Below are 72089 nucleotides of genomic sequence, written 5' to 3'. Positions count from 1 at the left end.
TGCTGCATATGCAACTATGAACTCACATGAGAAGCATTAACATAGGATTACATTTCCCTTAGTAGAAAGAGCATTGTGTGGCCCAGTGAGCTCATCCCGGACTCATACTAAAGGGAATAAGAAGCCTGTTGGTACCATGTACATATTTATTCAGTGTGATGTATACAATTTGTGTTATAAAGAAAATGATGATTCCAGCCTGATCATAATTCTGAGGAAATTGAAAGTTGGTGTGGAAATAGAGTGGGAAATTAATGTTTTAATGTTGAATCTTGAAGTGTCAGATGTTTAACTATTTCGGCAAAGGAGCAAATCGAAAAAATGGAAGCTCCTCCAAGGAAGGGTGTGCCGAAATAAGATTAGTATTTTCTGACTTGCCATAAAATATAGAACTCAAAAATATACATATGCCTGCATTTATCTGAAAAATTAAGGTAGCTACCATGGTGTGAATTTTTAAGCACACTGAAAAGAGTAACCTCACCTGCCATTTTGGGATGATGAATCTTTCTCCTCCCTCAGCATCCATCATCCACACCTCCCAACTCCTTGCCCTATGATATATGATATGATATGATATGATATGGCATTTATAACGCACCTGTGTTTCTAGGTGCAACAAGACAAGGAGGGGGAAACAAAGGGAGGACAAACCAACGATATTACTAGGCCTTGTCTCATTCAGATCGCGCAAGTGCAGGGGAGAGGAGGGGAAGTAGTGCCAAGGGGGGGGGGGGGGTGGGAGAAGTGCAGGTAACTCAAGTGCAGCCAACTGGTGGCAAGTTCAGTTAACTCAATAAGTGCAGCGAGCGGGTGGCTTATAAGTGCAGAGCAAGGGGACTGTAGGGTTGCAGATACAGGCCACAAGTGCTGGGGGAGCCAGGAGGCAGTGTGAAGGCAACAGGACGTGCAGGAGCCTGGGCCCAAGTTCAGAGGGTAGCCAGGTGACCAGTGTGTGGGGCAGTCACAACATCAGCAGAGGAGAGGAAGAAAGAAAGCAGAAGTGAAAAGGAAGGTCTTGAGTTACTTCCAGAACCGGAGGTGGTTCTTCTCAAGTTTGAGACAGGCAGGGAGGCTGTTCCAGAGGGAGGCCCCAGCTGAAGAGAGAGATCTGCCCCCAACTATCTGCTTGGAAAAGCAACTGGCCCTCAGTGAGTTGGAGGTGGATGAGCAGAGAGCTTGAGAAGGGAGATGTTTAGGAAGTGAGAGTTGGAGGTAGTGCAGTCCCAGGGCCTGGAATGACTTGTGGACAATGCAAAGGGTCTTGAACTTGATCCTTGCCGCCAGAGGGAGCAAGTGAAGAGATTTCAGAGATGGAGAGATACGATGCCTCTGCTTGAGGCCAAGGACAAGTCTCGCACTCCTGTTCTGGATAAGTTGTAGAGGTTGGAGAGTAGAAGCAGGAACATTTAGAAAGAGGCTGTTGCAGTAGTCCAGCCTAGAGAGGACCAGAGCTCTGGAGACAGTAAGCTTCTGCGGGGAAGTGAGGAAAGGAAGAATACCTCTGAAGAGGTGCAACTGATAGTTTGACTCCTTAGAGACGTCAGAGATGTGAGGAGAGAAGGAGAGGTTGGAGTCAAAGATAACCTCAAGGTTCTTAACCTCACAGGTAGGATCAGGAAGAGGGCTCAGAGTGGGTGGCCAGAGAGAGAGAGAGGAAAGGAGGGAGCAGTCTTCTGATGAGGAGGATCTCGGTCTAAAGGGCATTAAGGCATAGATCATTGGTGGCACACCATTCCTGAATTGCTGCCAGACAGTCTGGTATGAGAGAAGGAGAAGAAGCAGCTGAAGGGAGCCTGAAAGAGAGCAGGGTGTCAGCCGCATAACCCTGAAAGTTGGAGCAGAAAGTGGCAATGCGGTGGGCAAGAGGTGCCAGGTAGTTATTTTAGAGCCAGGGAGAAAGGTTAGACCCCTGAGGGACACCACAAATAGAGGGAGACCGAGATAGAAGAGAGTTAGTCCCCCAGTTGGTCCTGAGAGGGTTGATCAGTGAGAAAGGAGCTCAGCCATGCCGGGGCCCAATCAGTGATACCCAGGTTATCACAGAGGCAATTGAGCAGGATGGCATGGTTGACTGTATCAAATGCAGAAAAGAGATCGAGAAGAATGAGGACAGAAGGAACGTTAGAGCCAAGGTTCGAGAGCAGGTCTTCACAGGTGTTCAAGAGAGCAGGTTCCATGCTTCTGGCAGCTCTGACGCCAGTAACAAAGATGATAGATCAACTACCCCCTCCTTGAGTCCCTGTGACACTCACAGGCTAAGTCCAAGGTAATCCTAATAAATCAAGGATTAGTCATACCACAATTTGATCAATTAGAAAAAACAATTTCATTTATTTATGTGCATCTTATGCAAAAATATAAAAAGGACTAACATAAGGTCCTACACAAAAATGACTAAAATTAGCAAGTGTGTGCTAACCACTTACACTCTAAATGATGTGGTAACACCAAACCTTTCATGACAAATAAAAGCAAAGTGAACAGAAAAAATTCATACACACGGGAAATAAGTGAAAAACTAATAACAAAGGTATATTGATGACCAATTAGGAACAGATTCCCTCTTGTATACATATATGTCTCTCAGTATTCTTGGGGTGGTGATGGATTGTTAATTTTAATATACCTCTTTCACACCCCCTCGTCATTTCTTCTAAAGACCAATCAAAGGTTTCAAAGGTTGTAATCTACACCCTGCCTTTCGTTGAAAGCTAATTGTAGAATTGAGAGAAAGGAAACGGAAAATACAAATTCCCTAATGTAAAGTCGACATATGTTTCGGCCTTTTATCTCATACAAAGCACTCTCTCGTGCTGTTGAGTATGTTGGTACTGGCCGTCTTCAGGACAGGATAACACCGTTATTCAAACAAAGGTAACAAATACTTTCCCCGGTACTTCTATTGTGATCTGCAGGTATCGCAGATTGCTTCGGGACATTATAGGAGTGATGTCAGTAAAGTTATTCCGAACACCTCTGGCTCCTTGACGGATGCTCACTTGATCAGGTTTATTCTTTCACCATGCCTCATAGGGCTATCGGAGGGCAGTAATTCTTATGCTGTCTCCACATCTTGAATTAGGTAGGCACATCTCAAATTGCAGCTCTTGGTGTCAGAATCCACCAGCTTACGAAACGTTGTGCTTTCATTCAGCTACAAGGCTCCTATGCGCGGGACAGAGGCAATTGAGCAGGATGGCATGGTTGACTGTATCAAATGCAGAAGAGGGATCGAGAAGAATGAGGACAGAAGGAACGTTAGAGCCAAGGTTCGAGAGCAGGTCTTCACAGGTGTTCAGGGGAGCAGGTTCCGTGCTTTTGGCAGCTCTGACGCCAGACTGGTGGTTGTGGAGACAACCAACAGATTGGGTGTGAAGATTAAGCTGGGAAAATGGGCAGCTTTTCCAAGAGTTTGTCCAGGAAAGGAGTGACAGAGATCGGGCAGGGGAAGGTTCCAGTGGCAAAGGAGTGATTGCAAAAATCAGTCGAGGCTGGAGCAAAGGTGTCAATGTGGTCCTTGATGGTTCTGGATGAGCAGGGGAGAACCTGCTATGATGAGACTTTCATAGATTGGACTTGTCTAGAAACATTGTCTGGGGTGAACATGGGAAAGGAAGAGAAGGGAGGAGGAGAGACGGTCACAGGTGGGCCAGGAGTGGAGGAGGAGGAGTTAGAAGCAGAGAGGGTGGACAGAATGTCCTGATTTTTAGTGATGAAATGAGAAGCCAAGGCTGTGCAGAGGGCCTGGGATGGAACAGGAGAGGCAGAGACTGTAGCAAGGTTGGCCAGCTCCTTGCAGAGTTTGAAGAGTTTGGCAGAGTTGTTAGATGCTGCACAGAAGCAGGCTTGGATGTGGGCTCTCTTCTTGGCGAGGACAGAGAGTCTGTATTGCCTTTGGAGCAGGCAGCTGGCCAATTTGTCAGAGGGTCAACTGATGCCTTCCACTTCCTCTCAGCCACCTTGCACTTGCGTTGAAGGGTGACGAGGTCGGAGTCATATCAAGAGTTGCACTTGGATTTGGGCTTCAAGAGGATCCTCATGACAGGGGAAAGGACATCAAAAGTGTTAGAGATAGAAAGATGAAGGGTAGATAGTGCTGTGTCAGGGTGTGGGTCAGCCAAAGGTGCAGAAGGAGGAAAGAAAGTAGCAGCAAAAACCTCAGCTGACACCTGCCTCATGGGTCAAATGACAGAGAAGGTAGGTGGCAGTGATGGGGTCAGCTTGGCCTGAGGGGCAGAGAGAGAGAGAGGTGGGAGGAAAGGAGGAAGTGATCAGTTCAGGAGAGAGCACTGGTGGGAGAGTTAGAGAGGGGGTGGTCTGGGGAGATCAGAACATCCAGTGTGTGCCCTGCAGAGTGAGTCGGGCCAGAGGGAAGAATAGAGAGAGAGAGAGAGAGAGAGAGAGAAAGAGAGAGAGAGAGAGAGAGAGAGAGAGAGGAGAGACAGAGAGGCGAGATAGAGAAAGTGTGAGAGAGAGAGTCAGAGAGTCACAGAGGTTGCAAAAGAGTCAAGAAGAAGGGCAAGTAGCATCCAGGTGGATGTTCAGATGTCCGAGGAGGAGAAGTTGAGAGTCAGAGTCGAGGAGGGAGGAGGAGAGGTCAGCCCAGATGCAATACATAGACAACAGCAATGTACAGCGCACAATACGGAACCTAAGAAGAAGGGTGCAGTTGTAGGTAACGAGCAACAAGGCACAGAATGCAACAGGTGACAAGGGGGGGCAATAACAGAGCAAAGAGCACAACAGTGGACCTAGATTGAAGGAAGCAGGCAGCATATTGAAGCACAAACTGAGCAAAGGAGGAGACAAAAGTCAATCACCAAGGGAATCTAGAGGTAAAGGAGGAACACAGCAGGAATGCAGGCAATGCAATGTATGCCAACTACCGTGGAGACACAAAAACGAAAAAAAACAGTACAATCAGCAAAGGAACCTAGAAGTAAGAAATGAACACAGCATGCAGGCGATGCAATGCAATGTAGGCCAACAACCATGGAGACAAACGTCAAGAACAGTACACAATAGGGGAGGGAAGGGATGGCGGGTAATGAGGGGACCTATGGTGCGAGGGAGCGGAGCAACTAAGAGAAAGGAGGGGAGTGCACGGCTAAGTAGAGAGGGAAGCGCACATGGCCTAAGAGTTGCGAGGGGAAATCTTGCGGCCTACGTTGCAAGGGGGAATGGCAGCCTATGATGCGAGGGAGTACATGCAGCCTAAGATGCGAGGCAGCGCACAGGGCCATGATGCGAAGGAGCTTATGCAGACAAGATTCAAGGGAGCACAGGTGGCCTAGATTTGAGGGAGCGCACAGAGCCTAAGATGCAAGGGAGGCAGGGTGCCTGGGGGGTGCGAGAACCGGTCGTGGGGAAACAACACGTGTGCAAGAGTGAGAGGGTCACCAGGTCCGGGGGGTGGGTGCAGTGAGAGTAGCAATTTAACTCTCCCAGCATCATCTTACCTTGTGGCCGGAGACAGGAGGATGAGGTCATCCGCACTCACTGTCTACGCCGCTACCCCTTTGCCACCAAACACCTTTGTCGATCAACAATGCGGCTTTGTCCTTCGAGTGCTTTGCTGCAGATGTTCTGTACATTGGTTCTTATAGGCACGGGAGTGTGGACGCAGCGATGCATGCTACGTATCATCGGGCACAGTCTCCTACGCACCTGCGTCGCTCAACACCGCGGCCTTGTCTTGCGAAGGCTATGCCGCAGTGGGTCTGTACCTCAGTCCTTATAGGCACAGAAGCATGGACGTAGCGATGCGTTCTACCTATTGTTGGGCAGCGTCTCCTGCGCATCTGCGTCACTCAACAATGTGGCCTTGTCCTGCGAGGGCTTTGCTGCAGAGGCTCCGTACCACAGTTCTTATAGGAATGGAAGCATGGACATAGTGATGCGTGTCACATATCATCGGGCAGCGTCTCCTGCACACCTGTGTCGCTCAACACCACAGCCTTGTCCTGCGAGGGCTTTGCCACAGAGGAGCCCTTACCTCGGTTCTTATAGGTGCAGAAATGTGGACGTAGCGATGCATGCTACATATTGTCAAGCAGCGTCTCCTGCCCACCTTCGTCGCTCAACACTGCAACCTTGTCCTGCGAGAGCTTTGCTGCAGAGTGTCCATACCTCACTTCTTATAGGCACAGAAGCATGGACATAGATATGCGTGCTACATATTGTCTGGTAGCGTCTCATGCGCACCTGCGTCGCTCAACACCGTGGCCTTTGCCTGCGACAGCTTTGCCACAGAGGATCCGTACCTCGGTTCTGAGACCCACGAAGCGTGGACATAGCGGTGCATGCTACATATCGTAGGGCAGCGTCTCCTGTGCACCTGTGTTGCTCAACACTGCAGTCCTGCAAAGGCTTTGCTGCAGAGGGTCCATACCTCAGTTCTTATATTCTTATAGGCACGGAAGCATGGACATAGTGATAGGTGCTACATATCATCGGGCAGCGTCTCCTGTGCACCTGTGTTGCTCAACATCACGGCCTTGTCCTGCGAGGGCTTTTCAGCAGCCAGTGGGCGCATGGGGGCTGGGGGCAGAGCTAGCTAATCTGTATCGTTGGAATTATGATATGCACTTTGGATGGACGTTTCCACTCTATTCCTGGAGGTAGTCTACTTCTGAATTCTTGTAAGGAACTACTAGCAAAGAGACAAGGAGAGTTACCAAGGCCTTAAACATTGCATGGGAGACAGACTGGGAAATCTAGAAGCTCGGTGGGCCTGCCATCTGCGGAGCCAGAGAAGGTATGGGTGCTGGGGACTATCCTTGACTGAAGCCTTTGACCAGATCTGTGCTGTCCTCAGAGGAGCCCTGCTGTTTCTCTGGATGCCCCATAATCAAGGCATCCCATGTAAGTAGATTAATCCAAATGCCAAAAAAAGTGTTGGAGGAATCTCCCAGCCTTAATCTTCATCTCGGTGTCATGCCTGGCAGGTTCTGGCGTACCCTCCTGTGATCTCTCCTCACCTCTTTCTTCTGATTAGCTGTCTTGGGTCTCTGAAGCTTCCTTCCTTCAGGTCTTCTTGACATCCTTGGCCTTCTTGTCTTTAAACTTCTTCTCCTTCTTCTTGTGTAAATAGGGTCTAGCTCCCCCGGAGGCCACCTTGACAGGGATGGATGCCCACGCCAAAGGGAACCCCAGGCAGCCAGCCCCAATCCAGGGAAAAGGCTTTTAGGCACCAAAAAATCCTGGTTGTGAAGATGTAACCAACAGCGATTTTAAGTCCTTGGAGTATCTTGTTCCAGGTGTGTCCACTAAGCAAGGTGATGATATGAGATACACAAGACAATCGCTTCATGGTTGTGCTAGGACCCTTTGCACAGTTGAACTCCTTCAGAAAGGAGTGGATCCAGCAGGAATTGGATGATTTGGATAGAAAATGTCCAATACATGGTTGCTGGCTGATAACAATGTTGCAGTAACTCTCCGGGGTCGTCAAGATGAAGGAAGACAGACAGAGAAGAACACAGCAGTAATTAAGGGATAGGACGTAGAGTGAATACCAGGAGGATATAACGTAGCATAGAGACGCTGATAGAAAAGAATAGTTAGAAAGGCCAACTCCACCAAGCAACCAGAAACAGAAAGACAGCAAGATAAGCAGCCTAAGCAGAGGAAAGAGGAGTAGATGTACCAACAAAGCGGGTGCGGGTACTAGATGGCTTAGGACTGCCGTATGAAAGCGAAAGCAGAAAGTAAGAAAGGTAAAGCACCAGAACAGAGCAGGAGTAAGGCAAGCGGCCGAAGCCGAGGAAACAAAGAGAAGGCGTACCGGCAACAGGGAGAGCGGTACCCAGACATCATAGGCACGGCGTGTGAAACAGTGAAAGGGACAAGACAGAGAACAGAGGCTACGGAAGAGGCAAGTGAAGTCCGGCCGGGGGAGAAACAGGAGATAGGACGAATAGCAAGGGTAACCGGGAAAACAAAAGAGGAAACTGCGGAAAACCACAGCAGCGAGCACCAGTGGAATGGATACAATGCACCATGCTGACGGAACAGGATGTTGTTATAGTGACGGCTTCCAACCTGCGACGGACATCTTGGGTGAGGACTAGACTGTTGTTGCAGGTCGTGGCAGAGCATGTACAGTTCTGTGCAGGTGTTTCCATCTGTGCTGAAGTTTCCATGGCCGCAGCATGACACTCGGAGAGCAGGTGGGGGGGGTGGAACTGGGTAGACCCTTGCACATTTTATTAAATATAACTCAAATCAATTCCCCCATAGAAAATCACCCTTTCCATTTAAATTGAATTGTGTTGGGAACTACCTGCCTTAATTCTTTCCATTAAATTGTGGGAAGGGAGTTAAACTGTGTAGACCCTTAGCGCGTTGAATTAAAGTTAAATCAATTAATTCCCATATAGGAAATCACGGGATGAGTTAAAAACTAACAAAGTCCATGCCCAGTGTGTTGGAACCAGTATAGACAATAAGTACTTGGGTGACTATTTTTCTAAAACACCTGACTTCTGTTCAGAAGGGGGGTGTCCATAATCCCAAAATAAGTAATCCTAATACTCTGACATTGAAGTGAATGTAAAGTGTGCAAAATGAAATTTCCCATTTATTCACTTGCATCCCAAATCAGAATCCCAAAGCCCTGCATTTTATTCAAATAAAAAGCACAAAACGATTTTCCCATTGAGTTCCTTTCCCAAACCTTGCCTTTCAAATAAAAAAAACCCAAACAATGTTCCCACTGAGTTCCTTTCCCAAACCTTGCTTTCCAATTGTGTTTATTTTCCAAACCCTGCCTGTCTGATAAAAAGCCCAAACGATGTCCCTACTGTATTCCCACTACCTGTACCTTTCCATCAAATTAAGGGGTCATATACAACTGATGCCTAGGGGTGGGGGTTGCTGGGCGAGAAGACCATTGTGATAGCCCAAGCAATCACTGGGGGCTGTTTCAAATTTCCTACTTGTTAATGTGCAAAGAAATCCTATGCGTTTTTTGATTTAAAGTCTGCAAATTCAACCTGTGTTTGTTGTAGTAACTAAAAGTCATTAGAAATATAGGTCAGGCAATTGGTGCTAGTAATTTGAAATTGTGATATTGTGTAGTGCCACGGCATTAGTGGCTGATGTTTTGGTGACTGTTCTATTATTCTTAGTAAAAACGTACTTAAATATATATTCTTACTATACACCGGCTTGGTTCCTGGCTCATTGGTGGTAAAGTTGAATCTGCAAAGCGCTTTGTTGTGCGCCATCTGGCTTGGGGGGGAAAGGAGCGCCCCGAGTTGAGAGCGACCGCCCAATAAATCATGACAAGCGTCATGACGCTCTTCGCTCTTTCCTCTGTACCACATCAGTACAGGGTCTGTTAATAGATAAGCGCTCAGTAACTAAATTAAGCGCATCAGTGTGTGAGGCAGCAGTATGCTGCAATACCTCACAAGCATTTAAAATATTGAGCGGTGGAAGACATGCTCTCATTATTTGCAGCCATCCTTGATGAATCAATAGAATTGAATGTGGAGTTAACACCCGATCCAGCGGGCCGGATCGGGTGTTAAGGCCATTAGCAACCCGGGGTGCTAAAAAACAAAAAATGTTCCTGTTAAACGGGATGCTACGCGCCTCCCATTGAGTGAAGGAAATTCCCTTCCTAAGATGGCCGCCATGGAAAGGGAAGGCGGGCTCTGTACGGATTCCAGGAATATCTGCCACTGAAGGACCTGATCCAACCAATCTTTTTATAAATTAAAAATAATGACATTATACTTAAGTTTCCCACCACCTGGCACTAGGGGTCAAGTCCTAAAAAAATGTTTTTTTAAAACGGGTGGGGACTCATTAACATACCAATCGAATGAGGCGTCCCCAGAAATGAGCATATCAAGATGCCCCTGAAAAAATGGGGTAACTCCTGGAAAAAGAGGGGGGATGCCGTCTACATGCGTGCACCCTCGACTAGAGCTCTGCCTTGTACCAACACTCATATAAACATGAGCAAAATAAGAGCACCTATGGTGCAAAATTAGAAGCACCTTAGCTTATGTGGAGGAAAAAAATCTTTATATGATCCGGAATGGCTCTAATCCAAAGAAAAATGAAATGCTAAATAGAGCTGTTAGCGCTACACTTTATGAGGTCCGGCGGTAGTCCAATGCAGTCAGCTGCCCTCGACAGTAACAATCCACTGACTTACTGCGATTAGGGATTGTTATATGAATTCACCTAGGAGGTGTGTGCTTAAAAATAGTTTTCATCCAGCTTTAAATCAAGCTTGTGATATCAGTGTGCTAATGGGGAAGCTGCTGTTTTAGCGATGTTTATGTGGTTTGCATTCAGTATTGAAATTGACAGGTAAGACCCACACTGTAAAATTTGAACTTTAAGAAGCCTCACCAAAACGTTATTGACTTGGGTGTTGTTTTCTGTTGCAATTACATATTTGTAAACAGGCCTGGGGACATGAGTGGATGCGTCATACAACTCAGTGCCGCTTTGTCTTCTGCTGGTGTGCCTCATAATGTAACAAAGCACCAGTTAAAGCTTTATTTTCGAGGACGTTATTTCTCCTTTTGAAAGGTGCATCCAGTCACGTTTTCACACATAAGATTTCGCTTACAAACTTATCACACAGGGGCCTTGACGTCATTGCCATGCAGCTGCTGTGGATTTCCTGCATCGGCATGGAGGGGCGGAAGAGTAAGGGGCACAGATAAATGGGATCACCACATCCAAAATAAAAATATGGTTAATGGGGGTGTGCTCCATGCGGCGGAATGCCACAGCGGTCTGCCTCAGGGACGCAATGGCGTGGAGAAAAAAGCTTTCATTGATCTACTCAGGGAATTGGACTCGTCCAGGGGCCGGTGTGTCAGTAAACAGGAAGGCCACAGGGATCAGCGAGCACCGGAGACGGCCATTTTTGGGAGGCTTTGGCCGAGGTGAGGCAGCATGACTACGAGGTGACACGGTTGGGGGGCTTCCTTGACAACAATGGGAGGCCCATAGTGCAGGGTGTCAAAGAGAGAGAAAGAGACAAGTACCACGGAAATATGGCTCAGAGAAAACAAAATATGTGGTAAAGAGACTCGGAGTACAATGACCCCGATCCAGAGTAAAGTGATGGTAAATCATACAATCTCAGAGACACTTGACTATCATTTTACTCTACACTACTACTACTCACCTCTCCACACACACCTTCTCCCACAGTCACCCTCCTTTTCCTTTCACTTCCCCAACCACCCAACTTGTCATTAACTCCCTACCCTCCTGCTATCAATCTCACGCGCCCACCTTTCACGCACATTCAAACCCATGTACCACTCTCTCCCACCAACACATACCTCACATTGCGTGCTCCTTCAGCGCATATCCTCCATGCTCCTCCGCTTCACCCTTTCTCTGTCTGGTCTACTGGTCCTCCTGCTCCTCCCTTGACCCCTCACCCCCCCCAAACAACCGGCATCTTCCTGCTTCCTTTCATCTCTTTATCCTCCCCTTCCCCTCCCAAGGGCCCTCTGCCTGAGCAGGTTCCCTTGGCGAACCACTGCATTTCCTTTCCCCATGGGAGGTATAACAATGAGGAAAACATTCAAAGCCACACCCCTTATTCATACGCAGGTCTGCCGGTCTCTGGAATCGGCAGCTTGCAGCAATCAATGTCTCAGTTTATATAAGGGCTTCCTGGCTGAGGGAGAAGGCCAGCTCGATGATAATGCCGCTATGTGCCCCGCCCCACCTAAAGGTGAATGCAATGTTCCTGAGTGAGCGCGCAATGCTGTGTGCCCCTTCCCCTGACACGCGCTGACATTGTGCTGCCACAGGTTGCTCTCCCGGAGCAGGTGGATCCGGCTGTAGCAGTCCTGACAGTGAGTCACGCTGATTTTCAAGCTCGGGTAGGTCACGTAGCAGCTTTCTGTGTTGAGGGTGGTGTGTGGTTTTCTCTGACTCTTACTCGCTCTGCTTATTTACCTCTGGTTGTCTGCTGGCTGCCACATTGTCAGGGTTGCTGACATTAGAGATTGTCTGAGACAAAGAGAAAGATACTGGACAGAATGGTGCTGTGCAGGCATGGGGTGATGGATATTTGTACTCTTCACAGGTATGCTTGCACATAGGGAAAGGATAGGGTCTGGGGCCCTCTCATCTCCCACACCCCACCCCGGGCTATGCCTAACTCTGGCATAAAGCATTGTAGGCCCCAGGTTTACACACCTCCGCCCTTTCCTTTGAGCCCCACTCCACTACGTTTTTGACTGCCTTCGAGTTCTGGGACAAGAAGTCAGCATTGGTTTTTTTAGAGCCCACTGAGAGTTCGATCACAAAGGCATATGGTCGGAGAGCCAGGAACCATCTCAGAATTCGAGGGTTAGTGTCTTTGTTCCAGGCCATCCGCACAAAGGGTCATGGTCTATTTTCAATCTGAATATCTCTCCTGCTAGGTAGCACCTTAGTTTGTGCATGGCCCACTTAATGGCCAAGCACTCTAGTTCTACCACTGGACAGTTCTTTTCCATAGTTTGCTCCTGATAAACTGAATTGGCTTCTCTCGTGAATTTGGGAGAGGATTGCTCCAAGTCCTACTGAAGAAGCATCAGTTTGTAACAGAAATTCCGATGTGAGGTCTAGCAAGATTAAAGCTGGAGTTTTACAGAAGGTGCTGCTCTGGTTCTCAAAGGCCAGTTGAGCCCCCTGGTCCCTCTTTACACAGTTGGAGTGATCCTTGGTCAGTTTGTGTGTAAAGGAGGCTGCCAACTCAGAGACGTTGGGGGATAAACCTCTGGTAATACCCCAACAGACCCAGAAAAGCTTGAATATCCTTTCTAATGATGGGCCGTTTGGTGTATTGGGCAGACTCTATTTTGCTGATTTGGGGCAACGCCTGCCCATTTTCCACTTGGAAGCCAAGGTACTTAACTGATGACTTAGCAAGTGACATTTCACAGGATTTGCCATGAGGCTGGCATTCCTTCGTTGATCAAAGACAGCTGTCAGATGTGTTATGAGACCTTCTGCGGGGAGAAGGCCATCTTTTGTTTTGTCTCTTCATCTAGTGTTACCTACCAATACCCATTTGTCAGGTCCAGCATGGAGATATGTTTGGATGCCTCCATGGTCTCCACCAGATCGTCTCTTTGGGGCATGGGATAAGCGTCAAACTTGGACATTTCGTTTAGTCTTTGGAAGTCTATACAGAACCTTTAAATATTATTGGGTTTGGGCACCAGCACAATGAGGGAGGCAGTCACTTCAAGTATGGTGTCTCAATGTCTCCCAAGTCCAGCATCTTCTTTAATTCTTCATTGACAAATCTCTTGCATATTTGATATGATATGACATTTGTAACGCGCCTATACACAAGCGTTTCACCTACTTCTAGTAGATCGCAAGGCTTAAGTCTGATGACTCTTCCAGGAGGTGCTGGAATTTGTTGTAACACCCCCCTTACCCGTGCCAGCTTTATTTAAACCCCATATGGGTATCTTCCTAGCAACTCAACCAGTTCTTTGTGGCATGATGTGGGGGAGATGACAAGTCTGGTTACCCATGAACTTGAGTTGGTTGCAGAGTCTAACTGGTGTAATGTTCTTATAATACAAGGAGTTCAGGGTTGCTATTCTCTCGCCAAGGCTTCAGTTTATTAATATGTTATAGCTACAATAGTTTCCTTCTATCTGCCTACTGGAATTCATAGGTTATTGTCAACACTACTTCAGTGACGACATATCAGCAATGGCATGTGACCAATAGCTTGTTGTGCATGGTGGGCAACAGGACCATGACTATGTTTCCTGGTGTTGTTATTGCAGCTATCTTTTGGTGAGCCTGGACCACTTGAAGATGTTCCTTGGAATACACAAAATCAATGGGGGAGAACCCCGTAGAGGATTTTTTTTACTCACCTCAAACAGGGTGCAGGGAATTAGGCCATCCCAATTCTTCCCATCTTCTACCACCAATCTCTATAGGATGCACTTAAGGGTCTGATTAAAGTGTTCATTCAGTCTGTTGGTGATACACCAATTTTTCTCAGGGTCTTAAGTTTCAGTAAGTCTTTCATTTCCCCCATCAACCTTGACATAAAGCTACTTCCTTGGTTTGTGAGGATTTCGGTTAGGAAGCCAACTCTAGTAAAGAATGGTATAAGCACCTTAAGGATCTCATTAGTCATTTTATTCCTTAACAGAAAGGCTTCCAGATACACAGTGGCATAGTTGAGGATCACCAAGATGTAATTGTTCCCGGTCCCAGTGGACTGACAAAGCCCATGCCTATCCGAGTGAACAGGACCCGATGATGGGAAGTGGCTGGAGAAGAGCCTGTAGCACATCATCTTTTGGGAGGCAGGACAAGTTGAACAAAACTGTTTGACCTGCACTTACACCATGGACGGTAGAAGCTACTGAGCAGGGTCTTCAGTGTCTTTTCCAGTTCCAGGTAGCCAGCCATCAGGTTGGTGTGAGCAAATTCCAACACTGGTTTCCGGAATTGCTTTGGGACCATGAGTTGATATATGGTTGGTATCTTCCTCTCTCTTGTTTATATCAACTCTGTGCAGGAGCCCCTTCCTGTCGATGAAATATGGGGGTCTACAGACTTCGTCTCTAAGCTTTGGAAACTACATTCTTGTGGGCTTGCTCCAGGAACTGATCTGTTCTCTGTGCTTCAGTGAATTCCCTTGCATCAGGTCTTGCAGCTCCTTGGATTTGCAAGTCATCTTGTTGGGCCTCCATCATCTCTCAAAACCTGGCTTTGGGTCGTTCGGTCTCATCTAGGTCTTCTACCTATTTACCTTCTGGTACTAGGATCTTCTTGCAGACCAATTGAGCTATGAGTTGGTGGCATTTTATGATGTCAGTAAGGTTGCCCAGATTAAGGAGGACCACTTTTACTTCTCCTAAGTGGTCTCCATGGATTGCTTCAGCGCTGACATCAAAGGAGTGTCAATGGGCCATCCAGATTTTGGTGCAACCCACTCATAGGTTCCTTCTGGCACTTATACCCTCAAACCAGTCTTGACTAGGGTTTTGGCTTGGGGTGGAAGGACCACCTCCTCGTCTCCGTAGAGATCACATCCAGCTGCCCTGGGAGTGGCCCTGGTAAGGATTCGGACCATCTTAGGCAGGCATACTATTCTCAACATCACTCTGGGCTGTGGATGACTGCTGTATCAGGGTGTGGATGATCCCAGGATGACACCACATGTCACAGATGGCCACAAGAACACAACTCTTAAAGACAGTTTTAGGGTTTGTATTGTTTCAGTGATCAAGGAGTTCCCTAAGGGCAGCCCCTCTGTATCTCTTCTAGAGATGGGTGCTCCCCCCCTAACTCTGGCGTCCCTCAACCTTGGGAATGTCGCTAGAGATCCGTAACCTCCTCTATCTACCAAATTGTCTAGCTAAGTGTGATGGCCTAAAGGCAAATACCTTGTCTATTCGAAGACGAGCTCAGGGACAATTTAGGTGGTCCCTGCTCTACATTGCCCAATGTGATTAAGTAAGGAATTTGTGACTCTTCTACATTCATGATCCACTTGATCTGATCCTTTCATGTCCTAATGTTCCCCTCCCTAGATCTGTTGCTCGGCCTTGCTTCTTCCTACTCTCCTCCCCCCTACTCCACCCACTGTCTCTATTTGCTCTCCCTGCTACTCCCTCCTCCTCCCCTCGGATGTTACTCTCTCTACGAAACATCTCCACCATCTGATTTTACTCCCTACTACTCTCACCTCCTCCAAACTACTACTCTCCCCTCTCTACACCACCACTACTCTCCTCTCCACATACCTACTGTATCCCTCTACTCACTAATGCTACGTATCTACATTATAATACTGAGAATAAAATAACAAGGCTGAAAAAACGATTTCTTTATCGAATTCCGAAAAGACCTTTTCTTTTTTTGCACTTTGTTCCATTTTAAATATGGGGGGAAATCCCTGCAGCCCCTCCCACACACACCCCTACTTTAATGTATTCCTTTAACCCCCCCCCCCCCCCCCCAGCCCCCCACACACACCCACACCACCATCTATTTGTTTGGGAAAAAAGTGCAAAACAATTGGAACATTCCATTACAAACATTTGGCTTTTTCAGCCTTGCTATTTTCAACTTTGTTTCTTTTGGGCATTACCAATGCTACTACTCCCCTTTTCACACTTCTACTACTCCCCTTATCACACTTCTACTACTCCCCTTATCACACTACTACTCTCCTTTCCACAATTTGTATTTGTATTTATTTGATGAATAGGGATGACAATATCGATCAGAAATGACTTACAATAACACATTTACAGATGACGGAAACATCACCACGAAGGGTACATATACAATAGCATAAAGATGAAAACAAGCAGTGAACCAGTTTATGAGGATATTAAAAACTAGGACATATACTATGGACAAAACAAACAGGAACAAAATGTATATAAGAAAACAGGTGACTTACAAAGGTGACAATAATCTAAGTGGGCAAGTGTTTAAAACTAAAGAGGAATAATAATGAAATATTCAAAAATACTTTATTAAGCACGACTGGAGGCAGTTGTGGGGTCAGGAAGGGAGAATGGGGGAAAGGGCAGGGGAGCTCCCTCTTTATCAAGTAAGTGAAGTTTAAGCCAAGCTTTAAAGAGATCCACAATTGGGCTGGCTTTGATGGTTGTGGGCAGCGGATTCCAGTGGAGCAGGACGAGTAGGGAAAAGGAGCGCAGAGGAGGATCGGAGGGGTCAAGATGTTGAGTAAAGTGAGATACAATCAGACATGTAATGAGGAGCAAGACCATTTATAGCTTTGTAAACTAGGAGAAGGAACTTGAAAAAAGACTGATTGTGCCTGGAGAGCCATGCAGCATGTTGTTGGTAGGTAGAAGATGTGTCGCGATGGAGGAATGAGTTGGGGGGCAGGCCATGGAGCAGGCCTGAGCAGCAGTCCAGTTTGCTTGGCACAAGAGTGGAGATTAGAGTTTGTGTACAGTGGTAAGAGAAGGACACATGTTACAAATATTGAGGTGGTTAATACAAGCAGCACAGGCAGTGGTAGTGATGAATTGCTGCAGTCATAGGTAGCTATCAAAGAGGATTGCACATATGTGAGCCTTGACTGAAGGAGCAAGAAGGTCAGCTGGGAAAGAGATAGGAGAGAGGAGATGGGAAGGATGGCATTGGAAGCTGGGAGTAAGAGGACTTCTGTTTTTGAAGAGTTCCACATGAGACAACATAGAGCCATCTAGTGATGAATTCCGCATGAGACAACATAGAGCCATCTAGTGATGAATTCTACATGGGACAACATGGAGCCATCTAGTGATGAATTCCGCATGGGACAACATAGAGCCATCTAGTGATGATTTGCAGTGAGACAGTTCATAATCTGTTTTGAAATGACTGTGGTGAAGGAGGGAAAGAAAAAATATTTTTGAGTGGCAACACCAAATAGTTGGCAGATCCCTTGCAGCTGACAGGGGGGCATTTTAATACCAATTTTCCACTGTGATTTTTCACAAAATGACTGTCCAATTTCACTTTTATATATACTCGGGAAGCTTTTTAGTAAACTGATTCAGCAAAGGGTGCAGGAATGGTGAAACTCACACAGGTTGCTTTCCCCTATGCAAGCTGGCTTTAGAAAAGGTGTTGTCACTACTGAGCAATCCTTTAGACTATTATTATGTTATACACATTTGTATTACTAAAAAGGCAGCCACTGTATCTGGCGTTTGTAGACTTGCAACCAGCCTTCAACTTCATTCCACAAGCTAAGCTATAGTGGATCTTGGAAGATCTGCTAATCCTGGGGCGATTTAGTGTCTGCAATCAAGTTTCTATACTCTGATAATTGTGCAGCTGTTCATACTGGACAAGGGAAGTGTCTTACGTCATCTTTCACTATCAGGATTGGTGTAGGGTAAGAATGTGTACTGGCCCCTTTATTATTTTCTCTATATATGAATGGTATGTCACACATCATCATGAGGCTAGACGCAGATGCACCAAGCAAGGGGGGCCACAAGATAGCAGCCCTCCTTTTTGCCGATGACGCAGTCTTGATTTCAAAAACCGCAAAAGGTTTACAAAAGCTGCTCACAACCTTCTCTAACCCTCCTAAGGTAAAAATTGTATACTGGCAAAACAAAGGCTATGGTATGCCAGCCACAAAGGATGAAGCAGGCTCCACTGCCAACATTTAAATTAGATGGGGAACAAATTGAAATAGTACAGTCATGTGACTATTTAGGTCTAAGAATAGTTCAGCCAGCTGGAAGCCTCAAGTGGAGAAGAGTGGAAACATTCTAGTACAGAGAGGGCAAGTGGTTTTGAAATTCTTGAAACAGCACGGTGAAAGGATTATGTACAGTGCTATGCAGGTCTACATGGTCAAGCAGTGTCTGCTTCACACTATGGTGCCAAATTGTGAGGTCACTGTTGGCTAAACACACTGGAAATCAAAGAGAATAAAATCTTAAAGTTGGGTCCTGGGACTTCATTTCAGCTCCCCCTCAATGCCAGTAAGGATGGAATATGGGGTAGTAGCTATTAATCATACCGCTAGATTAAAACCCCTTGTTTACTGCACCAGAATTTGAAACAGAGAGAATTTGTCACCATATTACTTAGTTTTCCAGGATTTCCTGCCCACTCCTGGTGCAAGAGATTTGCCCTCGGCACGGTATATTAAAACAACGCTTTTAACATCAATGGTAGGATACACAAGGCTTACAGGAAATGGGCATGATATACGGCAATGAAACAAAGTATGGGCAAACGCATTATTGGAGATTCTTTAGCAAACAAATACACCCCAGCTTTGAAAATTATCTCAATTTATTGGAGGTTAAGGAAAGAAAACTACTCCTGAAGATAAGGCGTGGAATAGTCCCTCCCAAGCCTTTCCCTCTAGTTGGGGGTGAAGGTCAGAGGTTTGCGAGTTGCAAGAGATTTTAAAGGATTAACCTTCCAGGTAGGAGGTAATCCAGGCAGAAACCCAAGGTTTTGGAGCGTAAGGAGGAGAGGGGAGTGGTCGAAAGTGTCAAATCGGCAGAAAGGTCCAAAAGAATGAGAACAGAAGAGAGTTTGGAGTGATCCATGAGTGCAGCTCAGTGGAGTGTTTAGTACAGAAGCCAAACTGAAGAGGGTTTCAAAGGACATTATCCTCAAGACATTTAATGATCTAGTTGAAGACCTCCTGCTCAAGGACTTTTAAATAATGGGGAAGGAGAGAAACTAGCTGATAGTTTGTCAGGAGAAAGGGAGGGGTCCGTTGGAGAGAGAGTGGTTAAAGAGCTCAGAGAATGAGGGCAAGAGATTGAGACTTAATCTTTGACATTTTGGGGAGCAAAAGGGTCACTAGAAACGCAACGGATTGACACTATGAAGAATGAGTGCCAATTCAATGGGATAGGTAGTCGAGCATAGAAAAAGGTAGGGGGAGAGGTGGTGCACAGAAGGAGGGTTGGGGAGGGAGAGAGAAGGCCTGTGAGAGTGTCGCAAATATTAAGACAGTTTAGAGGAAATGTAGTGAGCAAAGTCATTAGCAGAAAGGGAGAAGGCGATGGATATTGGCTTGGTAGGTGTAAGGAAATATTGAAGGGTAGATGCCATTTAGAGGGGGTGATTGCAAAGGGGGTGACCAGGTTTGTTAAGTAGGAGGATTTGTCACATTCAGTGCAGAGAATAGGGCAGCAAGGGAATCTTTGTAAACTAGGGGTAGGGAAGGTGTGTGTAATTTGCACCAGAGTTGCAGGTCAAAGTGCATTTTTGTTTTGAGGGCCTGCATTTCAGAGTTGATCCAAGGCTGAGGACAGGGGTGAGAAGGTGTGAATGTGGAGCAGAAAGGTATTGGTGTAATGGAGTCATAAGTGCATAGTAACATTCAGAGAAAGGATTAAAAAGGAGGAGGCATAAATAGGGGAAAGAGACAGGAGAGGGGCCCTCACATCATCAAGGTAAAGTGCAAGGGAGTCCAGCCTGAATTTCCTCTCAGTCGAACAGGGGAGATGAGGAAAGGAAGGTCGATGGATGTTAAAGTGAACAACGGAGGGATCAGAGGGAGAGTGAACTAGAGAGAAAAACAAGGTAATGACAGTTCCCACCACAGTGGGTAGGGTGGTCATGGAGGGAGTAGGGGGAATGGTCCGATAGGGGGGGATTCAAGTTCAAGGAAGGAGACTGCAGAGGGGCTGGGAAGGTTGAAGTCCCTCAGCTTGACAATGGGGATGTCAGTAGGAAGTGACTCGAGCAGAAGGGTCAGATCAGGGAAGGAATTGAGTGAAAGAGGGGGTCGATAGCGGGCCAGAACAGGGAGAGGAGTAGGAGGGAGGAGTTGAATAGTAGTACATTCAAAAGCGGAAGAGTGATGTCATAGAGGGGTGGATGGGCAATGTTGAGGGCCTTATTGATTAATAAGGAAACCCACACCATCACCCTTCAAACAGGAGCGGGAGAAGGTAGCAGAGTCCGTGTGTAGAGCTCCAAGTGCAGCAGAGCCATGAGGGGAGATCCAGGTTTCTTTGATAGAAAGAAGTGAGGGTTGAGGGTGATAAGAGTCAGAGTGGTCGGTGATTCAGGAAGACATGTTTCAGAGGGAGTGTGACTTCCAGAGGCCAAGTGAAAGGTGGGTGTGAGGAGAAGCAGGTGTGCAGTAGGTGGGGAGAATAGATGAGGTTGGAGATCCTGGGAGCAGAGTAGCATCTTATTTTAGGAGTGCGCGTGCAGGGGAAAGAAAGAAGAGGAGGCCAGACACTGATACAGAAGTTACACCAAGTTGAGAGTGAATGTTTTAAGAGAAGGAAAGGAGAAGAATGAGCAGAAGGAGGAAAGGAGCACAATCAAGATGCATGAGTAAAGTTAGAAGAAATAGGCAGTTGAAGACGATGAAGAAAAGGTACAGTCAAAGAGAGAGGGAGGGTAGGGGGGTACGCAGAAAAGAAAGGGGTGGTTTGCTGGCGGAGAAGAAGCAAGTGTACGTTTTGAGTTGGTACTAGAATGGGGCTATAGGTAACCAAATTACAGTTAACAGACTCAGAACAACTATGCCTTTGGTCCTGTGAAGTAACAGAAGCTCTGCAGTGAATGGATAGTCAATGGGTTGAAGGATCCCTATGCGTGTAAGAAGTCAGGAAAAGGGTGAGCTTGGTGAAGTCCTGGCTTGAGCTGGGAGCCAGTCAAAGTGTTCCAGGTAGCTTCCACACTTCCAGGTAGAATCCTGGGTGTTGTATGCCCAGGGAGCTTTGTTTTGTAGGATTGACCCTCAGATGGTGCACAGGGTCCTCTGGCAAACCAGGATGTGGCGAAGGGAAATAAACTACACTACATAAAAACAATGCTACTACTCTCCTCTACACCCACACCTACTCCCACACTCACCCTCCTTTTGCTTCCCCAGTCACCTTGTCATTCACTTTCCCACTATTATTCTCACACACACCCACCTTTCACACACTCAAGCCCAAGTACCAAACTCTCCCACCAACCAATACCTCACATTGCACACTCTCACAGCAATTCTCCTGCAAACTCCTCTGCTCCATCCTTCCTCTGCCTGGTCCCGTGGTCGTCCTGTTCCTCCCTTGGCCTCACCCAAACAAGCCAAACCTCCTGCTTCCTGTCCTTCCTTTTATCCTCCCCCTCTTAGCTCTCTACCTCAGCTGGCTTCTAGAGCCAACCACTTGCTTTCCCCAGGGGAGAAGTTACAATCAGAGAAATATTCTAACTGAGTCTTAAGCTCTGCCCTTTTTTTTTTAATACATGGGTCTGCCATCTCCGGCAATGACAGCCTGCAACAGTCAATGTCCCAGTTCATGTGAGGGGTGCCCGACTGGAGGAGAATGCCTGCTCTATGATGGGGTGCCACTTTGTGGCCCCCACACAGGTGAGTGCAATGTTCATGAGCTGGCGAATCCCACTGGGTGCTCCACCCTGATGTGCACGGACATTGTGATGACCCGGGTCACTCAACCTGAGTGGGTGGATCCGACTGAAGTGCCCTGCGCTCTGAGTCACGCTGATATTCATGTGAAGGTGGGTCAGGCAGTAGCTTGCTACATTCAGGCGTCTTTCACTGCCTATTGCTTGCTCGTCTTTCTTTCTCACTGGTGGCCTTCTGGCTGCCCCATTTTCAGTCCTGCTGACATTGGAGATCCTATGAGACAAAGAGAAAGATGCTAGTCGAAATGGATCAGTGCAGGCATGGGGTGATGGATTGTGGTACTGTTCTTAAGCATTCAGGCACAGGAGGGAGGGATAGGGACTGGGATCCTCCAAACTCCCACACCACCAAACCGGGGTAGGACTGGCTCTGATGCAATCCCTGGTAGGCCTTCTACACCCACCTGACGGGGACAGATCTCTGCCCTGTCAGAGACCTCTCTCCTTCTCCAACATCCTCTACTGCACAAATGTCTCCTCCTTCTGCTGACACCTCCCTCTCCTCCAACCTCCTCCATATTAAACTTCCAGCCTCCAGCTTGCTTCTTGCTCTCCTCTCAGTACTCATTAAGAGTTTTCATTTGTTACCGGGACAACCACCAACAACAGAACGATGCAGCCTCTTTAGATATCTCGCTTCCGGTTCACGTGGACCAATAGCGAAAGGCACCCGCAGCGCTATTCCCATGACGACCAATTTTATTTAGCATTGCACGGCCGCGCTCACTCCTTTAGCTTTCAGTCCCAGCACACAGAAGCTACCGCTCGGCAGTCCACTACTGTTTGTCTTGAGGTAAGCCCCTTCGGCTTTCAGCCCACAACTCGCCTCTATAACAAGTAAAACCACGGCAAACGTGTAATAATTTTTGTTAGGCTCACACATCTTTGTACGGAGAGCTCGCGCTCCACCCAACACACTAACAAACAACTTCACAGTGAACTTGCTTACTTTTCCCCTCTTTTTCGACCACTGTGCATGTATACTGATGTTGTGGCATGCTCTATATACTGTCCCCTGCTAACTAGGAAAGTTATAGTGACAACACATTTTCTCTGTTTAATTTTCAGGGACAGAGTTTAATTGAGTCATCATAATTCCGATCAAAATTCCGTTAAGAGCCAACTTTCCGTGCCAGAAAAAACAGGTATTTACCTATGCTACATGTGGCGATAGATGCCACCCAGAATATAGCATTTTAAAACATAGATACTCATCAGATCCTGCACTTTTACCACCTTTTTGCAGCAGGGGTTCAGCGCTCTTTCAACTCCTTACAACAGGAACAGATGTTTCCTCAAGCATACCAGTCTAATTCTGTACCACTTCAGACTTAAAGCACCAAAAGACCCCGAGGTAAACTTTGAGATCTTGGATTCAGACTTGCAACATATTTCAATGAAATTCTCTCGCTCACAGTATTAAAAACTCCTCATTTAATTAGCCTTTTACTATTTTTTACACCAACAGGTAGTTCTATTTAGCTTTAAGGGGCTACCAACAGAAGAATCATCACCCGCAGGTGCACACATGCACCCTATGCACTACAGAATTAGAGACCACACAGCGATTAAGTCCAAGGACTGCTTTGTGCTCCATTCCAGACACGACTCGAGACTTGGGATATAAGTACCGGCAGGTAAAGTTATGGCCGGCTACTTTGAAGTTGAATTACATTTTTTTATTTTTTTCTCCGGCCAAATACATTTTGGCACCTACTGAGAGGGGGACTTACTGATTGCTCTTTGTATATTTTTACGCAGGGTCTCCAAACTGATGAAGGCGGGCCAATTGTATTTAATGACCGCCGAAACGTGAAGAGTTTGGTTTGCCATCAAGATCCACATAGGCAAAGAATTATTTTACCCGAAGACCCGGATATAGGCCTAACTTAGCCCAAGGACACTATCCTAAATCAGGATTCTCTGTTTTTCACCAAGCAAGTAACAGATACTCGGTGACACAGGGGATACTCAACAACACTTCATTTTAGGTGTATAATTGGGAATTGAACCAAGTTATCTAATTGACTCATTTTGTGTGTTTTGTTTTGCTATTCTGTTCCTGTATGGTGTTCATGATTACATTGAAATGCATCATGATTTCATTTGTCCATTGCACCATTTCAGTTTTTACTTTTAGGGACATTTCTTGGAAATATTGTATTGTTATGCCAAACATTTGTCTTTTTTCTTAGCACATGAGAATTAAAACACCAGATGATTTTCCGCTGCCCATTTGTTTATTAATTTGCACAGTCTTGATACATGACACTTGCTTTAACCTTGTACAGAGCATGTGTTTTCTCTCCAATAACTTCAACTGTCCATAGACACACTTTTAAATAACCATTCTGGATGATTGAATACCGATAAGTGATACCCGCTAAGTATAAGTAGGGTGCTTTCTAGAACAAGCTTTAGTTTATTTCTTTTTTACGGGTGGGATACACCTATATTTGCATGTACTCATCTCAGTACTCTACACTCTTGCCACTCTGTCAAACTCTTACCTCACACTACTACTCAAATACCCCACATACAGTAGGCTCCCTCTTCCCCTGGGGTGTTGCTTACTAATATTAAGGAAGCTTGTGTACTGAGGTGTGTGCTGGTTTGTGATGGAATCCTGGGTTGGTGGTCTTGTGGTTGAAAAGAGAGCTGGCCTGAAATAACATGAAAGCCTCCTGCCATCTTGGATTCCAGACTATCTATGGGTAGGTGTGGAGGTTCCTTCCCCAAATCTAGAACCTCTGGTGTCGTTTCCTGCATCAGTATGGGTCCCTCTGCTCTCCTAGTGTGACTTTGGAGTCATAAAATCACTTGGTAATCAGGGGAGGCTGTTTGCTACATTTAATCTTCCTTTGTCACAGGGAATTTGCAATAACATAATTTCCAACCCGTGAAGAGAATGGTGTGTGTTTATTTCTCTCTGTGCCTGTTCCATGTGAATCACTTTCTCAGATGCAGCTTTGTAACCACAGACCTCAACGGGTGGCATGAGTACAAGCATCTAAAACCTTCAAACTAACCATCCTGCTGTCTTCATCCTCCTTGATCGCTCTTCTGCTTTTGATACGGTCAACCATCCCATCCTGCTCAACTGGCTCTGTAATAACCTGGGTATCACTGATCACGCCCTGGCCTGGCTGACCTTCTTACTCTCTGATCGACCCTCCAGGTCCAACTCCTCTCCTCTATCTCTCTCTCTCTCTCTGCCTGTGGTGTTCCCCAGGGGTCAAATCGTTCTCCTTGGCTGTTCACCAATACCTGGCACCTCTCGCCCACCGCATTGCTGCTCTTTGCTCTAACTTTCAGTGCTATGTGGACAACACTCGGCTCGCTTTCAGGCTCCCCTCAGCCGCCTCTTCTCCCTCTCCTATTCTGGATTTCTGTCTGCATTCCAGGAGTGGCGTGCCGCCAATGATCTCTGCCTTATTGCCAGTAAGAAAGAGATCCTCCTCATCGGCTCACCAGCACCTTCCTTTCCTGTCAATCTCTGGCTGCCCTCTCTGGGCCCTCTTCCTGCTCCTACCAGTGAGGCTAAGAACCTCAGGGTCATCTTTCACTCCACACTCTCCTTCTCTCCTCACATCTCTGATGGCTCAAGTCAAACTAACAGTTGCACCCCCTAAGAGGTATTCTTCCTTTCCTCACTTTCACCCAGAAGCTCACTGTCACCAAAGCTCTGGTTCTCTCTAGGCTGGACTTCTGCAACAGCCTCTTTCTAAACCTACCTGCCGCTCCTCTTCGTCCTCTACAACTCAGAACAGGACTGCAAGACTTGTCCTTGGCCTCAAGCCCAGGGATCGTATCTCTCCAGCACTGGAATCTCTTAATTGGCTCCCAGTGGCAGCAAGGATCAATTTCAAGAGCCTCTGCATTGTCCACAAGGCTTTCTGGGGCCTGGGATCGCAATACCTCCAACTCTATCTACTGAAATAACTTCCTACTCGAGCTCTTCACTACTCCACCTCCAACTCCTTGAGGGCCAGTCGCTTCTCCAAGCAACAAGTTGTGGGCAGATCTCTTTCTTCGGCCGGTGCCTCCCTCTGAAACAGCCTGCCTGCCTCTCTGAAACTTGAGCAGAACCATCTCCAGTTCCGGAAGCACATCAAGAGCTTCCTCGTTGCTTCTGCCTTCTCTATTCCTCTCCCCTGCTGATCCCCTGTCTGATACATGCGCTGGTCATCTGGCACTGCCAACCCTCTGAATTTGTGCCCAGGTCCCTGCCTGTCCAGCTGCAAACCACCACTGCCTCTTGGCACCCCCTGCACTTGTGGTCTGTATCTGTAACCCTACAGTCTCCTCTCCTGTACTTAGACACTCGTTGTCTGCACTTCTAACACTTGCAGTTGCCACTCATTGGCTGCACTACTGTTATTTCCTGATTACTTGTCCTGCACTTGTCCATCTCCCCAACCCTGCTGGCACTTCTCCCCTCCCCGCTCCCCTGCACTTGCGCGATCTGAATGTCACTAAGCCTAGTAAGATCGTTGTTTTTGTCCTCCCTCAGTTTCCCCTCCGTTGCCTTGTCGTGCCTTAAAACACTTGTGTATAGGCGCGTTATAAATGCCATATGATATATATATTAACTGAAACTAATTCCTCCGGCACACGTGCCAAACAGGAAAATGAATGTCCTCAATCGACGGGAATTATGAAGAGTTGTAATATTGTTTCCTTAAAGGGAGAGGCTCCCCATCCTACACTTGAGTTTTGGTCTGGCTATGGAGCTTGACTGGCTCTCTGAAAGCATCCATTTTATGGAAGAAAACTCTGTGTATGGGCAATCCCATATCCTTATTCTGGTCAACGTTAAGGGCAGGTGTGATGTGGGGATGAATGCTTTGGTGGCTGTCCCTCAGGTCCAGGCCCTGCTTTAGGGGTAGAAGGGTGATCCTCCCTGGTACTGCCCCTTGAGGATCCTCCCTATCATCAGGGTTGGGAAAGGTTCAACTGTCCCTGTCACATCCTCTGCCTTAGTGCAGGGAATTCATATGGGGTGGTCTGGGGATACCCCATGCACCTCCTCTGGGTCAAGCATCCTCTAGCTTGGGGCTGCCGTTGCCCCCTATGACCACCCCACCGTGGATCCCCAAGGTCAGACAGGGGTCTTTGTTGCTCTAAGTACAAGGCAAGTTTACATACAATGCATTTTAGTGTAGATACATTTATTTTAGCATTGACTTTGGAAAAAAAGAAACTCAAAGGACTTTAGTATTTGTTGGAACATTGAATCTGTAAAAACCTTTTTTCTTAAAAAAAAAAAAAGTATATTTTCTTCTCTATACTGCTTACACTCTGTGCTAATCATCAAGTCACTGGGCCTCATTACAGGTCCGGCGGTAACCCTGCCGGTGCTTCCGGCGGTTTGGCCACCAGACCCGTAAATATTTACCAGTGCCTGACTTCCCGGTGCCACCGGAAGATTACAACCCCGGCGCCACGGAAAGTCAGGCACCGGTAAAATGTAAGTCCCCATTCCCATAGAGTACCATAGGACTCTATGGGAGTGGGGACACAGAAGCACCAGCACCATTGTTAACGGTGCTGGTGCTTACGTGACCAGTCTGCCTACCATGGCCGCTGTGCCTGGCGGGGTCAGACCTGTTGGACACAGTGACTCCATCAGGCAGACTAGGAATGTGGCGGTCTGGAAACAAGAGAGCCGGTGAGCTTACTGGCACCCTTGTTTCCGGACCACCACTATTGTGAGTTTACCTAGTTTGTTTCTTTCTCATTATAAACAATGCACGGCCCTGGCTTCTCATTTCATCTCTAAAACCCAGGACATCTTGTCCACCTCCTCGTCCTCTCCTCCTCCTCCCTCTACTCTCTTCTCTACCTCCGGCCCCCCTGTGGCCACCACTCCTCCCTATTTCTCTTCCTTTCCTCTGTTCTCGCCTGACAAGGTTTCTGGACAAGTTTGATCTATGAATGTCTCATCAAACTAGGTTCTTCCCTGTTCTTCCAAAATCATCAAGGACCGCATTGACACCCTCGCTCCTACCCTTGCTGACTTCTGCAACCACTCCTTCACCACTGGAGCCTTCCCTTCCCCCCTCAAGCACTCTCTTGTGCACCCTCATCTCAAGATAACACCTGGAAAAGCTGGCCATCTCCCAGCTGCATCTTCACACTGAATCTGTTGGTTGTCTCCATGACCATCAGTCTGGCTTCAGAGCAGCCAGTAGCACGGAAACTGCACTCCTGAACATCTGTGAAGACCTGCTCTCTAACCTTGATTCTAAACTCCCCTCTGTCCTCATCTTACTCGATCTCTCTTCTGCCATTGACATGGTCAACCATGCCATCCTGCTCAATCGTCTCAGTCATAACCTGGGTATCACCGATAAGACCCTGGCCTGGTTGACCTCGTTCCTCTCTGATCGACCCTACCAGGTCCAACTTGGGTCCTTCCTTTCCTCTATCTCACTCTATACCTGTGGTGTTCCCCAGGGGTCTAATCTCTCTCCCTTCTGTTCAACCAATACCTGGCACCTCTTGCCCACCGCATTGCCGCTCTTTGCTCCACCTTTCAGTGCTATGCGGATGACACTCAGCTCGTTTTCAAGCTCTCCTCTGCCACCACTTCTCCTTCTCTCATCTCTGACGGTCTGTCTGCAATCCAGGAGTGGTGTGCCACCAACGATCTGCCTTAATGCCAGTAAGACAGAGATTCTCCTCATCGGCACACCTGCATCCTCCTTTCCTGTCACTCTCTGGCCAGCCTCCCTTGGCCCTCTTGCTGCTCCCACCTGTGTGGCTAAGAACCTCAGGGACATCTTCGACTCCACACTCTCCTTTTTCATCACATCGCTGAAGTCTCTAAGAAGTCAAACAACCAATTGCACCTCCTCAGAGGAATTCTTCCTTTCCTCTACTTCCCCCAGAAGCTCACTGTCTCTAGAGGTCTGGTTCACACTAGGCTGGACTACTGCAACAGCCTATTTCTAAATCTGCCTGCTTCTACTCTCCGCCCTCTGCAACTCATCCACAACAGGACTGCAAGACTTGTCCTTGGCCTCAAGCCCAGGTATCGTATCTCTCCAGCACTAAAATCTCTGCATTGGCTCCCAGTGGCTGCAAGGATTCATTTTAAGACCCTCTGCATTGTCCACAAGGCCTTCTGGGGCCAGGGTCCTCAATACCGCCAACTCTCTCTTCATAAATAGCTTCCTACTTGAGATCTTCGCTCCTCCACCTCCAACTCCAACTCCCTCAGGGTCAGTCGCTTCTCCAAGCAATGAGTTGGTGGTAGATCTCTTTCTTCGGCTGGGGCCTCCCTCTGGGACAGCCTCCCTGCCTCTCTGAAACTTGAGGAGAACCATCTCCGGTTCCGGAAGCACCTCAAGACCTTCATTTTTGCTTTTGCCTTCTCTCTCCCTCTCCCCTGCTGGTTTCCTGTCTGATACTGCACTGGTCACCTGGCTACCCTCTGATTTTGGGCCCAGGTCCCTGCCCGCCAGATACACACCTGCACTGCCTCCAGGCAACCCTTGCACTTGGGTCTATATCTGTAACCCTACAGTCCCTGTACCTGCACTTTTGGACACCTGTTATCTGCACTTACCCTTGCACCTGCCACCTACTGGCCGCACTTCTTGGCATTGTTGAGATCCCATGTACAGCACTGCACCCTCCCTTTTCACCTGGCACTTTTACCCTCCCCCACCCCTGCTCTAGGGCAATCTCAATGTGACTTGGCCTAGTAAGATCGCTGTCTCTGTCCTCCCTCTCTTCCCCCTTCCTTGCCTCATCGCGCCTTGAAACACTTGTGTATAGGCACGTCACAAATGACATATCATATCATAAACAACAACAGTGACTGGTGTAAACTGTGTATTTTTAGTAGGTGAAAATCAGTTTAGACATGGCTTTCAAATTGTTTGAAGAATTATGCTCATCTTGTACTTTGGTATTTTCCATCACATATCTTTGGGCCATTCTCATCTGGATCATGATCATATCAAGGTGGGAGAGGAACCCCTCCAACTTGGTCAAAGAAGGTTACCAGGACAAAAGCCAGAGCCAGCCCTGTTTCTAATGCGGGGAGTGGGAGTCTCACTAGTCCCCTGTATGTTATTAATGGTGCCACTCCTTGTCACATGATGCCTTCCGGTACTCTTGCTGGCCACCGTTCTCCGTTTCCTGTTTCAGCACTATAGAGGGCAACCAAGAAAACCCTGCCCGGAGCCTGGGGAACAGAATCGAGAAGAGACAAGGAATGGACATGAATTCCCCTTGTCAAACAGAGAGGGGACACCAAACCTACAAACCACAGGCGGCCCCCAGGTAAATGGTGAGGCAGCAACTGGGAGTGGGAAGAGACTGCAGGGCAACAGCAGAGACACAAAAATTCTTCCAAAATCGAATTTGGAAAAACTCACCTGCACAGGAGGAAAATCACAAGGGATCTGAGGAGCCTGAGTTCTCAGCTACTACCTTGCCGGCCAACACAGAAAAGGGGGCGGGCCTAAAGCATTTTTTTTAAAGCATATCACTTGTGTGACCCAGCTTGCAGGGAAATAAGAGCTTTCGATTGGCCCGTACAGTCAGGTGAGCTAAACAGACAATGGAAGGGGGCAGATAGAACCAGCAGGACCACAGCATAAAAGAATGACAGAACAGGAGGCAGAGTGAGAGTTGCAGGTGTGACTTCAGGCAGTGGAGTGGCAGACCAGGCCCAGGATGGAAGGAGGAGTATACTGCTGAAGAGTTGGTGGCAGAGTTCAGGTGAGGTATTTGCAGAGGGAGAGTGGTATCAGTTATGTGGTGTGTAGCGTGAGATGGAGCACATGTAAAAGGTTAGTGTGTGAGAGAGAGAAAGAAAGTCATGAGAGAAAGGGGGACGTGTAGGGGGAACTCGAGAGAGAGTATAGTGGGAGAGGGTGGAGAGATTATAAAATGGTAGAGGGAGTAGTGGTGAAGGTCAAGTGAAGTAGGGGGTAGATGTAGTTTCAAGAGATAGGCAGAGAGAGTGTGGTAAGGTTACAGCAGAGAGGTGTAGATGTGGGTAGGATAGAGAGGTGTGGACAGTGGAATAGAGAAGGGAGAGTAGAGTATCAAGTGGAGAAGAGAGAAGGGCAGAGAAGAGGGAGGAAAAGAGAAGGGTAAAGAGAAAGGAAAGCATTAGGAGCGTGGAGAGAGCGTGAACATTGGAGCGACAGAAAAGAGCGCGGGAAGAGGACCAAAGTGAGTGAGACAGGACAGAAAAAGGAGAGGGAAAGAGAGGGAGATAGAGTATAGTTATCAGCAAGAGAAGAGAAACAGAGTGACAGAGAGAGGACGAACCAGCAGGTCTTACATTGTCAAACTTAAACCATCAGATCTCCAAACCCCGAGGCAGCCAGATAGATAAAGCTGTTGCCTTTAGGCCCTCACTAAAAGCTAACACTAGATAGTAGGCGTTATCGATCTCTAGTTGCCAAACTGCGGAATAGCGGAGTCTGGGCTAGGGAGGAAGAGAGGGACGCCCCATACTGTACTCACCCCTCTCCATCTCCAAAGCATAAGAACATTGAACAGTCTGCTCTCAGTAGATTTGAATAATTTGTACTGCTTATGTTGCGAGAAATAAAAACCTCTTTCAACTCTCTTGGAGACTTCACGAATTTGTAATGCCATCTGTGACACCATACTCTATCTGCAAATAGTGTATACATTAATAGCCTTTACTTTGCTTCCCCACACATCGTATACTTGGTTGAACATGGTGTTTGAATCACATCCAACAGGTCTGGGCTCTATAAAAAAAGTACAGCTTACAACTATTAAGCACTATAGTCCATTTGTCAATCTTGCAAACTATATCTGTCTATTTATTCTGATAGTGGTTGGAATAGCCTGATAGCCAAACAAACTAAGTGTGTTGTTTAAAAGAATACTATCACCGGATGCTGCAAATGTATGGAGTTATTAAGCTATGTCACTTCATTGCTGCTAGCCTTCAAGACCACTTACTTAATTTAATTATGGTTTTGCGGTCCCGCTAAGTATTGCTCGTGCAGAATTAACCTTTATTTGTGTCTTTTGTTTGTTCCACCTCTATTCTTGCCCCTAATAATGTTCTGACAGGTCATCACCTTTTACATTTTCCCTTGAAACACTTCTACTCCCACTGTTTCCCTCAGATGCTCTCTTTCCCAGTGTCATTATTATTCCTCCTAAAACCTGGCTCAACTTGAAGCAGCCCCGCTAGAGTACACTGAGCCTTGGCCCACTAGTGCTTAAACCACTTTTCCTTCAAACTCGGGGGGGGGGGAGCACACCTTGTCTTTAGTCCCCATCTTCTTCTGGACACTGTGTAACCCATACATGAGTGGACCGTAAAGTCGGGCTCTACAACCTGCAGCTCTCCAGCTGTTTTGTGCTACAGATCTCATGATCACTCACCATTGACTGTAGTGGTTAGAGCTGATGGGAGTTCTAGTCCAGAACGCCTGGAGAGCCAAAGGTTGCAGACCCCTGTGTTAAAGGCACTGGTCACTTCCGATTCTAGGTTTTTAATTTTCCCCAAGCTTTTGCAAATACTTCCCCTTCAAATGTGCAGTTTTATTTTTATCAACTTTATTTTATTCGGCTGCTTGCATGGGTAGGGCGGAGTCGAGATATATATCTGGCATTAGACATTCAAATAATAACATCCCTGTGCAAATAGGTAATTTGCCCTGCACCCTTCAAGTTTGCTTCTCCCTTTTCCCCTAGTCCGGTAGCAGCTGGCTGAGAGGGTCTTGTTTCAAATATTGTCCTGAAGGAATAGGCTCTGGAGCCGTGGTTTGTGTGTCTGAGAGGGGGGGAGGAGTCCTTATCATAATCCAGGAGGGCGGCCCATACATCCGTGAAGCAGTGCAATAGGCCTTCCTTGCCTGCTGTGACCTTTTCTGCCACCAGTATGTCCCATATCTTGACCCACCACAGGGACATCAACGGGACTTCAGGAGATTTCCGCGCCTGGGCAATCGTGATTCTCCCCATCAGGAGGAGCTGGGTTATTAGTTTATCTATCGTCAAAGACCTTGCATAGACCTCTGGCACCTGGGCGTCCAGGAGAAGCACTTCAGGGATTCTTGGGAGTTTAACCTGGTTGACGGCTTTAATCACTGTCACTGTGGGTCCTCCCAGAAGGCTTGGGCGGAGGGGCAGTCCCACCTCATGAGTAGATAAGAGCCTAGGTTCTCACATTTCCACCAGCATTGCGGGTCCAATGCATTCATAATATGGGGCAGTTGCACTGGGGGGTGGGGGGTTATTACCGGGGAAGAAGCAATTTAAGTGCGCATTCCTTGTTCGTCACACAGGTTGAGGGGTATAGTTGTTTCTCGGCCAGGTGCCCACCCAAGTCAAGTCTTCAATTGGGCACCTCAGGTCTTTTTCCCACTGGGTCGTATATGTCAGGCGATGAGTTGACATGTCCTCCTGCAATACCTTGTATAGCCTGGAGACATTCCCCCCTTGTAGTCCTTCCTGTAAGGTGTGTTCAATGGGGCTGAGATTATGCGTCGCCTTCTGGTAGACAAGAGGGTGTGTGTACCAGTGACGAAACTGAGCGTAGTAAAATCTGTCACTTTCGCCCATCTGAAATGTTCCCTTACGGTCCTCGAAGGTGTGTGGCTGACCGTTAAGAAATAGCTGCACCAGAGTTCGTAGCCCGCCCCTCACCCAGTTTTTAGAGTTTGTAGGGTGCATGTCTGGCGTGAAGGCTGGGTTATTAAGGACCGGGGAGCGTAGACCCAGGCTGATCGGGATGCCTTTGAGTTTCATGGCCCAGTCCCAAATCTTTTCTGTAGCTTTTGTGGAGTAGGCCCGGCCAGTGATTCCTTGCCATTTGGGGGATGTGCGGGAGGGAGCAAAGGGGCAGCGGCAGTCTTGATTGTTCTATCTCCACCCATTTTGGGAGGTCTGCCAGGGAGAGCCATGCCTGGAATCACGCCAGTTGTGCCGCCACGTAGTATTTATGCAGGTTCTGGACCCCCAGACCTCCTAAGCGGCCGTTGCCCATCATTACCCTTTTAGGTGTTCTTGCTTTTAAACCCCTCCATATGAACTGTAGCATTTTCTGTGCTAGGCGAAGTAGTGGGGTACCAGGAGCACTATGGAGAGAGTAAATAGGCACCTCGGGAGAAGGTTCATTTTGCAAGCTGTGTTGATCCGCCCCATCAGCGAGATCTCTTGGGTGGTCCACCTTTTCAGGTCAGCCACTAATTATTTAAATAGGAGGGGGACATTTGCTGCATATACTTCGCCTGGGATGGATGGAATGTGTACCCCTAAGTAATCTATCATCTTCAAGTTCCAATGGATGGGACATAAGGGTCGGAGGGCATCTAATTCTGTTAGGGTCAATCCCACGCCCATGCCGATGATTTATGGTAGTTAATAGCGAACCGTTCCACCTTACCAAATATTTCTAGTTCTGCAAGAGAATGTTGGAGGGAGTGGTGTACATTCGTTATGGAGAGCAGGACGTTGTCTACATAGAGGGAGAGCTTGTGGTGTGTCTGGCCCAGCTGGATCCCCTCAATAGTGTAATTGTTCCGAATTCGTTGGACCAATGATTCCATTACCCGGCTGAAGAGTAGGGGAGATAAGGGGTATCCCTGTCTCATCCCACAAGTCAAAGAGATGGGAGCTGTATGGCCTTGGTTAACCCTTAGAGATGTTTTAGGTGAGCTATAGTTGGCTAGGACCATTTTACGAAAGAGGGGGCCGAACTGAAAGGATTCAAGAGTTAATTTTAAGAAAGGCCAGTCCACCTTATCAAAGGCTTTGGTCGCGCCAAAACAAGGAGTACCAGTTTCTGGTGGTCTGAGACCACCACTTCGACCAGGTCTAGGGCCTGCCGAATGTTATCTCCTGTGGACTTTCCTTTGATGAATCCAGTTTGATCTGAATTAATTATTTTAGGAAGAACGAGTGAAAGGCAGTTGGCCAGCACTTTGGAATAGATGTTGGCATCTATGTTAAGTAGCAATATGTGCCTGTATGAGGTACAGTCTCTAGGGTCTTTGCCAGGTTTCAGTAGGAGGATCGTTGAAGAAACCTGCATTGACGGGTTCCTTGAGCCGGACTGGCGGAAGGAGTTATTGGCGATAACACCATACATGTAGTGTGCCCTGTAGCATACATTTTTCAGGATCATTTGTCCGTTCTTTTCTGCCGATCTTATATATTCGTCGGTCATCTCCCTTCTACCCAATGGTGAGGCTGCAAAACAGGATCGTCAGGGATCATTGGCTTATGATGATGCGCCGGACATGCTTTTCATCCTCTTCTGCGTGATTTCCATTATTGATACCAGTGAGTGTTGCTGTCTGGAGTTCTTGACCCTCACCCCATGTTCTTCTTGTCTTCATCGGTGAAATCTGTTGAAATCTGTTGGATCTTACTTTTGATATCTTTAGTCTCTATCGGAAAGCTTTATCAAATACTGGGAACACCACAGAGGAATGCACTATGCTTTGCTTTGATATATTGTATTTCAGAGCTGCTGTTTGTCTGTCCTGATTATCAGTATTTACCACATCCTGTTCATTTTCTTAATACTTTCCTTTACCATTTGCTGTTAGTTTTTGCTGTGCCTACTCGGGTGTCCTCTGGCTGCAGTGCCTGACTTAACATAGTAGCCATCTCTATGAGAAGAGCTCCATCCTTTCCCATGCTAGTTCCCAAGCAGCAATGTTGCCTCCCCCAGTAGTGGCCTGCCTCCATCCGAGCCTTTACTGGTGACGTTGCCATCTTTTGCTGCTATGTTGCCAGGTCAAGTTCCTCACTGGAAGCCTGGACTCCATTTGTTCTCTCTGAGATACAGCCTTCAGCCTTGAATCACTGCATTACATTTACCATGGGGGGGGGAGATCAGATGATGCCTGCGTCCCTCCACTCTTGCTTTGCTTTCATTGCCGGAGAGTTAGGCAGCTGCCTCGTAGACTGTATCCTCTGCTCCCTTAAATTCGATTGCCACTCAGACCTCTGTTCCTGGTATGCCTAATGCCCTGGTCCTGCAGCAGGGGATGTTCCCAATGTATGGCCTATGGCACCACCTCCTCTACTTTGTAAGTCACTACCATAGCTTCTAGTTATCTTTTACCATCAGAGTAGACGTGTCCCATATTCAATACTTAAAGGTCTGAATCTCGCTGCTATCCAGAGTGGATCCTTTTGATAATAGTTTATAGTATCACTAGTGGTGCTTTGCCACTGTTTACAACCAAACACACCTTTGTTTTCCCAGAGGGATGCTGCTTGCGTCTCACTCTCTTTCTGGCCGGTCTCTCCGATTCTGTTAAAAATGCAGGGCATATACATTTTGGACATAGATAATACAAACCATTCTTTAACACTGGAGTTTGCTAGTCAATCATCTCGGCTTGGGAGGGAGGAGATTAGCAGTGTAGGAGCTTTTCTTAGATTCTCTTGATTCAATTTCAACTTGTCTTTTTCCTCTACATTTTCGTGGTGTGCTACTGAATTAACTCATATGCTTCGACTTCCTAAGATTTAGATTTCTTTGCATTCCTTCTGCAGCCCAAAGCAGCTTTAAACATCGAGAGCTTAGGGACGCTGCCTCTCCAGAAGGATCCTGGCACTCTGCCTGAATACTTGCCTGACCAAGACCCTCCACGGGGCAAGCCTGCACCACCTGGCAAATAAACATATGCGCATTTACATTAGAAATGGCTGTGATTAGTTCCCATGCTCCCCAGATGCCACTGTGGCCCCCTCTGATGCCTTTTTTGACAATTTGGCCCTCCTCTGTTTCTGTCTGGACTGGTGGTAGTGTGGTGGCTGGATGCCATTGATAACTTATTCGGTAGTTTTGCCACCGTCCTTCTTCTTGGTGTGGGTGAGCTGATGCTTGTTCAGGTGACCAGAGGTCTTGAAGGTCTTGTCACAGTCAGAACATGTGTATGGCCGCTCACCACTGTGGATCCTGACGTGGCGCCGCAGCAGAAAGGAGTAGGTGAAGGTCTTGCCACATTCAGAACACAGGTAGGGCTTTTCGCCGGTGTGCACCCGTCGGTGCTCAGTCAGCTGTGATGAGGTGATGTAGGCCTTGTTGCATGCCTCACACTTGTAGGGTCTCTCACCGGTGTGAGTGCGTGTGTGCTTGGCTAACACAGAGGAGCGTGAGAAGGTCTTTGGGCAGAAAGAACAGCAGAAGGGCTTCTCACCAGTGTGCGTGCGCTGGTGCCGCAGCAAGTCTGACGAGCGGAAGAAGTTATTGCCACAGTAGTCACAGCAGAAGTGACGCTCCCCGGTGTGGAAGCGCTGGTGCTGCACTACGTCCCAGGGCCGTAGGAAGCTCTTACCACAAAGCTGGCAGGTGTGCGTGCGCTTTGCCCAATGAATGCGGCGATGCTGCGTCAGATGTGAGGATGACATGAAGGCCTTTGCACATTGAGGGCAAGCAAAAGGTCTCTCTCCACTGTGCACACGTGTGTGGTTCTCCAACTGCCTTGACTGGGCAAAACTCTTTGCACATTCTAGGCACTTGAAGGGCTTTTCACTGCTGTGAGTCATCTTGTGCTGCAGGAGGGCTGACGACCGGAAGAATGCCTTGCCACAGAGTGCACAGGAGTAGCTACGGCCCTCTGGGTGCGCGCGCATGTGATAGCGTAGGTCCCAGAGCCGCAGGAAGTCTGTGCCACAGTGCTTGCACAAATAGCTAGCTGTCTTTGCTCTTGCCCATCGGGCCACTTGGAGTGGGCTGGACTCCTTCATTGCTGCTGGTTAACCAAGAAGGGCTTGCCATCTGTTAATACTTGAAAATTGTCAGTCTTTCAGTCCATGCTTCAGAACGGCCTGGTCCTCAGCCCACACTTGCCACCTGCAGGTAAAGCAGATAAAAAGAATCATGTAATGGCAACCATACAGGAACCAGTGGAATACTTTTTCTTTGGGTATTCACGTTTTTATTCGATTTTCTATAGTACATTTCAGAAAAGTTTACGCAAACATGGGCCAGGCTTGGCAAACACAAGTCCAATGTTTACATTAGCTCCAAGAACCTCCCCCATATCCCTCCATACAAGTTCAATTTGAGACATTCTGCATACATCATAAATCCAAGAAGACTTGCTAGGGATTATGACATTTTTCCAATCTCTCAAAATAATCTTTTTGGCGGAAAGTGCCACTCTAAAAAAACCAGCACCCCTGAGGGTCGCCCAAATCTTCCAGTAGGCAACCTTTCCGCAATATTACAGACTGAAAGTCAAAATCCATATATGTTATTAAAACTTAATTCATGGTTCTTGTGACTTCCAGCCACAACGACCTCACCTTTTAACAATCCCAAATCATGTGTGCAAAGGATCCTTCCATGCGGCCACAGCCCCAACATACATCAGTATGACACAAACATCACTCATGCATTTTGACTGGTGTCCTGTATACAGTATTCAGTATTTTGACCTGGCGGGCTCTTTCCACTAGATTCAGCGATGTCACAATAACATTCTCACACATCTTTTCCCATCTCTTGGCCGTCACCTCGGAGTCCAGGCATTCAGAACAAACCCTGAAAAGTTGCACATTTCGGCCTCAGAAGCTCACCAGGAATTTGTACATTTTAGACACAGTGGCCCTTTACTTTTAGTGTCAGTAGGTGTCTCCTAAGAACATCATCATTTGATACTTTCAGCTCTCTCAATGCTTGCCTTAATTTCCGATATTCACTGTATGTGCATCCTTGAAGGCCACTTGTGGCAACCAAATTGTGGAAAGTTAACCACCTGTCATCCTCAATCAGATTTCCGATCCACTGCACCCCACTCAAGAACCAGTCGGGCCAGAAAAATGGTTTCCCTTCGATCTTGACACATCAATTTAACCAAACCAATGACCTTGCCGGAACACTGTCCCATTCCTCAGTTATCCCCTCCAAATTTTCCCACGTTCTCATAAAAATAATCTGTCGCCGCTGATGCTGAATGACCCCTTATGTTCATGGATGTCAATAGTGCCTGAGGGGACAGCAGCGTGCTCAGTTCCGTCTCTGCCTTTGTCCAATTGTCAGGCGAATTCTCCAGGAATGGTATCAGATGTATGCCAGAAAACGATAGATGATATAAAGCAAAGTCTGGGATCCCGAGACCCCATCTCTCGCAAGCAAGTTGTAACTTCCACAATTTAAGCCGTGGCTGTTTGTTTTCCCACAAGAAGTTTTGTATCAAGCGGTCAATCTCTTTGACATTTTTCTTTTTTATGTGTAGTTGTAACATGCTCATCACATAATTTAAGCGTGATGCAGATGACATTTTGATGGCATTTACCTTCCCCCATAGCAATAACTTGAAGTCAGACCATCTTGTAAGTTCCATCTTCAGCTTTGAAGTTATACACTTCAAACATTAACATCCATCATGCAGCGATTTGTTAGCCAGGTACCCAGATATTTAATTTGCTTCACAAACCATTGACATCCAAGCCTCGTGACACTTGTGCTGGAGCAGGCAGATGAAGCCGGCATGGCTTTAGATTTTGCCCAATTGATTTAGTATCCTGAAAAAGAATGAAACTCTTCTATTTGCCTCTTTATAGCCGACAGTGGGGAGTCACAGGTCCTTAACACCAACATCATGTCTCTGCATACAACCATGCCTTCTGCAACACATCTCCCTACTGTACTCACATCTTTTCATCGCGACTTATCCTTTTCGCCAGTGGCTCCATAGCCAATACGAAGAGCAGAAGCGACAGTGGGCAACCTTGCCTTGTTCCTCGGCCTAGTTCAAACGGCTCGGATGACCATCCATTAGTATTCAACAACGCCATTGGTTTTGAATAGAGTAACAATATCCAGTGTACAATATCTGCACCAATTCTATAATTCTTCAGAAAAGCAAACCGGAAACTCCACTCAATTCTGTCAATTGTTTTCTCTGCGGCCAATGAAAAAGCAGCCACTTCTCAGTTCAATTTATTGCATTCCTCCAATGTCAGTATTAATTTACACCATGTTAGTGGAAGGGCTCCGTCCTTTCACAAAGCCGTTACTGGTTTGGATTGATAAAATGCTCCAGAGTGTTCTCGACCCTCAAGGAAGTGCTTTGGCCAGGATCTTATTACCAGTATTGATTGACCTGTACTTCCCTACCAAAGTCTGTGTTTTCCTATTCTTTAGTGCTACAGAAATTGACGCGTGTCTTGTCATTGCAGGCAATACAGCACTCTGCCTAGACTCGATGAACACCTTTGGTAAAAGCTTGAAAACAACTCTCGGCATGATTCGGCAAAACTCTGCAGGTAGCCCATCTGGACCAGGGCACTTTCCCCCATTTAAGTGGCACATTGCCCCCCATCAATTCTTCCACCAACAGAGCTAGATCCAAAGATGTTTTCGTTCCATCGGGTAATTTATTCAAACCACAGCCATCCAGATAATCCCTTAAGCTTGTGTCTGCATGCCGTTTGTCAGAAGTATGTAATGTAGACTAGAAGTTAAGGAATTCTCTATTAATCTTAGCAGGGTCAAATATTAGCCCTCCTGACCATTGAATTATTGCACTGATTGTTCTGCTTCTTGGACCCTCAAGTGGTGTGCCAGCAGTCTGTCACATCTTTCGCCACCTCCGTAGTTACTACACCAGGTTCTAAAACGGAGTTTATCTTGTTCAGCTGAAATTTCCTACCGGTTTGTACCTTCTTGGCTTCTACAGTTGGATTTGACACATTTCTTCTCTCTAGCTGTAGGACTTCAGCTTGCTGTGCTGATTAGCTAACACTTCAGCACTTCTCTTGCTGGATAGATCTACAAATAAGCCACGCAGATAACATTTACATGCTTTCCAGGTTGATATCACACACACCTCTGGAGACCAATTTACAGATATGCATGATCTGAATGACACAAGGCGTAATAAGATCGTTTGTCTTGTCCTCCCTCTTGTCCTCCCTCTGTCTTCCCTCCCTTGTCTTGTTGCGCCTAGAAATACTTGTGCACAGGCTCGTTATAAATGACTTGATTATCATCATATCATATAAAGAATTCTGCCTCCTTCACAATCTTATCAACCAGACCAATATCATTCAACAAGGCAGTATTCATCTTCCAGTAATTTGATTTCGGCAATATGAAATGGAATTCATTCTTAGATGTGCGCCTTGGCCATTTTCTTCTTGTGTTTGTCTAGCACCTTTTTACTAGAACCCCCGCCTTGCTCATTCAGGCTGGGAAGTGCATAAGGACTACCGGCAGTCATTTTGCAAGGCCCCGGGTCAGAAAAAAGGTGTAAGGAAAAGGATAGATGGTTTGCATTAACCCATGTCTTCTACAGCTTTTTTCCGATCCGGGGCACTGTGTGGACTAACCATGTCCGTCAAGTATATCCTCCTCAGCCGCAAAACACCACGATAGTTACCACCAGTCTACAGTGTCATGTTGGCATTAAATCAATGGGTGCCAATTAAATCCACTGTGAATGCCTCGTTATCCTTGATTGCGGGAGGTATCTGCACTTTTTCTAACACGGGTGGAACATAAATGGTGTGAGCGATTTCAGCTTTTATAACATCTTCTTACCACTATGTGTTAGAAACCATTAAAACTGCATGGGTGCGTCCTTTTGCACAGAAGTGTTACTGTAAGTGGTCCCCACCCGCACTCCTTCATTTAAATGACTCCAGTAAGCGTGCTGTATACATGGGTGTCAAACTAACACACATACACACAAACATTGGTGAGTGACTGATTCACAAACACTGATGCTGAGATACTTTGTCCTAGAACTCTGATGAAGGAGGGGAACTGTTGCCGCTCTGCAGAGATGCACACAGCCTCATGTGTGTGTTTTGCCCGTAAAAGTGTACACACTTCAGTGAAACTTTACACACAGTGCGCCGACCTGGGCTTTCGGAGAGAATGGAAGCCCCTTCTGGAACCAAGCCAGTGTGGTAGACTACGTGCTGACATCGCATGAGATTATTTTTGCATAAACCTATTTGATGCTATCTTATTCAACGCTTGTATGTACTTTGTGTGGTTGAAATACATATTGTAGCGAAGAGTAGCAGTCCTTGCAGCTACTCTGTTTTTCATGTGCTGGCTGTGGAGTCTGACAATCCTATCTACTATTGCTGGGGCCGGTTATAGGTGAATTTTGCCTAAAATCTCTTGCTACCCACAGAGCAGCGTGGAGTAGAGAAGAGTAGCAGTCCTTGCAGCTACTCTGTTTTCCCTGTGCTGGCTGTGGAGTCTGTTAACCCTGCTGTGGAGTCTGTCAACCCTATCTACTATTGCTGGAGGCGGACCTTGGTGAATTTTGCCTTAAAACTCGTGCTACCCGCGGAGCGGTGCAGAGTAGCGAAGAGTAGCAGTCCTTGCAGTCTGTGCGGACTGTTGAGGTGGACTGGTTTAAAGGAGCTACTCTGACTATCGTCCTCCGGGTCCCACTTTGATAACGAACCGCCGTGCGATTTACAGCGAGAGAGGACCGCCCAAATTAAGAACTGCGACGTCTACCATACTACTACGAGGACTGCAGGTCAGGAGGATAACTACATGGGAGGGACTGTATTGGCGACACCAGAATTTACTTCTGTTCCCCATAACGACGCCAGTCCACCTAGGGCCCTGCACTTTCCCATCTAGTTCGGGCCCCTTACTGATCGATTTCGATATTGAAAAAACCCTTCCTGGAAATATTTCGCAAAAGCCCCAAGAACATCGCAAAGGATGGTGTCTGTCCATATGCCGGCTCTTACTTTGAATATCTATTAACACTTGCAGACATTTGTGTAACATCTAGAGGGCCTGTGACTGCCGGCTCCTTGCCTTTGAGCCAGTCCCTCCCATGGATGTCAAACTGATACCGCCCGGTACCTAGATACCTAGTTGAAGAGCTGGCGACTGCAGGTGTGTTGCCTTTGAGCCAGTCTCTTCACTAGCCGCCAAATTGGTGTCACTGGCGACGTCCCTGGCATCTTGTTGGGCCTGCTACGATATTGATTTGGATTATTCTCGGAAGTCCTTGCCAATCTTACTGGTACTCTTCTGCCATTTGGAAGGGCTCCCTCTTACGAGAACTCCTGATGGGTTCCCGTAAGAGGAACAAGACAGAAAAGTAGGTGCACACCAGAATTTGATATATTTTAAGGGAATATTCTCAAAGATACCACCAATGCGGTGTTAGTATTCTTTATTTCTCACAAGGTGCAGGGGAGGAAAGGAGGGTTTTGGCACAAAAACCCTATAGTAGACAAGAACAGAGGAAGAGGATCCAAGATTGGAGTCCTCCCGTCCCCTGCACACTCCGGGGCTACGCAGCAAAGGCGTAATTATTTAGGGAAAAATGTCAGTGTTCTATTAGAGAATTTTGTGAAGTAACATGTTAGATTTTGGTGTTCCTTATTGAAATCAAGCGAGAGTACTGTTAATGGTGTTAAAAAATAAAGGAGAAAGATCTCCCATTTATTCATAAATGGTAATTGAAGCAGAAGCAATCACGAATAACAGTACATTGTCTACATAATCATAGTTGACATAGATTCCACTTTGGATGGCTTGACGCGTTTCGAGGACAATCCTCTTCTTCAGAAGCCTCTGTGGAACTATTGTTGAACATAGTATATACATAGAAAAAGCAAAGAAAATATAAAAGAAAGAGTGTTGTTAGACATAGCTCCAGTAGGTTGGTAACTCATTAATTGTGAAATCACACATATAGTGTCTCTTACTGTATAGAGACATTCATCCGTTTGAAGTTTGTACAGGTACCATACATTTCTAGACCTTAATCTATTCTAATACGTGGCAAACAGGGTGAATAGTATATCATATAATATTCAGGGAATATCAGTGGACCTATAATGACCATGATCGGGGATGCATCGGATGCTGTCTTAAGGTTCAAGGAGGAGTCCTGTTTAAGTACATGCACAGTAGTAAAAGGGTACATAAAAGAGGGAAAATAATAATACCTCAATAGTTAAGTTGATTGAAGTACTGATAGGTAGGATCCGTGTCATGCGGGGGATCAACAATCACAGTCCCGGTGGGATCTGATGGATAGCGTTAGGGCACTACAACAAAAATAGTGACCAAAAACAATGTATGAAAACAACATGTGAAACTCATGTCACGGTTCAAGGAGAGTCTGTGTTTAATAAAATCAATAGTTAAATGCCCTCTTTGAAAATAAATTCACTCTTGAAATGCAGGAACAAGATCCATTATCAAGGTGCCGCAAAGGAGTGGGCAAATATCATCTGTAATGAAAAGATGTATAGAAGTCCATATCTATGATAGTACAACTATCAATAAATGTACGATGCCTAAAAAGGTGATGGAACAAGTAGGTAAACAACGAATGCAGAATACTAACCTAATGATTGCCAGTAGTGTAGCAAAAGGGCCTCCTATGGCAGTGATTGTTTCCAATGTGACATTAGTATCATCGCCGAGCCGCGCGCGGAATTGCGAACAGCATCAAATGGCAGTAAGTAAGAAGTTGAACGCCGTGAATGTTCTCTGAAGAGAATAAAAGTTCCTGTATAACTACATCGAACATCAGGGATGCCCAGGGGCAGAGTACGGCAATAGAATAGGCTACAAATGCACAGTAATAGTGCGTACCTGATTTCTAGCGTGTGCAGTGTAGGACGCGTTCCGTGGCTAGATCCGTGTCCATGGAGACAAGGGATCGTGTAGAAACTGGCGCTTCTATAGTGGGCGTTACTCAGATCACGAGTAGGAAGGAACATGTAGGGGAAATGAAGAAAGGACTTCTACAAAGATGTATTATTGTGGCGGACATCTTTGACAGAAATTGGTACCTGACTATTCAATGGTGGTATATATGTTACAGCACGTTTTCTATAGACCCTAGGTGAAGTCACTCTAGTCTAGTATTGCAATTCTGTATTTCATGCATATGTACAATGAATATTAGTTTCAAGTATAGTAATTAACATATTACACACATTTGTATATAGATAGACATCGAGTTTGCCGTGTAAACACAATGCGCCTGTTAGGGTTAACTCATGGTAACGAGGCCAAATACTGTCCGGATACATTTATGTCTCCACAATGTTGACAGATCAGCATCTCTAAAGGAGATAAATATTTGTAACAACATCTGATCGAGATGGTAAACACATTGAGCTTGCTTGGGTTTGTTCATATTAATACATTCAGCAACGGTAATGATAGTGTATTGTATTACCACATTATTAATTAAGCAACACGCCTAATTGAGGTGCTATCTTAGCGGTCTGAATTTAGGTCGAAATAGAGACAGAGTTTTTTCAGAACAACAGTCACATATTTTACCATGGTTGAAAACAGTCAAATTGTTGATTGGTTGAGGAAATGACAATTGTTAAACAACTCATTAAATGCCATAAGAGCATGTATGTGTCCTAGTCTTTAGATAGGCCGTTCCACATTGTTCCACATTGTTAACTGGACAACCCACTTCAAGGAGCTGTTGTCCTTAAATTCTAGGTATAGATGCACATACAAACATAATTAATTTAAAAAATAATGGATACATATTATGTCATATAATGAGATATCAAGTTGTTCATTAGTTAAAGAAATGCCAATTATAGGACAACTCATTATATGCTGTAGAAGTATGTATGTAACCTAGTGTAACCTAGTGTTTGAAGATGGCACATAATGAAGAGTTAAGGGTCTATAATTTTAGTACTGTACAGGTATGCAGTGTTTCTAGATGAAACAATTCACCATCAGGGGCTTTTTTAGGCCTAAGAGGACGACAAAGAGAAAGACCAGAAGAGGGAAAAAGACCACAAAAAGCCAAAAACAAGTAACTGAAAACTTAGTGATTAACATCTTGAGCAAGCCTTTATCAAGCAACCAACTGTTTATCCTCAATAGAGGTCTTTCATTCGTCCCCACATGTAACACATCTCTATTTGAAGAACATATTTGTCTCCATAGACTCATGAGGAAGATCAGACTAAAGATGTTTTTCAAAAGTGAACCAGGACAAGACGATGTGACAGAAGACAACTTAGAGCTACGACCTAAGAGTTCCTTCGACCCACTGATACAAAACCCTATCCTTGACTTGTTTGAGAGAAAAGTACTCAATTACTTTAAATGAACCAACTACTGTAAATCATCGCCAATCAACATTAAGAACAGTCAACTTGAGCACATCGAGACTTTGGCAAAAGATGAAGAAGTCACTTACAAACCGGCGGACAAGGGAGGAGCCATAGTGGTTATGGATACAAGATATTACACCAACAAATGCTTGGAACAACCCAATGATCACACAACATACACCAAATTGAATGGTGATCCTCTTCAGGACATTAAGACCCTCATTGAAACCTCAATACACAATGCACTGGATAACGACTGGATTAGTATTAAAACAAGCGAATTCCTTACCAACAAACACCCCATAACATCAGTGTTTTATGGCCTCCCAAAAATCCTTAAAGACAACCAGAATCCCCCACTGAGACCTATAGTTGCGGGTACGAAGAGCATCTTCGATCCCCTGGCTATTTACGTGGTCCGACTCCTACAACCCTTAATTCAGGAGATCCCTACATATCTTAAAGATACCACAGACTTCCTGAACTGCCTTGCAGAAATCTCAGCAATTAGCCCGGGTTGCTTGATCTTTAGCATGGATGTATGCAGCCTTTACACTTCGATACCCCATAATGAAGGCAATGATGCTGTTGATTGGCTTCTTTCCAACTCTGAACAAATCCGAGGCAATCCAGAATTTATCATCGAATTACTTACGCTGATTTTACACAACAGCTATTTCCGATTCCAAGGAACTTTCTATAAGCAGATATCAGGAACATCAATGGGGTCCGCAATGGCCCCTGTTTATGCAAACTCCTTCATGTACAGATTTGAATCAGAACATGTCCGTAACAATCAAATATGGTCTGCCAAGATTATTCTATGGAAATGGTTTATAGACAACATCTTTGGGGTCTGGTGCGGCACAAGAGCCGAATAGGATGACTTCTTGTCCTACATGAACTCAGTACATCCGAAGATCAAATTTGCAATGGACGTTGGAGAACCAGATCTACATTTTTTAGATGTTAGACTGAACATCCATGAAGGAAAAATAACTACCACCATCTATCATAAACCCACAGATGTCAATAACCTGTTACACTTTACCATGTTGAAAAGTCTTCCCTATAGCCAGATATTGAGATTGAAGAGAATCATGTCTGATCCAGCCGGTTTGTATGTCGAATGTTCTCAATTGATTGAACGTGTTGAAAGACGAGGATACCGAGACGACATCTTACAAGACGCTAACATGAGATCCAACCATCTAACACAAATAGATCTATTAACGCCTAAACCCAAGAGCGATTCCGCTCCTCTGATGTACACTTCAAAGTATTTGCGACAAAGTTTTCAGATCGTAAGTCTATACGAAAACATTGGAACCTACTACAAAGCGATGAACACCTAAAAAGAACTTTTTCCAAGAACACCAATGATGGCATTCAAAAGAGGCTGTATCCTTAGAGATAGACTCGTGAAGGCAGAAAGACCAAACAAGGATAAACAGAGGCTTCTTCAAACGTGATTCGTGATTGCTTATTCTCGCTTGATTTCAGTAAGGAACACCAAAATCTAACATGTTACTTCACAAAATTCTCTAATAGAACACTGACATTTTTCCCTAAATAATTACGCCTTTGCTGCATAGCCCCAGAGTGTGCAGGGGACAGAGGACTCCAATCTTGGGTCCTCTTCCTCTGTTCTTCTCGTAAGAGGAGCCAGCTAAAAGCGCAGGAGACAGCACCCTCCCGATGGATGTCCATATTGGAACAGGGCCCTGAACTTGTAATAAACGAGGACTATAACCCAGGGAAAATGTCAGGAGCAGACATTGCTGAATGCCCCGATTTTGAAAGATCCCAAGAGAAAAGCTGGCTGATCTAACAGATCATGAGATACTCCTTTGTTGAAGAAGAAATCCTGATTCCAGCAGAAAAATCTTCACAACTGGTTGAAAGTGGAAGTAAACAACTATTATCCGCTCTCCATGAGGACACTGCGATGACTCCTAAATGTCCAGAACAGGAGTGCTGTTCGCAGATTTCGACTGAAGAAGTGGTAGATCCTACCAGAGTCAATGAATATTTGGGGGAATCGGAAATATTGAGGATAAAGATGGTGGCTTCGCATATAATAAACATTACCATATCCCCCAAAAATCTTGAATGAGTGCATGGGACATGCAGGGTGACAACGTAAAAGGTATGTTGAAAGTGGGTGGGAAGAGTGGACCCTCTACTTCTTTATTGGTGCTGCTGCTGTCAAAAGACATTGCTGCCATTCAAGACAACTTGGACCAGAAAGCCCAAAGAGAAATCTACAGCCCCCTTTCCTCTACGCCTGCCGCTACCCACATCCGCTTGAACAAAATAGAAGGGAGGTTCTACCAACTAGACCGCCAGAAAAGAGCGAGGCAGCTCACCAAGATAGTCATGAACGATCATAAAGGAGTGAAAGGTACCTGTCCTCCATTAGAACCAACCAAAAACAGGTGCCTACAATAAGAAGCAAAACCCACCGACCTCCTTGTATAGAGAAGAGGATGACGACACACATAGAGAGGATCCTTCCCCGTCTTCGTCCAACTCTATTACCTCATCTGTTAATGAATTTGTATTCTCACCTAATATGTCTCCAGTAGAGAACATGAGAAATAACCTCACGGCTCAACTTCAGGGCTCCATAATGTCGGCCTTGTCCATCTCCTTTGCCCCGTTCATGAAACTATATGAAACAATGAACGAGAATTACAAAGACCAAGCCACATTACTAGTGATGGTGCATTCCAAACTTACCTTTCTAGAAAGCTTTACTGCGGCCATGCAGACACGCCTAGATAGAGAGGCAGAACAATCTCAACAATGGCAAAATCGATTATGTGACCTGGCAAGGGGGGAAATGTTCGACAAAACAGCCCTTATGGAATTGGTACTGGAATCACAAAAGTGGTTGCGAGTCCTACTGGAACCAATACCTCCTTTTAAGAATCATCAAACAGAAACAATAGGCATGCCATTTAAACAGACTCCGAAGGTATTGCGGCTGGAGGAGGAATCTCGCCGAAGCAAAGCTGATGGTGCCCTTAACCTCCCTGTTCCGCCATTGAAAAACCTGCAAACAAAAAAAAAACAGGAAAAGAGCTGTCTAAATAAGGGACAAGTTGCCCCGAGAAACGTCTCCTTACAAAGCTCTGAACCGCACACCTCTGAAGACTGCGTGAAAGTAATCAGTGGCTGCCCCAACATGGTGACTGAAGAAGGTGAGAGCCGATTCGATGAAACATCGGAACCAGGCCCAGCAAGCTACCCTCGACTCTGATACAGAAATTACCAAAATAGTAAAACAGAAGATGCAACCCACAATGGAAAACTTCACAATCTTTGAAAAAGGAGCAAACGCTATTAGTGGGGAAAAAATGTCAAAAAACAAGCCTGCTCACAGAGGTCTAAAATCCAATGCAGCTAAAAATGTCCTAAGAAATTTTTAATCTTCACCACCGCCCCAAAAGAGACATCTGTTGGGCAGACAGTATGAAAAGAAGTCTATCAGCCTGATTCATGGAGATATTTGTGTGAAAAATGCAGATTTGCGTGCCTTTCTGCCCGAAAACCCCTATACTTCAAACAGGGATTTTCGGGCAGAAAAGCGCGCAAATCTGCGTTTTTCACGCAAATAATTCCATGAATCAGGCAATAACTGTCAAAGGGAAAAAGAAGAGGATGGAAAAAAACAGCTATTAGAGCACAAGACGCGCAGTATCAATACTTCTGAAACGGACCAGCCTCATGATGAATCGATCCTGGAATGCTCTGTGTATTCCGTAGGAACCATCCAGAAGCTCAATCAGATATCAGTGGCATAGAAATCTCCAAACTTGATCCCCCCCAGCGGCTGACAGACCACTTGTGGAAACTAAATCAAATCAACAAAGAGGTGTAGCATTCATAACTATGGATGAAAAAAGAAAGTTGGTTGATGATAACTATAGGGGAAGGGAGTGGAATAAACCAAAAAGGGGGCGGAATAAAACAAATGAGTCTGCTGAGGTGGAACCCCTATTACCATCTTCACCTAATCAGGATTTGATTCCATCATTAGAATGTGTACTCCACACCAAAGAGAACCTAATTCTTAACAGAAGAATCGTTATGTTACTACTCCACCATATCCCAACCCTACGGGTGATTTTATCAGATGACATCTTGGTGGTGGAATGCGTTACAGAAATGTGAATGGACTGGGTACCCTTGCACTTTAGGACAAAACTGCTCAAAAACATTGTGGGTGAAGCAGCAGAAAGGCTTAGATCACTAGGGTTTGACCTAAAAGAAATCGATCATTCTAGACAGGAGAACAGATCGGCAATAACATGGACCAACTACCCCGCCAATAAAAAAGGAATACTAGCAAGAAAGGTTGATAAAATCCCATCTACCCAGGATGCATGCTAAAAATACCTCCACAGAACAAGTCCCTGGCCTAAAAGCTAGGGACTGTGATGGTCTGACTGTCACTTTCGCCACTTCAAAGAATGAGCCCCGAAGAACAACCAACAGACTGAACTCACACTGGGAAAGGAGTCCTCAATGGACTGGGCATGGCTACCTGGAGCCCTGTCAAAGGAAAATAACGCATAATGCGAACCCATAAAGACAGTGGAGGAGTTGCGTTTGGGATGCTGGAACACTAGGGACATATTAGGGACTGCAGAAGGAAAACATTCAGAATGGCCACTGGACTACTGAAAAGACAAATATGCCTTATGCTTGGCCCACGTGAATGCAACTATCGAAGAGTTAAATTGCTAACCCGGGTCGAGTTAAGCATAAGATTTATGAAGATGACTGGATCTCGATCCAGACTAAAAGGAACTCCTACTCTCTGATGTGGGGGTATAATGGAGAAAGCAGAATTAAAGGGATGGTCTAGTAAAATTTTTTATTTAAAAAATAGATAGGCAACATAAAAAAAATAATACTAGCATTCTCTGTTTTAAAACTTTCTATGTAAAATTTTGAGCTATTCAAGCTCAAAATTCGCAAAAGCAAGCACATGGGCGCAGCCATTTTGTGAAATGGAGGCCCTCCTGTGCTGGCTTTTGCTTTTGCGGCACTAATGAAGGAAAAGCCAGCCAGCTGTAGTAAACAAAGGCTACCGCTGGGTGGCTTTCCCTTCATTAGTGCTGTAGGCAGAGGACGGGGACCGGAGACCAGAGCAGGAAAGCTGCAGCTGAATCTCGGTAAGTGCTATTTATTTTTTTTACAAAAAATAAGCACTAGCTGCAGTTTTTTTTCTAAGTTTTCCAGGCTGGAGGAGCCCGGAAAACTTAGAAATAAAACCGCAGCTTTAAAAACGTTGTATTTATGTTTGCGGTCGCTTTTGAAGCGACCGCAAACATAAATACAACGTTATTGTGTTGGAAAACGCTGCGGTTTTTCTTTCCAAGTTTCTCAGGCTCCTCCGGCTCGGAGGAGCCTGAGAAACTTGGAAAGAAAAACCGCAGCGTTTTCCAACACACCGCGTTGTTTCTGCCTGAATCTGCTTTTCCATTTCGGGCTCTCGGGCTCCCCACAGGGAAAGCCCGAGAGCCCCAAATGGAAAAGCAGATTCAGGCAGAAACAACGCGGCATTGCGGAAAACAACCGCGTTCTTTCTACCTGAATCTGCTTTCCCATTTGGGGCTCTCGGGCTCTCCACGGGGAGCCCGAGAGCCCCAAATGGGAAAGCAGATTTCGGCAGACGCAACATTTAGCATTTCCCATTTGGGTCTCTCAGGCTCCCCACGGGGAGCCCGAGAGCCCCAAATGGGAAATCAGCTACAGGTAGAAACACTACGCGGCATGTAAACATAACCGCGTGTGTTTCTGCCTGCTGTGGCTTTCACTTTGGGTCTCCGGTGCTCCCCTGGAGCACCGGAGACCCAAAGTGATAGCCACAGCAGGCAGAAACACACGCGGTTGTGTTGGAAAACTCTGCGGTTTTTCTTTCCAAGTTTCTCAGGCTCCTCCGAGCCGGAGGAGCCTGAGAAACTTGGAAAGAAAAACCGCAGCGTTTTCCAACACAATAACGTTGTATTTATGTTTGCGGTCGCTTCAAAAGCGACCGCAAACATAAATACAACGTTTTTAAAGCTGCGGTTTTATTTCTAGGTTTTCCGGGCTCCTCCAGCCCGGAAAACTTAGAAAAAAAAACGCAGCTAGTGCTTATTTTTTGTAAAAAAAATAAATAGCACTTACCGAGATTCAGCTGCAGCTTTCCTGCTCTGGTCTCCAGTCCCCGTCCTCCGCCTATAGCACTAATGAAGGGAAAGCCACCCAGCGGTAGCCTTTGTTTACTACAGCTGGCTGGCTTTTCCTTCATTAGTGCCGCAAAAGCAAAAGCAAAAGCCAGCACAGGAGGGCCTCCATTTCACAAAATGGCTGCGCCCCTGTGCTTGCTTTTGCGAATTTTGAGCTTGAATAGCTCAAAATTTTACATAGGAAGTTTTAAAACGGAGAATGCTAGTATTTTTTTTTATGTTGCCTATCTATTTTTTAAATAAAAATGTTTACTAGACCATCCCTTTAAGCTCCAGCCTCCCTGGAATTTCTGGGCCATACTGACCTTCAGAGCAAGACAAAATCCAGATGATTCGGGTCTGCAATAAACGCTACAAGAAGCACCTGGGTTCAAAGGGAGGATTTAGGAAATGGGGAGATTTTGCAATTCTCTGTTTTATTTGGTAGACCGGTATGATTGGGCCTGGGTCAAATCAAATGCATGATCATTTCTGAAGTGTCAGCAGAGCTGGACAAGAGTCGCTCACATTTGAAGCAATTCCTCTGCAAGTTCTGTGCACTTGCAGGTCAGGCTTCCTTCCGCAAAGAACAGGCCAAACTCTTTGCTAAACGGTGAGGTCAAGGTTTTGGCGAAGATCCTGGAAATTCGTCCCCATCCGCTTTCTCTGCATCGGAATGGGTTTATACTGGGACGATTCACAATGAAAAACCTGCAGATACTATTCAGAGCCATTCTATCTACACACTCAGATGTAAGACATGCGCCAGTTCATTGGCGCATGTCTTACATCCGAGTGTGTAGATAGACTGTTATTTCTGGTGTTTTACTAGGCTTTTCGACTACCCTACTCAGTCAAGAAGTGACAGCAACAGTGGAACTCTCAAATTATAATTTACTGTGTGGCAATATATTAAGATCAAGTCAAGCAGGATAAGTGTGGCCTAATGGTCCAGCCCTCTAAAAGCCAACATCCTAACGTATACTATTCAGAGCCATGACAATGGCCGAGGGGCTCCGGCTTAGGTCAAAAGGTAATACTCTCACTCGACTCTTAGAAGGCATCCGACACGATCGACTGGACATTCATGTGGAAAGTGAGACTATAGGACTCTGAATTGGGTTGCCAAGGTCTAAAAGGTTGAGTCATCTCTGCAAAGCTGACAATGAGCCAGCAACTCTAAAACATTGTTTCCTTTTTTGTCCACCTCTATCTAAGGTCGGATATTTGTATTTTAAGAAATGTGTAGATGATGTCTTATTGCTCCCGATTTCTTTTGGGCTGGATGTTGTCATGGTTCTCCACCAGGCCTCCTACTGGCTAAAGCCTGCTTCTGGTAATATATTCTCTCCACACTTAACCAAGTACTAACGTGAATTGTAGGAAGGATTTGGGTCTATTTTCAATACTTCTTATTTTACTTAGGCAATGTATTTACTAAAAGCTGTGGCTTGCTATTTTTAACGTGTGTAAGGTTTGTTAACCATGGAAGATTAATACAAAACATTATGTTCATACTTTTAGAAGTGATTTCTGGAACAAAATGGTGTCTCCTATTGTGCCTCCATTAGTGGCCCCTGGTGCCACCACCTAGAATTTCATTATTGGTTCACTGAATGTCCCACACATTCCCCTATCACTTAATTTGGCAGGCAGGAATATAGTCTCACCAGCCAGTCACTGCACTAGCGGCTGACATTCATTCCCTGCCCTCTTTCTGCCAGTCTCTGAAGTTGCCTGGGCCGTCCATAGTTCCCAAATGGTTATGCTACGTTACTGGCTCTTGCATAACGCACCGTTCTCTAACCGTTCTCTAAGCTGCACGATAGAGGATTAACACAGGGCACGGCAAGGATGCTTTGCTGCAACGTTGATGTGTACAGATCTGAAAAGCGAAGGCTATCTGTAATGTGTACGTTTTAGCTAGTTTGTGACTACTCTAGATCTGTGGTTACTTTGAGCTCCATGTTGCTAACGTAAATTGCTTGTGTGGTTAACTGTGGTATCTGCCAGAGTGGTGTTTAAGGAGCGTGGAAACTTGGGTTGGTGTATCTGTGGTGGATTTTTGTAGTATTTGGGAAATTCAGTGTAGACATTTTATCAGTGTACAGTCCATTGGGTAACCTTTGTTGTTTCGCGGATAGTGTCGAGATGTGTTGTGGGCATGCTGTGCCAGGTGACACAATGCCAGGACACAAATTCAGGGACCACAGTATCTAATCAATTTCCTGGGACCTCCATTCTGACTGACCACTGACACCTCAAAGACACTGTAGCGCTACTCAGTCTTATATCCATGATGGTGCTATGCAGCTGTATACGCATCATGAATTACCAACTGATAAAATTAACCAGTCTCGGGAGGATCGCTCAGCGGCAACGTGCTCGCCCTGCAAGCAAGACGAAATGGAGCAACACAGGTGCGATCCCCGGGTCGCGCTTAGAAACCTCTGGGTATAAATAACCAATCATAACCATGCACAAAAATATCATGTTTTTGGTCAATGTCACTGGCCCAGTGAGCATTAAATTGCACCATCGGTTGATAATTTGATATTCGTTCTCAAAAACATTTATTTGGGACAACAGGAATGGGGCACCATACAAGCATTCGTGCCAACATTGCCCTCTCCATTTGGGAGACAGTAGTACAGTCCTGGTTTTATCTTTGCATTCTGGGACTTGACCTGGATTTCGCAATTATCAACGAGAATTACAAGTCTCAGAATGCAAAATTAAAACCAGGACTGGATTCCTGCTTCCCAAATGGAATTATTAATGCTGGCATGTATGTACAAGAACATGTGCCCCAAAGTCTCTGGAGGGGGCCCCTTCACTGCCATGTGACACGTTAGCTCAATTCGAGCCGTGTCCGACACAACACTCGCACCTCAACCACGCGCACACACAAGGTCAACGCCAGCAATAATATTGTGACATAATCCCCGCCGCCTCTCACACAAGCCCCCTCAGTGGCCCGCCCACTGCTGCTTTGACTCCTGCCGCCCCCCCACCTTCTCCTTCGAATGGTGGGGAGGCCTTCATCGTGGGCGCACACCTTCGCGTCGGCCCGTTTACCCCACCCCTCCCTCCAAGACCAAAAGTGGAACCTCGTGCTTAGTCAGCGCCAGGCTGCAGCTGTTTGGGATAGCGCCCGGGCAGAGTACCCCCCAAATTCCTCAGCGACTCAAATAAGAGGTTGACTTACCTTCCAAATGTAGAGCGGCCATGGGGGGGGGGGAGCTACGCAACACGTCAGCATCCCCTTTCATTGTGCGATGGGGGACGTCAGGGGCCACATATCCGTTATTCCCTGTTATCCGTCGTCGTATTCCACCATATGGTGAGGAGGGATTCAAGAGGACCATCAGACCGCCCCTCCCCCTTAGTTGTGTTTTGGGGAGGGGGAGCCGGTAGAATCCGCCGCCGTGTCTATCATGAGGGGGTGTGCCTATAATATTTATACCCTTTCAGAACTGGTGCGGCGCTGATATCGGGGGTCTGGCTGCGGCTCGAGCCGAGGCATTGCGCAGCTGCTAAAGCTGCAAGTGTGTTTTTATGGCTGTTTAGTTAGTTTCCTTCAATTCATTGAGGAAATTGGCCTTTTTGAAAGGTGCAGGTGTGGGTTCTGACACGTACGTAGTCAAACGATTTGCCAAGTTATTGGGACAGCTCAGTGGGTTAATACACTTGCTGCAGAGAGCAATGCAAAACTCGTACTCACATGTACGAATAATCATAAAAGAGCTGGTTGATTCGGGGATACGTCCACCGGAGGGCAAAAAAAAACCAAGACCCCTGAAATTATAAGACCCTGTCCTCTGCACGAACATATGGTGATATTTATTGAGAAAGGCGGTAGGGGAGACGTTTCAGTAAAAGCGAAAAGGAGCATTTAGGAAATGTGGACAGTTTGCGATTGGCCGTTTATTTGGTAGACCGGTAGTAGGACGGGGTCCGAGTCAAATGTAGGCTCATTTCGGAAATGTCAGCAGAGTGGGGCCAAAGTCGTGCACCTTTGAAGCAATTCCTCTGCAAATTCGGTGCACTTGCAGGCCAGGCTTCCTTCCGCAAAGAGGCCAGGCCTACAGGCCAATCTCTGCTAAACTGTCAGGCCAAGGCAGTGGTTATGATATGATTGTTTATTTATATAGCGCCTATACACAAAGTGTTTCAAAGCGCTTCAAGGCAAGGGAGGGAACAAGGGAACATACAATGACATTCTTACAGGCCATGAACAGTAAGGATGTGAAATGAACTACCGTACTCGGCCTGACGACATTTCAGACAGCGCAAGAGCTAAGACATAGATAAGGAAGGGAGGGGGAGAGTGGGAAGGAAATGGAAACAGACAGGCGACTAACGTACTAGGCCTGACGACATTTCTGGTAGAGCCGGAGAAAAACAAAAGGTGAGGGAGAGGGGTGCAGAAAGGGAGGGGAGGAACAAAACAAGCGACTATCGTACTCGGCCTGACAACATTTCAGATAGTGCTGGAGGGGGTGGGAGGCAGTAAGGGGAGGTGGGAAGAGACAGACGAGGTTGCTATCATACTAGGTCCAGGGACAATTCTGATAGAGTAAGTGCATAGAAGAAAGCAAGGGGAGGAGAAGGGATATAGGAGGAGAGAACAGAGAGTAAGCAGTCAAAAAGAGTGGAGAAGCAAGAGGGGAGAGTGAATACAATTGCAGAAGTCAGTAGTAACCCATAATGTTGCAAGCCAGGATACAAGATGAAGATGGGAACAGCATGATTCAGGGCCACCATGAGTACAAGATGCAAAGGAAGTCCAGCATGAGAGTTGGGAAAGGTAACGCACCGTGAATCAATGAAGTCCATAAAAGTCAAATCCAGCATTGGCCACATGACGGTGATGGTGAAACCAGAATGTAGCAGGACAGACTCCTGTGTGTGGGAAGTGGGGTGGGGGGCACAAGGGAACAACACGGGGGGACCAGATAGTGTGGGGAAGACCTGTGGGGACAGAGGGTGTAAACACATGTGATGTTGGTGCATGCTTACCTGCTGACTTAGCAGGGGTTCGGGGCCTGGATCCTCCTGGTCCGAACAGGTCCAAACAGGAATTGCCCTTCCCTTTAGACGCCAGTGCGAGAGACGCCCTTGATCTAAGTGTTAAGAGCAGGAAGGAAGAGGCAGGGATAGAAGGTGGGTGGTGCTTAGGCCAGGTGACCTAGATCCACTTACACCTGCTCCCCAGCTGCAAAGGAAGAGGCTGGAGGGCTCCTTAAGTAGGGAAAAGAGCGGCAAGCAGGAAGGCGCCAGGTGGGAGGGGCTTGCTAAGTGGTGAAAAAGGGCGGCAAGCAGGAAGGCACCAGGTAGGCGGGGCTTGCTAAGTGGTGAAAAAAGGCGGCAAGCAGGAAGACCCTTGAAAAGTAACAAAAAAAAGTTGCAGAACTATTATCCCTCCAATGCCCTCTTCTATTCCCCAGCCATACTCTCCCCACCCTACCTGCTCCTCACTGACCCATACTCAAGCCCCCAACGATTCAAACACCACACCTTTCTTTTCTCCACTCTGCTGTTTTTATGAATATACTATAAAGACAGAGAACACAACGAAAGAAAATGCATTCAAATAACCACCATTAGTTGGCCATTGTCCCCCACAGCATGCAGCTTTAAGCACCCCATTTCAATCACCCACCATTCCCACCTCCTGAGGGACACACCTAGGAATATAGCCACACACCCTGCCCTTTAACTATTGTTTTAGTTTATAAATAAACTTTTCACATAGTATATATACATCATGAACATATTTAAATACATGTATAATCCATATATACAGACAAGTACAAATATCTAAAAATCATCTAACTTAATTTGTCCTTTCTACTAAAATCATGCGCTTAGCATAATTAAAAAACAGATGCTAAGAAATACATCTAAAACATATACTTATGAGAACAATTATGTTTCTCCAAGTTAATTGCTTACTTATTCAGGGAATACATCATGTGTGCAACAGTAAAAAACCCTTACCCCAACTTAAATTGATAGCCTGAGCAGATTCTCAAGCGTAAGCCAAACATTATACATTGCAATAAAAATCACTTTGCCACCAAGAAGTACAGTACAGACACTGTGTGTGTGCATGCTCGTCCCAGTCAGTCTATACAAATAACCAAGAGCAACCCAGCACCTGCAAGACAGCACGACAGTGTGACACTGGAGTGTTACTAGAACGGCTCCCGGTTCAAATCCCCAGTAGGGGAGAAGTTATAAAATAAAGGTGGCCTTCACTGCCATCCTAGAACAGTGCTCTAGGTAACATAAAGTAAGGCAACAATGACTGATTTCCCCAAAAAGTAATGGAACGTCGTTCTATTCAGTTCCCGCCCACTTTGACCTCTGGGTCAAGGTCCTGGGAACGATCCTGGTCAACAGATTGCATCAGAATGGGTTTATGCCTGGATGATCCACAAGGCAAAACCTGCAGAGAGTATTCAGAGTCATGACAATGGCCTAGGGGCTCCCGCTTAGGTCAACTGTAATTCTCTCACTCGTCCCTCACAAGGTATTCAACACGCTCGACTGAACATAAATGTGGAAAGTGCTGGTATTAATGGGCTTTCGTATGCTGGGTGTGATTACTGTATGCATCCCTTATAGCGACAGTAAAGGTAAATTCGAAGCCTATCCCCACCTGTCACGGGCTGAGTTCTCAGGTGAACTGAAGACCATCCCAATCTACCAGCTAGGCAGTACAATCTGAACAGACTGCACCGTCCAGAGAGTTGCACAAATGGAAGGAAAGGCAGAGATGAACCTCAGGCTTCAAAGGAAGTAAGTGAGAAGGTATCTCAGGAAACCAGCCAGTATACACAACTAGAATACTATACACGTTGTGCCATAATCATTTGCCTGGTAACGAATGAGCAATCCAATTTGCAGGAGGTACAGAGAAAGGGAAGCACAGACGGACCTAACCCGAATGGCACGAGGATGAGCTATAAGGAGGAGTCCAATCTGGCGATGCAGGAAATCCAATAGACGTGAAACGGTCATTAAGAATAGTTCCAATGATCGTTGTACAAAGAGCCAAAACCGAGAAGGGACCATTTAAGTGCAAACCAAATAAACAAAATCCAAAGGTCAGTTGATCAGAGGGTAAAGGGGGAAGTTCAGGTTCTAGAGCAGACATCTGTGAAGATAAGGAAGAATCCAGGTAAGCAAGAGCCAAGGTTGAAGAGCCAGAAAATCTACAAGACGAGTGTCCGATAATGCTACTCGGGAACCACACAGTTTTGAGAAGCAGTGCAGGAAGGCATGGACTAAATCCCTGTCGCTATGGAGGGTTTTCCACGTCTTGTAATGGACATGGTACATAGAGTGTCATGTGATGTGGCTGTGTAAGCGCTAGGGATCTTGGGTAAAGTAGTCCCAAGCACCATAACAGGTCCCTGAGTCACCAGGGTCAGTGCCATATGTGAGGTCTCGCAACACTCCGCAATGCCCGCAGTCATTATGGGCGATCTGCGTGGAGGTGATGAAAATGGGCAACCAGACGAGGAGTATGGACATGTTCAACAGGTTCCCAGGACCGTTCGTCAGGTCCATGCACTTTCCAATCAACAAAGTTCTATAAATGCTTCCTAGTGAGACCCGAGAGTCCAACATTTTGCAGACTTCATATTTATCTGCAGAACCTACCTGGGTCGCTTGGGGAAGCAGGAACCTACGGGTTTGGGGAACAAAGGGCTTCAAGAGCGAGGAATGAATCACTTGAGGAATGCAACAGGTCTTTGGCAGTTGTAGCTTAAAGACCAGAGGATTGATGACCTTTTTGTTTGTATATGGTCCAACAAAATGCAGTCAAAATTTGCGAGAACCGGACAGTTTTAGATAGCACATAGACAACCACACAGAATCATTCTGTTGGCACATAGGTGATGGCTGTCGGTGTTTGTCTGCGAAGTGGCACACACTTTCTTGAGCCTTTAAAACGTCCCGGGTTTGGGCATGTATCTCCAGGTGATGCTGATAACATGCTTCTGCCACTGGTAAGAGAGTTTTTGGAGTCATGTCCAGAGAAAACATACATGGGTGGTAACCATAGACTACATAAAACAGGGATGAACCAGTGGCAGAATGAGACATTTCATAGGCTAATTCAGAGGCACTCAGTACAGAAAGCCCTGTATCCTGATGTAGAATACACAAACACCACATGAACGGTTTTAGTGTCTGGTTGATGCACTTGGTTTGATCGTCTGTCTCAAGATGATAGACCAACGAAAAGCGTGCATTGATGGCCATCAAAGAGGTAAGGGCTCTCCAAATTTGGGAGGTAAATTGTGAGCCCCTTTCAGTGATGATAACAGAAGGAAGGCCAAAAATACAAAAGATGTGGTGTAAGTGCAAATCCATTCGTTTTGGAGCCGAGTGGATACCAGCACATGGGATAAAAAGAGCCATTTTGGAAAAACAGTTAACCATGAACCATATACTGTTTTGTTGACCCACTTGGGGAAGATCTGTAATAAAACCCATAGAGACCATATACCACGGTCTGTCTGGTATGGGTATGGCCTGAAGCAGGCCAACGGGTTTCCTTCTTGGATTCTTTCCTTGACAACATACAGCACACGAGGCATCATATTCGATGGTGTCCTGCTTCATTTGTGGCCACCAATGCTGTAGCATTGCTAACATTTTCTTTTTTCCTGGATGTCACACTATCTTATTGTCATGAGACCACTCCAGAGCTGGGAGTCCTATCATGGGGTTTGGAAGAAAGACATGACCCTGGATGTATGGCAACCCATCCAGGTACTCAACGTTCCCTTCCGCCAATTGGTCAGGATGAGCTGCCACCCAATGTTTTATGTCCAAGCCCATAGGTGGTGAGGGAGTACAGAGGCAACTGGTATGCCTAGGTTACAGAATGGTATTGGGTGTGTAGGGTAACACTTCCTCACCTGACATGCGGGATAAAGAATCACCCTTACTGTTCTCACTGCCAGGATGATAGCGGATGCTAAACTCGAATGGTGAGAGAACTGGTGCCATCGTACCTGGTGGCCATTGGTAAATTTCAGAGAACCCAATTCCTGCATGTTCTTATGATCTGCATAGACAGGAATTGGCCATTTCGTCCCAAGAGATGTATCCAGTCTCAGAAGGCTTCCTTGATGGCCATGAGTTCCTTCTCTGTCACAGTGTAGTTCAATTCTATAGAAATTATTTTGCACAAATGAAAAGCCACTAGATGCATCTTTCCTAAGGAAGGGTAGTCCTGTGAAAGGATGACCTGTGGGATGTATTGACCCACTCCGATGTGCTATGAGACATCACTCTGATAGTATGGTGCAAGGAACTGCAACAATGGCAGCAAAACTCTTGTGCGTTCCAAAAACCTACAAAAACCGTGTTTTCAAGCACACAAAAAGATGGATGCACAACTAGCCACCCATGGTGCATGTGTGGTGGAATAGAGCACACCCTGCAAAAAATGTGCCAGTGGGCTCCATGACCAGCAAACAGAGTGCAGAGATAGAAGCAGCACTTTGCAAGTGAAACCCCAAAATGTGCCTACAAATGACATTTGCTTTGTTGCTAAAAACTCCAAAATGCCTATAACACAAAACTCCTCAACATTCAAAATCTTGCTTGGCGCTAAAATTCATGTAATCTAATGAAGCATTGCAAACATACAAAGTCCTAATGTGAAGAGCAAAACATTCTTCAGAAAAACTGGATTTTCTGTAAACTGACAGCCCCTGTCAGAATCTGGGTGCAGTACCCTGGGCCACCTGAATGACAGCTGTCAGATGAGTTACTGATGAAACTTTAAAGTGATCGAAACTAAAAATCTGCCGGATTAGCAAACATAAAAAGGAGTGTGGCTAAAAAGAACACAGATCTCAGTTGCTTTTTATCCCACAGAGTTAAAGCTAAGGAAGTAATGTGTTTATGTTTGATGCAACAAGTTCGGTTTTTCCTGGTTCTTTAATTAAGAATGGCTGAGCTGCAACCCTTTGGAAGTGGACAAACAGGTTTCTTCCAGGGGGAGGGATATCCTCTCAGCTGCAACTCACGGGAGATGATAATTGTGGGTTAACCCAGACTTTTGTCTACAGAAAGAGAATGAACAATAGCAGGCCCTTCAGCCCAGGAAACAGAGGTGTGAAGGTGGTCGTAAACTACTCCTGGAAGGCACTCACAAGGGAGGGGCCCGTTCCTGGACTGCAGGGAGACACAAATGGGAGGACCATTTGCTGTTAAGCATGAACAAAGAACAATTTTTAAAGACTCATAACTTATGATTCAAAGTGAGGAAAAATATACCAAGGAGATATATGTTAGTCTAAATTTTGGCTGCACGTTTGGAAAGGAGGCAGAACCGTGTATCATGTTCTGGACAGGAATGGCAATATATGTGGTGTTCTGTGAAATGTATTAATATTAGAATTGTGAAATGTACACACACATCCCCATGTTGAACGCGCACAATGGTGATAATTTGCAGAACATTTGGAAAATGTGTTCATGGTGAAAAGGACAAAAATCTGTAAAAAGGTGACACAAGATCCCACAGCTGCGGGATTCTGCGGTACAGCTACTACATAAAATATGGCATCTTTGTGTGTGATTTGTGAAAAGGTGACCAAGGCAGAAATATGTATTTAGGATGAAATCCGATTTTGAGACCAGTAGCTCAGGTGAGGTTTCTAAGAACTGTAAAGCAAACCATAAAATGTGACATCATCCGGCCTTGATCCAATCACTCAGTTGTAAGGCGGAGATGAGGTTTTGATCCCATTCCAGCTCACAGGGGCAAACTTAGCTAAGCCAGCCCATACACCCATTTTGTGATGTCATTTTAAAGCATAAATAGAGACAGCTGACAACACATAGGGACTCACTGATCCACTCACTTTCCTGATTCCGGTGAAGCACTCTGATCCAGCATTCTACATCCAGCATTAACCTCCTTCCAGATCCAGATGCCAAGTCTCTTGCAAGCAGTAGAGAACTATTGATTTCAGCAAGGTCCAAATCTTCAAACCTATTCTCACACCCAGTGATGCGCTGTGGGGTGAGAAGGCCTTTTGAACTAGTATCCTGAAACTCTCTGGCTTGCCACCACAAGGCTTGCCTGAGGAACTCACTATCCAGCTGATTGAACTACCCACAAACAAGAAGGGCAGGTCCTGTGCAAATCCAGTGACCGGCCTAGCTGATCTGATCCCATGCCTGATGTGCTGTTCTTCCTAGACCGGATCCAATCCATGACCAGAACTGACGGTCCAATTTAATTACTTCTCCTGTGAGTATTAATAGGAAGAACTGTGACCCATAGTATATGTTGCATTGTCTTATCCCAATCTCAACCCATCCTATCTGTAGATTGCTGGAACTATCTTTGCGCTGACTCTTTTCTCATCTGAAGAAGTAGAGTATCCACAACAGGCAGGTTACGCTGATCACGTGACTGTAAGATCCATCTGTGGCATTCGCTTTTTCATAGTTATAATCTATTGTAATCAACCCATCTGTCATTTTCAAAAGTGCATTTCTGTTTTCCATTCTCGCGCCTATTTGCAAAAACGCCTCTTATTAAAACCTCTATAACTCCCTCAATTTTTATGATAGAATCGAATATCGCGTAAGGAAAAGTTTGCCGCAATTTTACATTCTGAGAAATGTTTACACGTGTGAAATAGCTTTCATTTATTTCCCACTTGGACTTTGAGATTTCAAAAGTTTTCTTCGGAGTAAATCATTGTTTGTGAGTGTGTGCAACTGTTCAAAGCGGCTCCCATAGGAATTTATGACAATTTAATTATTTTCGACCGCATTTGGTGTTTTTGCTGAGTCAATTCCACAGACAATTTCAAAGCCATGCTGACAGCTGAAAAGTCAATTCCGTTTTCTCTTGTATTTGAAGGGGGAACCTGGGAGTGATATTCTGTTTGCGTTGTGCTATTCCTGAATACCTGCTCTCTCCTCACATCTATTTAATTGACTATTGGTGGATTGAGGGGTGTTGCAGGGGGAACCCTTAACCATAGTGTCATCTATACCCAACCAACACAAAAGTATTATTTCTGTGCTGCATTTGTTTTATGCTCATTACTTGATTCCTAGTGCATTAAGAGATTATTCAGTGTTCTATCACCCCATTGGTGATTGTTGTTACCTATTAAAATATATTGTGATTAAATTTGAAATACATAAATAAATATTTACCTTTGCTAACTAGCCTGATTCCTGGTTCAGTGTGACCGTAGGGCGAGGGATTCCAGGAGAAGGGTGTGATATGAGTGGTATATCATTCAGAATATTGAACTTATAGATAAAAATAAATGAGGGTTTCAATTGCACACTGGAGGCCTCTTCTTCCACCACAAAAGGGAGACTGGGGTTTGAGTGTTGTAGGACTGGAGCAGTGGTGTAAGCACACTTAATTGTCTCAAATGCTTCTTACTTTTCCTGGGTGCAATGGAAACAAGACTGACATGCTACTTAACTTGTTGAAGGTGATACTATAGCAGAAGACCCACATATAAAGCTCTGATAAAAGTTGGAAAACCCCCAAAAGGTTTGCAATTCTTTTACGGAAGTCAGGGGTGGCCAAACCAGAATAGCCTTGACTTTGGTTGAGCTCATTGTGACCCCTTTCACAGTTAAGTAGCACCTCAAGGGAATTAGATACCGATTTTTAATCGTTATCTGGTTTACTTTTCTGTAGTTTATATAAGGCTGCATGTCCCCTTCCCTTTTTGGCATGAGGAATGTGGGGCTAGCAGCGGGAGAGCAAGAGGGCTGTATGTGACCATTCTTCAAGGAGGTTCATATGTAGACTTTGAGAATGGTATCTTCTGAGCTGGTTCATGAATAAACTCTACCAGAAGGCACAACAGAACCTGCTAGGCGATAAATGGGACAATTGTAGGGGGGATGACATGGCAGATGTTCTGCCTGGCATTTTATAATACGTCAGCAAACGTGTGATATTCTTCTGGTATCCCAAGACTGGTAGCACCTACTAGGTGACCAACTGACACCAAAGCATGACTATGAGGTTAGTGTGTAGCCCCAATGCAATTCCGCATACACATTGGTGAGGTGAAATCCAGGGTTTTCTGGTTCCATTCGATACAAGGATTGTGAATTTGCAACCAAGGTATATCCAATCTGATGCCGAATTGGGTAGCTGCTATCAGATCAAAACTTATTGTCTCACTGTGATTGTGCAAAATCACCAGAAGTAAGGCAGTCGTCTGTTGTCGGAAAGGGCCCGATATGAAGGCGGTGCCATCCAAAGCCCTCATGGCGCCCGGTAGCTTTTTGACTAGCAACGGCAGGAATAAGGACTCGGCTAGGGCTATGTCTATGTAGTTACCGGTAGCAACAGAATATAATGAAACATGCACAGAATTGATTTCTGTACAAGGTACAGACGAGCATGCCTTGGCCAAAACATTGGTTGTTGGCCCATTCGAATGTTCATGTGGGGAATGGTCATGTATCAGGCTAATAAAAGTACCCCGATTTATGGATAAGCCAACTAAAAATTCATGGGCTTCTTGGGTCTTTTGGGGCATTCCCTAATGAAGTGACCTCCCTGCCCTACAGGCATGCATTAGTAGCATGTTTTCTCTCTCTTTCAGTAGGAGTCAAAAGATCACGTATTCTCCCTGTTTGCATGAGCTCTGGAGGAGTGTCAGAGGGACTAGATAACCCTATGTGAGCAAAGAACAGAGGGGGCGCATATGCTTCACCTTTTCTCTCAGTGTGGTGGGCATTGATCTGCAAGATCAGGTCTACCACATCGGGATAGAAAGTTGGAATAGCAGGGACCACAGATAAGGCATCTTTGAAACCATCTTTGAGACCCTTATAAAATACTGCTGCTTTCTTCTGTTTGGGCCATGCTGTTTCAGTGGCTAACTGATTGAAGCAGGTGACATAATCAAGGATGTCCCTTTTGCCTTGGGTTAACTCTAACATCTCAAAGTCCCTAGCTTGAGCCTTGAATCGTGGGTCAAAAACCTTAGTCATTTCAGTGATGGGGGTATCAAGGTCATATAACACTGGACTGTTAACTTCTAGAAGACGATTTGCCCAAATCGCTGTTATCCCGCCAAGGTGAGACAACATGATGGCTGCCTTGGTAGCGAAATCAGGAAAAGCGGAGGGCCTACACAGAAAGGGCAGTTTGCACTGGTTTCCAAGCGTGCATAATTTATGTGCTTCCCCTAATAAGCGCTTGGGAGGAGCCAAAGGGAATGTTGTGGATACATTCATAGGTACTGCAGGGTCTATGGCTTGGGCCCCTACAGGTAAAGCGAAATATGTCCCAACAGACTAATGAATATGCACTTTTGTGTGCATTACTCTTATAACTAGCGCGTGACATTTAATGTCTGAGTATTTTCAGTAGTCCAAACAACAAAAATAACAACCTTTTCTGGGTGTTTTTCTTTCTTCAAAGAGGCGGGTCTATGAATCGCCCACAAATAATGTTTTATTCTTATTTTTCTCGATTCATTTTTTGACCATATCGTACATTATTTTCAGTATTACTGGTCTAACTTTTATATACATTTTGTTTCTGTGTCCATTTCATTCTGGGATAACATGTTGTATCAAAAACATACATAGACTTGTGGTGTTGAAACGTGTAACACAAAATAATGCAGTGTGATCCTTGATTACCTGTGTTTCAGTAACATACTCCATAGTGACACAGTAATTCATATGCAAAAACACAATTCATTTCAAGAATCGTAATAAACATAGTGATTGACAAGTGTACCACTAAAGGCATGTAAAAGACACAATCAAACAGCAAAAAGCAATCTGCTGAGAACTCTTGATGTAAACTGCTGCCTAAAGGGTCTGGGTGTGCATGTATTCCATATGGCCCTATAGGCCCGTGCTCTTAGGGATAGGTAAAGGTTAGAGCTTGTTAATTGTGACCCATTCATGATCAAATGTTCATGAGTGGTCATGGGACCTGGCGGGTTGATGGGAAGGTTATTGAATTATGGCTCTACTGGGAAAGGGTTTCGACCACCATGGATGAGATCCGGACGCTGATGGATTGCCATATTAGAGGCTGTCATCTTTGCCATCAGGGTAGTTATAATCTGGATGGGTACAGCTACGGGGTCGTCGCCTGCCTCCAATGTCAGTTCAGGTGAGAGCGTAGGTTTCTCAAACAGTGATGGGCTGGGCTCTGAAGACCTTCTTCACAATCTACCAGCTAGGCAGGTCAATATAAACAGACTGCACTGGCCAGAGGATTGGACAAAAGGAAGGAAAGGAGGAGGCACGCCTGCAGGCTTTCACTTCCGGGCTGCAAAGGAAGTAAGTGGGAAGTTATCTCAGGCAACCGGACAGTATACAACACTAGAATAATATGCACGTGCGGCATGATAATTTACCTGGCAACAGATGAGCACTCCAATTTGAAGGAGGTAGGGGGACAGAGAAACACCAAAAAGCGGTACTAGAAACATATGTGGGAAGTCCCACTGCGGTAAAAGCCAAGTACGAAAGGACCTAACCCAAACGGCACGAGGACAGGCTATAAGATGGTGTCCAGTCTGGAGATGCTGGCAATCCAGTCGTGAAAAGGTCAATAAAATGAGTTGCATTGATCGTTGTCCAAAGAGCCCAAAGTGAGAAGGGATAATTCAAGTGCAAACCAAATAAACAAAATCCAAAGTCCTGGTAAATCCAGTTGATCCGAACCGAGGGTAAAGGGGAAAGGTCAGGTACTATAGCAGACATCTGTGGAGATAACGCAGAATACAGGTAAGCAAGAGCCAAGGTCGAAGAGCCTTGAAATCTGCAAGAAGAGTGTCTGATAACGCTACTCAGAAACCACACAGACCTGAGTAACACCGCAGTGCGGGAAGGCAGGGACTAAATCCCTGCAGCTATGGCGCGTGTTCCGCATCTCGTGATGGACGTGGTACGTAGAGTGCCATGTGAGGTGGCTGTGTAATTGCTCGGGATCTTGGGTAACGTAGCCCTCGGCACCATAACAGGTCCCTGAGTCGCTAAGTTCATGCCACACGTGAGGTCTCACAACCAAATCATTATTGCATTGCCCGACACATCCCTTCCAACTGGAAAGGGGAACGAGACAAGGTTGCCCCTATGACTCTTTCTCTTTGCACTCATGATGGATTGTTGGCCTTATGTATAAGGAGCAAAGGGGCCCTCACAGGGTTTAGGCTGTCTGAAGGGAACGAGGGCAAGATCTCCCTCTACGCGGACAATATCCTTTTATACCTGAGTGACCTGGAGGAGACAGGGTCTAGGGCTGTTAACATCATGAATTGGGTTGGTGATATCAGTGGACTAAGAGTAAGCTGACATGCTACATTTTAACAATGGAGGTGGGGGGAGCCACATGTGGACATTTTGAGGGCCACAAGGGACCCTTTTAGGTGCTTGGTCCTGCAGGCAACAATAAAAAGGGAAGAATGCTTTAGACTAAACTGGGATACCCTTCTGGTTAGATTCTTGGTGGATGTTAAAAGATGGGCAGGTCTCCCCCTGTTCTTGATGGTAAGAGCGGCCCCATTTAAAATGATTGCATTTCCAAAATTCCTCTTTATGTTTAAGGCAACCCTTTTGGAAATCCCACTAGAGGAGTTTGGTAAGCTGGAGAAGGGGCGGTGAAGGCTACTATGGGGTTCTTCAATCCCTACAATCAGAGTGGACACACTGTCCAACTCGGTATGGGACGGAGGCCTCAATCTTCCCAGCCTTAAGAAATACTTCTGGGCAGTGCAACTGGTTGTGGCCAATAAATGGATTTTCATGGATGAGGCAGATCCTGCGATCAGAATGGATATATGGAACATGGGGCCATATGACCCACACAAAATCTTGTATAGGAAAAGGAACTTGAAGTTACTGCCCAGCAGGTAAATTGCTCGTAAAAACCTGGCATATATTACTGGGAAAAACTGGTTGGGGATTGCGACTAGCTGGTGACTTGCCAGTATGGGGCAATAGGCTGATGCCTGAGCTGCAATCGATCCAGGGACTGCGCAGCTGGAGAGACAGTAGGATGGGGACCCTATGGGATTTCATCCAGGAGGGGGCTATCTGCTCTTTTTTAGGATCTTAAAAACAGATGGGGCTTCCAAACGCAAAACTTTATCAATAATTGTAAATAAGACACACAGGGCCTCATTATAAGGCTGGCGCTCCCGGAATGAAGGGGGCCAGTACGGGACAGGCCCCCTTCATTCCGGGAGCGCCGATTACGAGCGTCCTATCGCGGGACCCAGATCGCACGCCTGGTAAAACCAGGCATGCTTTCTGGGTCCAGCGAGGGGAAGAAGGAGGTAACAACGGGGCACTCATAATGTGCCCGTTGTTACCTCCATCCCCATTCCCATTGAGCCCTATGGGGGCTCAAGTGGGAATGGGGAATGGTTCCTGCAAGGAGGAATGACCGGGTCCTCCAATGTCGGAATAACCCAGTTATTTCTCATTGCAGGAACCCGGTAATGGAGCCCAGAATGGAGGCAGCCATGGAGCTAATAGCTCCATGGCTACCTCCATTCTCGTAATGAGGCCCACACTCTGGAAGCAGATAAGGGGGGGTGACATCTCACAGGAATCCACTCTCCTGGCATTGATGGGGACAGCAAGGTTCAAGGAGAACGAATTACCATGGCATGTAGGTGGATTGCATCTGTTGCAGCCAAATCCATGTCAGGGTTGGGGGCTAGGTGTGAAAAGGACCCAGGAGCATTGCACAACGGGGACTCGACAAATGCACTGGGGCCAGCGAGAGATATAGCAGTCAGCATTAGATATAGGATCGGCCAATTCAAGAACCTGTGTAGAATACATTATACCCCGCTGACACTTCATAGAATGGGTAGGATATCAGGTAATATTTTCGCCACCAAAAATATCGCCGTACATATGGTCGTCGGGAACGGCCATAGGCAATATTTTTGGTGTCGAAAATATTAGGTGCAGGGGTTGCGGGGGGAGTCCCCCGCACATAAAAAAATGATGCTGGGGTTGCAATATTTTTGTGGTGAAAATATCACATGGAACCATGGGTAGGAGGGCGAATGCAGAGTGTGCCAAATGCAAAATCAAGGTGGGGTCTTTCACACACATGCTCTGTTATGTTATGTAGAAAATCGTAATTACCACTTATGTGGTGAGGGAACAATCGAAAGTTTAAAACACATCTTGGTACTTTGAGAGACCTTGGACCCACTTAGAGCTAATTTTATGAACATGTATAACAACCAACTGGACTGTACTGCTTTGTTATCCTTGTGGGCAATATTTATGGAAGGCAAAGATGTAAATTTGATTAACTTTTTGGTCACATTTTATTGGAAATGTATTGAAATTTCAAGGATTTTATGATTATATTTTATGATCTGATTTTAAGTTATGTATTGATTATTACCTTCCTCCTAGAACATTATGACAGATAGATATGATCCTTTTTTAGCTACACTGAGATGTATCTGTTGTAATTATGTGTTGTTTTTTATGTTTTACATGTTTTAATCAGTCCTTCTATTTTTAATGACCAGTTCTTATAAATATAATTGTTTTTATGTTTCAAAATGTTGTATGTTGTATATACAAGGCTTAACAGCCACACGTATATTATTCAAATACATAAACAAATAAATAAATAAATATGTTGACTTATACCATGCACCGTTACCATTTGCATGGTCTCCAGGAACTCATGTGGCTCTGTATGAAAGAGGGTGGGGTTGGTTAGTGAGGCCAGAGGAATAGGATAGAGGTTGTGCTCTTCTGTTGATGCTTGCAGAATCAGGAGAAACTGGTGTCTGTGCATGGCGGCTTTCTATGCGTACTTTGATTGAGTGCACTGGCTTATTGTGTTTGGAGGGGTAAGCCCAGTGTCTGGGATTGTTTGCTGTTTGCAGATATTTGTTTTGGTGGATGTGTGGTTTGTGTGTTTCATGTCTAGTGTGGCTGGCCCTTTAGCGCTTGTGTGCTATTTGGGAGATATGCAGGTGAGAAGCATGTGTGCTTAGTGCAGTGGTAGGATACCCTCAAAATGTATCTAAATGCAATACATTGGCTACCCTCAAAATGAATCTAAGTGCAATACATTGGCTACCGTCAAAATTCATCCACGTGCAATGCATTGGCTACCCTCAAAGTTCATCTAAGTGCAATAGATTGGCTACCCTCAAAATTCATCTAAGCGCTTCAAATTAATATAAGTGCACTATGTTGGCTAACCTCAAATTAATCTAAGTGCAATACATTGGCTACCATCAACATGTATCTAAATGCAATAAATTGGCTACCCTCAAAATGCATCTAAGTGCAATACATTGGCTACCCTCAAAATGTATCTAAATGCAATACATTGGCTACCCTCAAAATGTATCTAAGTACAATACAAGGGCTAACCTCATAATTCATCTAAGTGCAGTACATTGGCTACGCTCAAAAGTTGTCTAAGTGCAATACATGTACCAATATCTGCACTTCCTGGAAAGGAGTCAGCTGGAGTCCTCTGCACCCTGACCAGGGTGCACCCACCACCCAAGTCGCAAAAGGGGTGTCTCCCCCTTTAGGAAAGGTAACAAATTCCCTGGATTTGTCACAGATACCATCACTTTGTATCACTTTCCAGTGATCCGGAACCCATTTTTCCAGTCCATTCACCATCATTGGAAGTGGGAATCTGCTGTAAACTGTGTACATGTTTCACTGGAGGAGAACTTCACATGTCCCTGTTTTCCATCGGTTGGTGGTGACTGCTGTGACTCCCACCTCGTTTTTTGTTGTGTTTCTTTTTTAGGTTATCATTCCTTTCTTCCTTCATTTTATTAAAGCAATATGCCCCAAGCCACA

The 72089-nt window shown here is 45.8% G+C and overlaps 1 protein-coding gene and 1 long non-coding RNA gene across 2 annotated transcripts; one reads left to right on the top strand and one right to left on the bottom strand.

Moving 5' to 3' along the window:
- The first annotated feature begins 22975 nt into the window (after positions 1 to 22975).
- On the top strand, positions 22976 to 23525 carry LOC138521255 (uncharacterized). The gene is made up of 3 exons (XR_011282988.1): positions 22976 to 23054; positions 23156 to 23263; positions 23378 to 23525. It is a non-coding gene; the product is annotated as an uncharacterized lncRNA (long non-coding RNA).
- Positions 23526 to 24130: 605 nt separating this feature from the next.
- Positions 24131 to 55708, bottom strand: LOC138521253 (zinc finger protein 479-like). The gene is made up of 2 exons (XM_069633952.1): positions 55423 to 55708; positions 24131 to 37738 (listed from the first exon to the last, which is right to left on the bottom strand). Exon 2 carries the CDS (start codon positions 37630 to 37632, stop codon positions 36715 to 36717), a length of 918 nt encoding a protein of 305 aa, XP_069490053.1. The 5' UTR covers positions 37633 to 37738; positions 55423 to 55708; the 3' UTR covers positions 24131 to 36714.
- Positions 55709 to 72089: the final 16381 nt, after the last annotated feature.

This window comes from Ambystoma mexicanum, chromosome 13 (assembly GCF_040938575.1).
Source record: "Ambystoma mexicanum isolate Mex_15411 chromosome 13, UKY_AmexF1_1, whole genome shotgun sequence".
NCBI classification, from domain to species: Eukaryota; Metazoa; Chordata; class Amphibia; order Caudata; family Ambystomatidae; genus Ambystoma; species Ambystoma mexicanum.
The sequence above is the reverse complement of the archived record's forward strand: the minus strand, read 5'-3'. Positions and strand labels throughout refer to the sequence as shown.

Coding starts and splice junctions, on each gene's coding strand:
- LOC138521253 (XM_069633952.1), bottom strand. CDS start 37,632: ATGAAGGAGTCCAGCCCACTCCAAGTGGCCCGATGGGCAAGAGCAAAG.